The following is a 72,089-nucleotide window of genomic DNA, read 5'->3' as shown; positions in this document are numbered from 1 at the left end:
AATGAATAAAGGCGAATGAAGTAAAAAGATAAATTTCAGATACATTTTAATAGTATAAAAATATTGTTCTCTAGCAAAAATCCATAGAAAAGCTTTTAAGTTATACTTTTAGGAAAAGAACAGATGTGAGCATGTCTTGGGAAGTTTGACCAGATTCTAAAAACACAAGAACAAAATCTAAAAGAGTGGTAGTGAGACTGGAAGAGGAGAAAAGCTTAAAGGAAATCATTGAAAAGGAACAATGAAGAAATTCAAATTTATTATTGTAAAGGAGGAAAAAAATCATGGCATGAAGGCTAAATCTTGTTTTCAGCTACAGCTACTGAAGGATTAGAATATGACTAAAAATTTAAGCAGTCATAAAGAAAAATTAAACTAACTGGGAGATAAGAAAGACTTTGTTAGTGCAGTATCTTTGGGGAAAGGAGGACACCTAACAAACCCTTTGCCCCTGAGGACTACTCTTCATTTTTCCTTGAAGAGCTCTAGGTGAGCCAAGGGTTGGAAGAGGCAGGCTAGTATTGAAACATCGTTGTGGTGTATCGGAGACTTGCTGTTTTGTTGTTATTTTGATTTGTTTACTGACCTGGAACTCACTATGTGACTCAGGATGACCTTGAACTCATGGACATCCTCCTACTTCAACCTCCTCCAAGCATGTTATATGCTACTTTAAAGAAGCTCTAGGTTTAACAATACATGCTATCCCAAAGATACATAAGCTGTTGTTCTTAGGCATACTGGTTAAACAAGGCACAGAGAAATGTGTGATAAAAATGTCATTTCATTTATAAAACTCCTCTTATGGCATCTGTGTGCACAGAGGCACCAAGAAAAACAAATGTAGGAGCTCCACAAGGACAAAATATACCTGGGCACAGGGTCTTTTCTGAGACTGACATTCAACCAAGGACCATGTATGGATATAACCTAGAACCTCCGCTCGGATGTGGCCTGTGGTAGCTCAGTAACCAATTGGTTTCCCAAAGTAAGGGGAATAGGGACTATTTCTAACAGGAACTCAATGACTGGCTCTTTGACCTCCCCACCTCCCAAGGGAGGAGTGGTCCTGTTAGGCCACAGAGGAGGGCTTTGCAGCCAGTCCTGAAGACACCTGATAAAACAGGATCAGATGAATGGGGAGGAGGTCCCCCCCTATTGGTGGACTTGGAGGGGGGCACAGTGAAGATGAGGGAGGGAGGGAAGGAGGGAGGGACTGGGAGGGAATGAGGTAGCAGGACATGGCTGGGATACAAAGTTAATAAAATGTAACTGATAAGAAAAAAATAAAATAAAAATTTAACTGTCAAAAAAAATGTGCCTTCTGAGTAAAACTTCATCTGAGAAGTGTCTCATGAAGCCATCCCATTAGTAAATTTCTTTTTTCAGTAACTATTTTTATGAAACTTTAGTTTTTTTGTTTTTTTTTTTTCCAATGCAGTTTATTCAGGAACATTGAACAATCCTCGGACCCCGGGGAAAGCCAGCCCACAGTTTAAATAGCCTCTGGGTAGCCAACCCAGGCGTGCCACGGAGGCAATGCAGATAGGTCCACATACATGGAAGCAAGCCAGATCCTCGGCCTTAGCCAAATGTGGAGTTGTTCGTGACAGAGAGCACTCACCATCGGGAAGGTGGAAGGCGGAAACCAGCTCCATCTTTAAGGCATAGCATTCCGCAGCTCTCTACAGTTCCCCCTTTTTGTTTTAGACGCATCAGGCAAGAGTAGAGGTCTGATCTCTGATATTAGAAATAAATTGGGACTTTGTACAGATGTTCATTTAGGTGTCATCCACCCAAAGAGCATCAGACCGTCCGATACCTTTTTCTCAGAGGCGGGACCTGGGGCATCAACCCGCATGCAATCAGACATGCTCTTCTCTGGGTCCAAAGCGGCTGACCCTGAGTGCAGTGCTTAGCCTCGCATCCTGAGCGTATCATTTTAGCTTTTTATGGTATCCAACCATGCTTGGGGAGAATGTCCTGCTTCAATGGCTGTAAAGGCCTGAATGATCATGGCTGCATCACACTGTTGTGAGACTCTAATCTTGCATATATACCACAGGCAAACCAAGGAGACCAACACCAGAAGGCCTGCTAACACTCCCATGCCCGCCCATTCCTTCAGATGATTCATGGCTGCAGCAATCCATGTTGATAATCCTGTGGCTAGTCCTGCGTCCACTCCGGTAGAATTTACTGTGACAATGGCCACTCTCAGCTGCTCCATCGTAGTATCGAATTCTCCAGTCCAATTACCTAAACTATAGCTCGACAATTGTTTAGACAGATTTGCAGCACAGGAAAAATTCTCATGTTGTATGCTAGTGACACAAAGTCCAGCATACTTTCATTGACAGCCAGGTTGAGCGATTTGCCATAGGGTATCAATTTGCTCCTGCAAGAGGTCAATCCTCTGATTGAACACCATCAAGCTTCCTTTTAGTTGAGCATTAATTCCTCAACAGACTACAAGAGATGGAAGAAAGAAATTTTAGTTTTTTGAACACACAAAATTTACAACATAAACAGCATTTATATTTCAAGTTCTATTTACAAAACTGTGTGCCATTTTAGAGGACTACTGCTGAGGTCGTGATTGAAAAGCTCTGTCAGAATTCCAAAAAAACTCATGGCATCAGGTTTCTACAAACCCACTGATAAAGATGTAATGGGGGAGCGGTGTTGGCTTATGTCCGGGCTTGCTTACCTGTACATAAACATGAGGGTGATTCTCTAGTCTGCCAATAATTGTCTGCTGGTCGAGTCTGACTGGAATCTATAATAAGTTTTAATAAGCCTTGTTTTCTTCAAGTCATTTTCTGATATTTTCTTTATTATCTGGGCAACATATCCACCAGCCTAATGAAACCACACTGAACAGAGCAAAGAAGAAATGTTTCCTTGGAAGGAATTAAAAGTGTAAGCACATTTACAAATAGAACAAATGAAATAAGAAAGACGAAAAAATAGAAATGTTTAATGGAATGATACTGCAAGAAAGGAATAATTGACATCAACCTTTAAATGCAGTCCAGTGCTAAGAGTAGGAACAGTATAACAATTTCTTTGTTTTCTTTGACAGGAGAAGGAAAAATAGTTAATGGAGATATGTGATTTGGATAGTCTCTACAGTACATTTGTTGTGTCATTGATACACATACTGGATGAAAATCTTTTTACCCTCAGAAAGAGGACATAGATTTAGATAAGGAGAGAGAACAAAAGAAGGAGGAAGAGGAGGAGGGAGAGAGGGGGAACAGAAGAGGGAGGAGGAGAGGAAGAGGGAAGGAAAGGAAGAGGAAGAGAGAGATCAAGAACTGAAATGCCTTGAGATTATGACGCAACACTGGGTCAGAAGATTCAAAGTCAAGTGAAAGTGGAAGAGCACTAGTGGAATTAGCACAGTCTGATAACTTTCTTTGTCAGTGTGAATGGACTGCAAGCAATGGTTGTGGGGGGATGAGAACTATTGAGAATTGAGGTTTGTTAGAACACAGAGGTCAAAAATCAGATGAAGGAGAGACTTGTGGTCATTATCGAGAAGATACTTAAATTAGTATCTTCTTTTAGTAAGGCTTTCATGATCTAAGTTAACAGCAAAGCTGTTAGAGAAAGGTCGATGAGTCAGAAGTGTAAGGTTGGTGCAAGGGACAGGGCCTCTCAAAGTTCAAGATAGTTGCTAATGATGGCATAAGGAAGGTGGAGAGTACAATGGTCTGTTAGAAGGGAAATTTTCAAAGTTCAAAATCAATAATATTGATTTAGTGGTCCATAGTGAGCAAAAGACTAAGCTCTTATTGATCCAGAGTGGCTGAGAAATGAGATAGGTGATTAAGTAAAAATGCAGTCTCAGAATTGACGTTACACACACATACTGTATATATAATTAAGTACATGCTATTTTGCCATATGAACTGTTTTTGTTTCTGCCATAGGAATATCTAAGCCATGGGGTATCTCTTATGTTGTTTTAATATTAATTTAAGTAAGTGAATATAGTTACCTGTAATCTACACTTGATTCTGTGTCTAGTGATGCTCACACCATCTTTCTACTTTATTGATTTACCTGTATATGCTTACATTTTAGTGCTTGTACAATTTTTCCAAGCAAGAATTCATAGTCACTAATATATACATTTTCTGCTGACATAGCATCATCTTTTCTCCAACAGGTGTGGTAGACCTTGCCAGAGTGGAAACACAGGGAGTTATGTGTAGTACTTCTGTAATCGCTCAGCTGCATAGTCCATATAAATAAAGGCAAAGCCAAATGTTTACCAGTTAAGTGTGCTGCAATTCCAGTGAGTAGAAGGGCCTGAGATGATCACACTAGCTGAAAGGAAAATGGTAGACAGTAGGGTAAAAAATGGAAATAATAGATCCTCTGATTGTTATACTAAACTTATGAAAAATCAGCAAAATGCAGAACGCAGGACCTATTTTTTCCTTCCAGCTATATGCCATTTTATATGAAATTTCAGATACTGTTTTCCTGCAAGTTGCCATGTTTTATAAGAAAATAATGCATATGTTCAAGCTTCATGATAGAAGGGCACTCTTCTTGATTATTCAGAAGTGCCTTTTTTTTATTTTTCTGAAATTTTTATGTTAATTACAGATTATTCACTTTGTATCCAAGCTGTAGCCCCCTCTCTCCTCCCCTCCCATTTCCACCCTCCCTCCCTCATCTCCTCCTATGTCCCTCTCCAAGTGCACAGATGGGGGGGTCCTCCTCCCCTTCCATCAGACCCTAACTTATTTGGTCTCATCAGAACTGGCTGCATTGTCCTCCTCTGTGGCCTGGCAAGGCTGCTCCCCCATCCAGAGGAGGCAGTCAAAGAGCTAGCTACTAGGTTCATGTCAGAGACAGTCCCTGCTCCTATTACTATGGAACCCACTTGGACACTGAACTGCCATGGGCTACATCTTTGCAGGGGTTCTAAGTTATATTCATGAATGGTCCTTGGTTGGAATATCAGTCTCAGAAAAGACCCCTGTGCTCAGATATTTTGGTTTTGCTGCTCTTCTTGTGGAGCTCCTATTCTCTCTAGGTCTTCCTATCTCCCCCTTCTTTCCTAAATTCCCTATACTCTGCCCAAAGTTTGTTTATGAGTCTCATTATCTGCCTTTATACAGTGCTGGGTAGAGTCTTTCAGAGGCCCTCTTTGGTAGGCTCCTGTCCTGTTTCCTGTTTTCTCCTTCTTCAAATGTAAACCTGTACAACCACTTTGGAATTTGGAATTTGGAATCAATTTGGCTCTTTCTCAGACAATTAGGAATAGTACTTCCTCAAGATCTAGCTATACCACTCCTACGCATATATCCAAAAGATGCTCAAGTACACAACAAGGATATTTGTTCAACCATGTTCATAGCAGCTTTATTTGTAATAGCCAGAACCTAGAAACAACCCAGATGTCAACTGAGGAATGGATACAGAAGTAGTGGTACTTTTACACAATGGTGGGATCTAGAAAAGATCATCCTGAAGTGAGGTATTCCAGAAACAGAAAGACACACATGGTATATATACTAACTTATAAGTGGATACTAGACATATAATATAGGATAAACCTACAAAAATCTGAACACCTAAAGAAGGTGAGCTCGAAGGATGACCCTGGGTAAGACGACCAATCCTCATTCAGAAAGACAAACAAAACAGAAGGGCCTTCTTGATAACCAAAATCAAAGATAATGCTTCTAGCAAGAGAGATTAAAGACAGTTTATTTTAAACTGTGCTAATCAATATACCCTATGTAGTTCATTTTGACATTTACCATCAGCTGCTTTTTGTTTAAGCAAATGATTCATGATAGAAAAGAAAAGAAATGAAATCAAGTATTCATTCTCTGTTACTACAGTGAATGAGGTATTCATGTGCCAAAAGATACAATGCCTTCTGCTAGATCACAATGCAGGTGCATTACTACCTACAGCCTGAGATTAAAGTATTGTGTTAGTATCAGTGAGGTCCAGTTTTAGTGTATTCATTGGTTAGAGAACAGCATGGTATTATAAGGAAATTAGCCCAAATTATGACAGGATTATCCATCTTCAGAGCAGCATTCCATGCATGCCTGTTGGGGATATTCTGTCATCTTTAATATATGTCCTACAAGATTTCTCCTGACATTACCAAGTCTAACTTATGCAATAGAAATAGAAACCTTGGGCACACATTATTACAGAAACAAAGAAACAATCTTGGAATAGCAAAAACTGTATTCAGTAGTGTCTTGACAACTTGATATTAGTCCCTGGCTACAATTATTTGCAAAGAAGCCTGTGAAATATAGTCTTTTTTGGAATATCCACAAATAAACCACTGGCAGGGACTGTAAGACATTTGGCATGTCTACTATTCTTCTTAATTGGGCTTGTGTTAATTTTAGGAGTAACACACATACCTGCAAATGGTGGAAACAAGAAAAGCTCATCCTGAGTGAGGTATCTCAGAAGCAGAAAGACACAAATGGTATATACTCACTCATAAGTGGATATTGGACTTATTAAATAGGGAAAACATACTAAAATCTGTACACCTAAAGAAGCTAAGCAAACAGGAGAACCCTGTGTAAGATGACCAATCCCCACTCAGAAAGGCAAACCGTATGGAAATCAGAAGAGGGATAAAACATGGAGCAGGACAGGATCCTACCACAGAGGGACTCTGAAAGACTACTCATCAGGGTATTAATGCAGACATTGAGATTCATAGCCAATTTTTGGGCAGAGTAAAGGGAATTCTGTGAAAGAAGGGGGAGATGAGAGACCTGGAGGGGACAGGAGCTCCACAAGGAGAGCAACAGAACCAAAATATCTGGGCCTAGGGGGTCTTTTCAGCGAATGATACTCCAACCAACTGCCATGCATGGAGATAACCTAGAGCCCCTGCAAAGATGTAGCCCATGGCAGCTCAGTGTCCAAGTAGGTTTCCTAATAAGGGGAACAAGGGCCATTTATAGAAGTCAATGACACACTCTAATAAATATATCTGAACACATAACCCTAAGCATAATTGACATACCAAAGCTTGGGTTTTATTTATCATTTATTTGTTTGTTCGTTTATTGGTACAGTTGTACATGTAGCCCAAATAAACCTTGAACTTGAGTTTTTCCTCTTTCAGCCCAAGTGATTGAATTACTTATATACATCACTATGCCTGGTTTCGTTTTTGAGATATTTCATGCTCCCCAAAGGCTAGTAGTGCATTGATAACCAACCTCTGGTGTTGCTTAAAGGTGATGTCATTCTTTGGAGTTGAGATATGATGAAAAGGATGTAGGTCATTGGTTATGGACCCCTTGATTATTGCATTTCTTCTGCTGTCCCTATGTTCCCAAAATAATGATTTGTGAGACTTAATTTATTTTACAAATACATAAGCCATATAGCTAGTCTATTCTCTTACTAGCTCATAACTTAAAACAACCCATTATACTAGTCTACACTCTGCTGCATGGCTGGTTACTTGTACTCAGACACCATGGGTCTGTCCTCTTCACTTCTTGCAGAACATCTCTCCCACCTGACTCTAATCCCAGAATCCTTTCTGCCTGCAGGATGTCACACCTCCTACTTCCTGCCTCAGCTATAGCCCATTAGCTTTCTATTAATAGGTGATGCTTCCATATAGACACAACAGATTCCTTCTACATTTGAGAACAGAACTATGATGGAAACGGAGATCTTTTAACACTTCCTCTGTTTAAAATATATATTTTATCCAAGCAACTATTCTCTAACTGCTATCAAAAAGAATATACTCTTGGTGACTTTCTGTTTTAAATTTTGTTGTGTTTCATTATTATATGTATATGTTATATTTTATAAAAATGTAAGTGATATAAATACTCAGATTCATTCAGAATGAGAATTATAACGTTTCTCTTGGTTCAGGGCCCATGGCACAAAGGAGACAAACACTTGGATATAGTGACAGTGACTTTAACACATTGTTTACAATTAACCTACAAATCTGTACCAGAGTAAACATGATTTATTGTATTCTCATAAAACCTAGCTGGGACAGAATTATTGAAGAGAATCATATGTTATAGTCTTATGACATCGCTAAGGTATGAATAACTACAAAGCATTTTCTGTGCTTTTCTTCTACATTAAACAACCTTCTTAATAAATCACAATAAACCTTATTAAACGTATGCACAGCTGGAGAATTGTTGTGAGACATTATTCCTGGAGAGATGTGGACAAATGTTTACTTACCACATAAAGAGAACCACAAAAATTCAAAATAAGGATACCATCAAAATTCAAGGTGGTGAAACAGAGAGTTCTATTGGAGGTTACATAAAGGCACCAGGATGACTTAAAGAATGCTGCATTACCAAAAGCCCACTACAGAATGGCTAATTGCTCATTAAAAGCCAAATGCTACAGCTGAGTCAGGCAGATTGAAAAGTCAGAAAATGTCTCTTCTTGGCCAATCAGTTGGTCTGAGTTTCTTACAAGCACTTTGACTAGTCATTGACTCTTTCAGGCTAGGCTGAAATGAAAATGTCTCTCAGGAGTCTTTAATTTTTATATAGGATTAAAGAGGCTGATGGCTAGTACATCTGCTCACTTTCAGGGACTTCCTGGACCATTTGAATTGTGTATTTACTCTTTGAGTTTTTATGTTTCCCTCTAGAATATGCTGAAGTTTTCAATGCATTTTTACACAATAGAAAGTTTCCCTTAGCTTTAGTACTATCTTGAGCCTTGAGGAGCTTTCTTATAGACAAAATGGGCATTCTTCAATCAGAAAGTATCTTTCATGTATCAGAAATTTTATTTTCAAATGTGTATTGAGAAGCAACTATTTGAGATGTTATTTGACATTCACTGAAAATATGACATTAGCACTAGTTGTTTTAACTTGGGAGCATCCAGATGTGGTGGAGAAGAAAGGATCATCTTCCATTTCTGTGATACTCTTATAACTATGCAACACAAAACATATAAATAAGAAATGGAGGTAGGAATGATGTCAAGGTTCAACAGAAAAGAAATCTGAAGACATTGTAGGAATTCTGAAGAGAAAAGGACATTTAAAAAACATTGGGTCTATCAGTAAGAATTCATTTTTGCTGTGGAGATCATGTTAATGACTAGAAAGGTATATGGAAAGAAAATGACCAATGTAAAACAACACCAACAACAAATTATATTATATACCACGGACTTGGTGAGAAAATGAATATACTTTTGTGACATTTCATTCTGTATCAATAGACTCTGAAGAGATACACAGATACATATAATATCTGAATGTGTCTGTGAAGAAGTTTCCTGAGTACCAAAACATTTGAGATTAGTAAATAACATCTCCTCACTAATATGGGTAGTCATCACCAATGGTTGGGGCTCAGGAGTGAAAATATATGTACCTTCTTCTCTGGAGCTGGGATATCAATTTCCTCCTGTCTTTGTCCTGGGTCCTGGTGTTCCAGGTCAAGGGTCACACTAGCTTCTGCTGTTTCCCAGCCCCAACCTAGCTTCTGACTCGTCCTAGTAGTTCTACCATTAGCTTTCCTGTTTTTCAAGTCAATGAATTTAGACTGATTTACACCATATATTTCCTTAGGTCTCTAACATCCAGATAGCAGATGATATAAGTACTTGGTCCACTTCCATAATGACGTGCCCATTTATCAAAATTTAATATACACACCTGTGTGCTGTTTTATCCCTGAGGAAAATTTTGGTTAGTCCATTTGCTGGTTGCCATAAAGTTAGATAGAATGAGGTAATGAGAAAGTATAACTTCTTCAGTAGAATAGCACAAAGTTTTAAGTTGCAGTGATGCTTGATGGGCAGTTCATCTGCAAGCAGAGGGTAGCATAGCAGTATCAACATTGCATAAAGATTATCGTGGTAGAAGGCTAGATCAGAAGAGAAACTGATAGGCATAGCCAGGGTAGTGATAGAGCTGGTGAAGGACTCCAATCATAAGGCTATCATAGTCAATATTTAATTCTTGGTAGTAAGTTGAGAACAGGGTAAATCTGAGACACGTTTGGAAGAAATGAAAGACTAAACATGGTGACAGACTTCTCATGAATTTCAAAATAGTGTCAAGGATTACTTTTCTCTTTGTACTCATTATACTTTCATCCCATTGTATTCTATTAATTCTTTATGACCTGCCATTTAAGTAACAAGTGAGCATAATTTAAAACCGTAAGAGAAAATGTGACTATCTTTCCGAAAAGTACAATAAAATGAAATCTGTTCAAACTACACTTGGCACAGCAAGGGCTCAGTCATGTTCATGAAGAAATGAAAATTTAAATCAACAATGTAAATTCTACTTTTAGAAATTGGTTTTCAGATCTTGAGCTGTATATATAAAAATGAGATCTCAGAAACAAAATTATGAAGATTATAAGTTTTATGTAGATAAATTCCACTGGACACTGTTTCAGAATTTTAAGAAAAGAAACTGGTGCAAGTTATCCTCAAAGTGATGTATTGAAATACAAATAGAAAGTTACCATCTAATTTTTGTAGTAGAGAAGAAAATTCATGGGATTGATGTACTGGAATTTATTCCAGAAAAGCCAGAAAGGGAAACTTGTACTGTTTGGTAACAAGATATAGAAACAACAATTTATCTTTGCCAAGCTTTGTATATAATATTAGTTGTTTTAATACAAACACAGGCAAGATTAAAATACTTTTGGGTCATTACAACTCTAGATGAAGAGAAATGAATTAGTAATGCATGGATTGGTGAGGTAACTAAGTCAGTGAAGCTTTTTGTACCTGAGTTTCATCCCCATAGAACATGTAAAGAAGAAAAGGAAAGAGATAGACAGAGAATATCATTGTAGATCCATCAGGCATCTCAAGCTTTGCCTACCTAATGAATCTCAGGCTAGTGAAGAAGAAAGGTACATAGTATCTCCTGAGGAAGGAACTCTAGGTCATCCTTTGGACTTCACATTCATGGGTATAAGTGTGTAACTCCCACATAACACACACATACATATATGATCAGAATATTTTTAACTCCTTAAGGAAGGCTTTTTACAATATGGTTTCTAATAACATGGGGAACGAGTTCATAAAGTTTAAATGCAACATTTGTGTTCATTCATAACAACCTGTAGCTCAGTAATAGCTGATAGTTTTCAGTTTATAAAGGCATTTTCAGACAATTATTTTCCTGGTTATTATGGGTTTTTTTTGTCAAATACATAAACTGTATTTATTTGGCAAAAGCCAGTAAGCAGCATTTCTTCATAGTTCTACCTTAGTTCCTGAATGTAGGTGTCTGCCATGAAATCCCTGTAAGCGATAGGCTTTAAACTATAAGGTAAATTATACCTTTACCTCTCTAAATTTCTTTTGATTATAGTGTTTCTTCCAGCACCCCTTTCCCCCATTCCAATACAAGACTAAAGCAGTTATAGGAAGCACCAGTGAAGTAGAAGTTTCTGGAGTCAGTTTGGTCATGTGATGGTTTGCTGCAAGCTGGGCACATGATGGGCTCTCTCATTAAAGGGGTGTGACTTCGGCCAGCTGATAACATCCATTGGTAGACTTTGAGGAGAGGACATACATAGAGGTACATGCAGAGTGAGACATCACTTTATGCATTGACATACTTGACTTCGCAGAGAGAAACGTTCCAGAGAGCTTCTCCAGGCAATCCATCAGAGTCTTGTGGCTTTCGCAGGACTTTGTGTTGCTGCTTGGTGTTGGTCTTTGGACTGGACTGCTGGTAGCCTGACTACTGAGCCTGGTAATCTCTTAAAGACCCATGGGCCTTAATCAGGAGGAAGTAGATAAAAGAGGTCTACCGCCCTGTTCACTACTGATCTCCTCATTAAGGTTGTGGAAGAGCTGGGAAGGAGACAAAGGTGCTGAAGAACCCTAAATAAAGTAGGTTTGGTGAAAAATCTAAGCCTTTACACCAGAGTGCAAACTAATAAATCAGACAAAATTTACTAATTTGGCATATTAAAATATTTCTCTCTTACCCATAAATATTTCCCCGCCACCTCCTCAAAAACAAACTTAAAAAAAAAAAACTTGGAATAGTTTGAAACACACAACATTGCTGGTAGATAAATTCCTGGTAAGCTAGATTAATTGGGAGATTTTAATTCTGATGTTTACATGAACTGTGAAATGAAACACATTTTCTTCATTTGTGCACTCATTCTTCATTTACAGGTTCAGTTGAGCACCATCTTGGTGAGTTTCCAAATATTTGTGGATGAATTAACTTCTACCAAAACTCCCAGAGATTATTTACTAAATGTAATATGGTTTCATTTTCTTCCAGTAGTAATACAGTGTCTATATTTGTGTTTGTTTGTATACGTGTGTGTGGGCATGTGTTTAGAGGCCAGAAGCCAACATCACATCTATTCCTCAAATGCGCTCCATCTAATTTTTTGAGAACAGGTCTTACTGAATCTGATAATAACCAGTTTGGTTGTTGCTGTCTGCCCAGCAAGCCTCAGAGAGCCTCCAATCTCCGCCCTACCAAGCACTGGATTAAAGGAGCATCAAATTGTGTCTGGCTTTTTACGTGAGTGCCAAGCATCTGATCTCAAGTTCTCATGATTCATGGCAAACAGTTTACCAATTGAGCCATATCTCTACCTGTAATGAACATAGAAAAAAAAATGCCTTTTTGACATGTAAACATATCGCCCCATGCACACACAAGGCTGCACCTAATAACCAGAACCCATTGATGTCATTTAGCCAAGATAATGAGACACAGGACTAGAACTCCATGATGGCCACTTGACAGTATGTAAGCAGAGGCCAAGAGCAATGCACTGCTTTGCACATCTTTTGGAGTATTACAGACTTTGACGAGATGCCACCCTGACCTTCCCTGCAAGTAGTGAGTCTCCACCCTGGGATCCTGACCCTAGAACTGGAGGCTACCATGAGACACTGAACAAAGCTTTCAGCTAAGATTTGCCATGCATGGCGGCAGCTTTGGGATGACAGGCTTAGAGCTATAGTTAGGAACTTAGAACACGAAACTCATGTGAAGACCCTCAGCATAATGAAATATCAACTCTGTTATACCAATTACATATTCTTGTTCAGAACACTAGCATTCCTAACTCATTTTAGATGATTTTCAAAACCATTCTACTATGGCCTGGTCTTCATTGGTAAGTATAAAGATTTGTCTTTGAGTATTTATTGCATATGTACATTTAACTTTGAATGCTCCTTGTTCCTTCAATATGGGAGAGATACAGAAAATTAAAACTTCTTGTATCTTTGCCAGTACTAGGAATAACATGAAGTGAAATTAGTAAACTGTTACTAATAAAACTCTTTAAATTCTCAAGCCTCCCTAGGGTTAGTGTGATAACACCCGTTTTTCAAAAATGCCCAAGCTACAAGAGATTAAGCAACTTGACACAGAGTTCAAAATAGGAATTGAAAGTCATTCAATACATTTTTAAGTGTTGTGGGTCAATTTTGTGGCTTCAAAAACCACTATTGTATTATTTTTGTGCAAAACTCATATTCGATTACTTTAAATGCCTCTTGTTTTTAAGTTTAAATGTTAGTTTGTAAATCTTAATGTATTTTCATAAATGAAGAATTGTTGCTTTGAGAAAGGGTCTTGCTCCATAATTATCCTGAAACACACAGAAATCCCCCACATTCACCATTCAGGGACTGGGCTTACAAGTATGAGCAGCAATTCCAGGCACTAAATGTTAAAATTACTTTGGACAAACAATTTTTTACAATTTAATTGAATTCTAGCTTAATTAATCCCAAGTTTAAACCTATAAAAATATTCTAAAATCCAAAATTGATCCATATTACCATTAAATTTACTAAATGGGAAATCTAGGAATCTGTTATATGTCAGCTTAACAAAATTTCCAAGATGAGCAACTTTAAAAAGAAAAAAGAATATTTTGACTCATGGTCTCAGAGATTTTAGCCTATTACTGGCTGTTCCTGCTGCCTTCATTTCTGAGGCAAGACAGAACACCGTGATGGGAGCCTACAGCATCGATTGCTGTTTACCTCAACACAGTCAGGCAGCAAAAAGACAGAGAAAAGTGACTATAGAGTACCACAGTCCCTTCTAAACCACAACCCCCCTGACATTATTTTCTCCCACTTGGCCTGTCTTTTAAAAATGTCATCATTTTCAGGGCATCGTAGGCTGGTGACTCAGATTTTAGCACACAGAATTTTAGGAGGCCTTTCCAAACTACGGAATCAGGTGTACAATGAAAGCACTTCATATGGAGCAATATAAAGAAATAAATTTTTAAAATTGATAGACATGTCATCTAATTAATGGTTTTTTTTGTCATTTAATTCCACAAATTTGTGACACCATGGACTGAAAATAAACTGATGCGTGTTTTGTGCCATTTTGAGTTGAATGTTCAAGTTTTTATTTCTACTTTGCAGTTACATCTTTAAAGAAAAGATGCAACCCAGTAGTTGCACTTTCTAGTCATCACTGACATAACCACCCCATTTTAAGATACTTTAAATGGTGCTTGGATGTTGTGCCTTTATCAGAAATGAAAAGCTAGTATCAGAACCACCGCTTAATATTTTTCAGGCTCTGCTTTTCTTTGGCTTGTAATTTAGGCACTGAAATGTTATCTTGGCTATGTATGAGTGCATCACATGTAAAGAGAAAACTGAACAATTGTCTGCTAAACAATAGACTTGCAAAAACAGCAGAAATAAACACAGAGATTATTATAGTAAAATTTCCCTAAATTCATTCTTGTAGGATCAGTTTAAAAATGCTCCTGGAGCTTCTATAATAACTCATTCAGGTGCCTACATTATATTTCTGTTTCATAAAGTTTGAATTTGAACTCTAAATCTCTTGCTAAAGATTATGTTAAAGAGATGATTTATTTATATTTAAAAGAGTTTCCTTATCTCTGGGTCTCCACCTTATTAAAACAATAAAGTTAGACATAAATCTGCTGATGGCAGATAATATTTCACATTCCCATATGTGACAGTATGACGCATAAACTTAGATACACACATGCAGATTAACCCGATTTCTTTTCTTTATTTTCAATTAATTGATAAGAGAATTATCTTCTAAAGACACAACTAGCTGGCCATTTTCATGACATTTCTTAATGATATTTCACATATTTTTAAACAAAATATATTACGATCATCTCCACAGTCATTTTCTTTAATCTTTGCTGAAATTTACTATATATTACAAATTCCCAGAAAATAAATCACCTAATCAAGGGAGCAAGATTACTATGTGTCTTCATTGGAACTTAAACACAAATTTTCTAACTGAAGCCATGTGACAAAAGCAACTCCTCTGGTGAGGTAACAATTATATGTAACTTTACCACAGATTTTTTTTTTCAAGGAGAAACTTTTAAGCTTTTGGAGGAATAAGGGATTCCAGTTTAATAACCTTCAAAACATGTCACTGCTCCTGTAAAATACGTCTGCAATTGTCAGGTGCCTGTTGGTTAATTTCCCTTTTTGGATAGGCTTGATCCCATTTTCATTGCTTCCTGCTGACAAAAACCTGTTCATGTCAAATCATATTCATATATTACAGTGTGTTCCAGGTTTTTTTTAATAAATCACCTGTGTTTTTAATGATACCAGTGCCCGTGATAGAACAGTTGCCTGCAAAATAGGAAATTAATTTAAGAACCATACAAGAGAACTGTGTATATAATTGGAGAGTGGAACAGCAGAGTAGGTTTTCTGCAAAAAGATCTATGCATCACTCTACTGAAGCCAGTGCTGCGGGAAGATCAGTGTCAAACAGCAAGAGAAGGATGCAATATTCCCTCTGCAGAATGATTTTGTCTCTCCATATGCATTTTTCTTCGTAAACGTGACAGTTATTGAAGGAGTGTATTCAACCTGAACTGTTTGGTCCTGACTGACAACAATATTCCCGAGTAAGAACTCTGTTTAGGAAGCTGTGGAAACACTGCTCTGCAAGGCCACAGACATAGTTTTCAACTCAGAAAACATTTACATTGTGGCTGGCACTCAATGGTCTGTGAGAACTGTTTTATAGATACAATCATTTTTTTTTCTAATTAACTCACAAACACCTACCTGAAGGTAGCTGCTAAAAACACTTGCATGTCCCAAACTCTTCACATCTCAGTGAATTGCTATATAGTTAGAATGGCCATTCTGAAGCTGTGGAGCTTTTTTTGGTTTTACACGTTCATGAATAATGACATTTTTGTTCATTTATCTATAACAAAAAAGAAAGAAATAACAGATGAAAACTAGAAAAAAGTTTGTTTATATCTTTTATTATTTGAGTCCTTTTGCATACATTCTGTCCTTCCTCATGTGAACTTTTTAACTAATAATTAATTAATTGTTAATTTATTAAAATATGAGTTTGGGAGACAGAATCAACTAAATAACCCAGAAGGTCCTTGAACTTGAATCAGTTGTCTTACTTTATCCTCCCAAGTGTTAGAATTATAGGTGAGTGAAACGACGTTTTTCATAGTATTTTTAATTGAATAAATTATATTTTTATAGATTTATTGAATATGATAAGATACATACAATGTGGAATGCTTCAATAAAAGTAAATAACATACCCATCAACTTACTTATGTATCATTTTTATGGCAAGGCCTTTGAAACTTGGTCTTAGTTATCTCAAAAACATGTTTTAATTGACTATAAAACTCTGATGGAGCATTAGGCCTGGAGAAAGAACTGGAGATATCATTCAAAGAGAAATTTAACTTGACACTAGCTTACCATTCCTAACTTGAAGGCTGAAAATAATTTGTGGAATACAAATACGTCTAGAAAAAAAGGAATAAAGAGAAGAAGGGGCAAACAAAAGAGGTGGGGGAAAGGAAGGGAGAAAGGACAATGGAAAGAAAAAGAGCAATATAAGAAATGAAGGAAAGGGCAGAAAGAAGAAAGAGATGCACAAAGGCAGGGCTTAGTAGAAAAGGTGTGTTATATTAGCTCTGCAGTTTTTAACCTATGGATCACGACCCCTACGCAAGGGTCACCTAAGAAAGCATAGATATTTACATCACAATTCATAACAGTAACAATTACATAAATGAAAATAATTTATGGTTGGGGAGTCCCTACAACATGAGGAACTGTATTGAAGAGCCACAGCATTAGGAAGGTTAAGAAACACTATTCTAGATGAATTTATGCTCTGAACTTCAGACTTACGGAGAGCAGAGTATGCAGCAAATTGAGTGTCATTTTAAAGTTATAGTATAATTCAGATTGTTTCCATAAATGTTGCTTTTTTTCTTTTCCTGTCTGAACACATTTGTATAATAAAAAAGAGGAACATTCAACTTTTACAAAATGTGAGGAATATTTATAAAAATTTTGAGTGTGAGGTAAACCAAGAACAGAAATTCCAAGGTGAAAACTTTTCTTATAGTTCAACTGGGCTTAGCCTTTCTTTTCCTCTCCTCCTGTCTCCACTCTTTTTATTAGTGATGTGATATGATACACATAAACATCTATTCGGATTCAATATCTTGGTCTTGATAAGACTATAATTCAAATTGTGTAAACTCTCAAATATTTTCTGATTTTTGCTGGCACTGGATAGATTTTTAAGATGATATATGTTGTAATACTGACATGATTCTCAATGAAAAAAAAAAAAAACAATAAATAGCCAAACTAGGAGACCTTAGAATGACATCTCTGTAAAATAAAATCCAAGATACCCATCTCATTATATAGATAAAAATATACTTAGTTTGTCTACGAGGCAAAGGTTGGGGCTTTTTCATTCAACTACATTGCCTCTGAATAACAAAGCATAGTACAATTGGTGCAATAACATTGAAACCAACTTTATAATGAGTTTGCCTCCTGGGATAATTTAGTTTCACTGAGGAAAATATACATATTTTCTCTACATAATGCAATTTCTGTACATAATAGGAAAATGTTATAATGATTTATTCTGCTCAGTAGACTCAAAATGCAGCTAAATATATTATAGTGCATAATTACAGACATAGCTTTCAGGCTTTGCATGAAAAATATAGATTAATAAGATTTTAACACACATATATTATAGTTTAAAAGTCAACATCCTGGTTCATAATATTTACTCTATATTACTTATAAGCAAATAACAAAGAAAAATTTCCCAGGAAAAAGAAACCTGTAAAATGTTCTCCCAATTTTGAAAATTCTTTAAGTGACTTTTATGAGACAGCCATCTTTCTCTAAGTCTATAATATCTATGAAGTCTATGTATTTTTCTGATTCTGTCAGAAATTAATATAGAGAGTAAGTGTACATACTAGTACCATGTATGTACTGGGTCTTAGACAAACATTCTGTAGTATTAATAATAACTTGATTATCAATTTTAGTTATTATAATTTATTTCTATTATTTCTTAGCTTACAAAGTATTGGATTTTATCGGGAAAGTTTTTCAAACAATTTTAGTTTTGTTGGTTCTCTCTTTCCTCTCTTTTTCATGAGGCCCTTTATGCCCATAGACCACCTAGTATACATTTAAGACTTTTTTGTCACATTTTGTGGCTACATGATGGTTGCTCCATCGATTTTCTCATAGAAATGCTAAGTGTATTATGCTCTAGACTAGATAAAGAATCAGGTATTTTTTAAATGTTTTTTTATTTTTAAATAATTTTATACATTCACTTGTATCCCAGCTGTAGCCCACTCCCTCTTTCCCTCCCAATCCTACCCGCCCTCCCTCATCTTCTCCCTGCCCCCTTCCGAGTTCACTGAGAGGGGTTGTCCTCCTCTCCTTCTATCTGGCCCTAGCATATCAGGTATCTTCAGGATGGTCACAATGTCCTTATCTGTGGCCTAGAAAGGCTGCTCCTCCCTCAGGGGGGAGGGAAAGCTCATGGGTTCATGTCACAAACAATTCCTGTCCCTGTTATCAGGGAACCCAGTTGGATACTGAACTACCATGGGCTACGTCGAGCAGGGGTTGTAGGTTATATCCGTGCATGGTCCTTGGTTGGATAAACAGTCTCATAGAAGACCCCTGTACTCAAATATATTTGGACCTTGTGGAGCTCTCTGTCCTCTCTAGGATATACTAATTCTTCCTTCCTTCATATGATTCCCTACAATATGCCGAAGGCTTGGTTATGGGTCTCAGCATCTGCTTTGATACTCTGCTAGGTAGAGTCTTTCAGGTGCCTTCTGTGGTAGGCTACTGTCCTCTTTCTTGTTTTCTCCTATTTACAATGTCCATCCCCTTTGTCTTTCTAGATGAGGATTGATCATCTTACCACTGGACCTCTCTCTTGTTTATCTTTTTAGGTGTACATATTTTAGTATGGTTATCCTATCTTATAGGTCTATATAAGTGAGTATATACCATGTGTGACTTTCTGCTTTTGGGATACCTCACTCAGGATGATTTTTTTTTCTAGATCCCAACCATTTGTCTGCAAAATTCATGATTTCCTTGTTTTTAATTGCTGAGTAGTATTCCATTTTGTAAAAGTACCACAATTTCTGTATCCATTCTTCCGTTGATGGACATCTGGGTTGTTTCCAGGTTCTGGTTATTACGAATAAGGCTGCTACAAACATGGTTGAGCAAATGTCCTAGTTGTGTACTTGAACTTCTTTTGGATATATGCCTAGGAGTGGTATAGCTGGATCTTGAGGAGTCACTATTCCTAATTGTCTGAGAAAGTGCCAGATTGATTTCCAAAGTGGTTGTATAAGTTTACATTCCCACCAGCAGTGGAGGAGGGTTCCCCTTTCTCCACAGCCTCTCCAGCATGTGTTATCTCTTGAGTTTTTGTTCTTAGCCATTCTGATGGGTGTAAGGTGAAATCTCAGGGTCGTTTTGTACAGGGTTATAAATGTGGATGTAGTTTCATTTTTCTGCATGTAGACATCCAATTGGACCAGCACAATTTGTTGAAGATGCTGTCTTTTTTCCATTGAATGCTTTTGGTTTGGTTTCTCAAAAATCAAGTATTTATAGGTGTGTCTGTTTATTTCTGGGTCTTCTATTCGGTTCCATCAATCCACCTTTCTGTTTCTATGCCAGTACCAAGCATTTTTAATACTATTGCTCTGTAGTACAACTTGAGATCAGGGATGGAGATACCTCCAGAGGATCTGTTGTTGTAGAGGATTGTTATGGAAATTCTGAGTTTTTTGTTTCTCCATATGAAGTTGAGAATTTTTCTTTCAAGGTCTGTATTGGTATTGTCTTGGCATTTTGATGGGAATTGCATTGAATCTGTAGATTGATTTTGGCAGAACGGCCATTTTCACTATGTTAATCCTACCAATCCATGATCACCGGAGATCTTTCCATCTTTTGATGTCTTCTTCGATTTCTTTCTTCAGAGACTTAAAGTTTTTTTTCAAACAGGTCTTTCACGTGCTTGGTTATAGTCACCCCAAGGTACTTTATGTTATTAGTGGCTATTGTGAAGGGTGTTGCTTCTCTGATTTCTTTCTCGCCCCTTTTGTCTTGGGTATACATGATGGCTTCTGATTTTTTTTTTTAGTTAATTTTGTATCCTGCAAATTTGCTGAAGGTGTTTATCAGCTGAAGGAGTTCTCTGGTTGAGTTTTTGGGGTCACTCAGGTATATTATCATATCATCTGTGAAGAGTGAAACTTTGACTTCTTCCTTTCTGATTTGTATTCCATTGATCTACCTTACTTGTCTTATTGCTCCAGATAGGACTTCAGTACTATGTTGAAGAGATATGGAGACAATGGACAGCCTAGCCTTGTCCCTGATTTCAGTGGGATTGATTTAAGTTTCTCTGCATTGAGTTTGATGTTGGCTATAGGCTTCCTGTATATTGCCTTTGCTATGTTTAGGTATGTTCCTTGTATCCCTGATCTCTCCAAGACTTTAAACATGAATGGGTGTTGGATTTTGTCAAATGCATTTTCGGGATCTAGGGAGATGACCATGTGGATTTTCTCCTTCAGGTTGCTTATATGGTGGATTACATTGATGGATTTTCATATATTGAACCACCCTTGCATGCCTGGGATGAAGTCTACTTGGTCATGGTGGATGATATCTTTTATGTGTTCTTGGATTTGGTTTGCAAGGATTTTATTGAGTTTCTTTGCATCAATGTTCATAAGAGAGATAGGTCTGAAATTCTCTTTTTTTGTTGGATCTTTGTGTGGTTTGGGTATTAAGGTGACTTTGGCTTCATAGAATGAGTTTGGTAATGTTTCTTCTGTTTCCATTTTGTGGAATAATTTGGAGAGAATTGGACTTAGCACTTCTTTGAAGATCTAGTAGAATTGTGCACTGAAACCATCTGGCTGTAGGCTGTTTTTGGAAGGGAGGCTGTTGATGGCTGCTTCAATTTCCTTGAGGTATATAGGGCTGTTCAATCTTTCTACCTGGTCTTGACTTAATTTTGGTAGACAGAATCTATCAAGAAAATTGTCCATTTCTTTTAGATTTTCAAACTTTGTGGCATATAGGCTTTTGTAGTACAACCTAATGGTTGTTTGGATTTCCTCTGTGTCTGTTGTTATGTCCCCCTTTTCGTCTCTGATTTTGCTGATTTGAACAGTTTCTCTCTGCCTTTTAGTTAGTTTGGCTAAGGGTTTGTCTATCTTGTTAATTTTCTCAAAGAACCAGCTCTTGGTTTCATTGATTCTTTGAATAGTTTTATTTGTTTCTAATTGGTTGACTTCAGCCCTGAGTTTGATTATTTCCAGCCGTCTGCTCCTCTTGGGTGTTTCTGCTTCTTTTTTATCTAGGGCTTTCAGTTGTGCCATTAAGTTGTTTGTATGAGATGTTACAAATTTCTTCTTAAAGGCACTTAATGCTATGAGTTTTCCTCTAAGTACTGCTTTCATTGTGTCCCATAAATTTGGATATGTTGTACCTTCATTTTCATTGAATTCTAGGAAATATTTAATTTCTTTATTTCATCCTTAACCCAGCTGTCATTGAGAAGTAAGTTGTTAAATTTCCATGTGCATGTAGGCTTTTTGTTATTTCCATTGTTGTTGAGGTGCAGCCTTAGTCCATGGTGGTCAGATAGTATACAAGGGATTATTTCAATTTTCTTGTATCCGTTGAGGCTTGCTTTGTGACCAACTATATGGTCTATTTTGGAGAAGGTTCCATGAGGTGCTGAAAAGAAGGTATACTCTTTTGAGTTTCGGTGAAAAGTCCTGTAGATTTATATTAGGTCCATTTGAATTAGGATGTTTGTAAGTGCTTTATTTCCTTGTTTGGCTTCTGTCTAGATGATCTGTCCCTTGGTGATAGTGGGGTGTTGAAGTCTCCCACTGTTAAGGTGTTTGGGTCAATGTGTTATGACTGTAGGTGCTCTTGTATTTGGGGCATAGATGTTCAGAATTGTGATGTCTTCTTGGTGGATTTTTCCTTTGATGAGAATGTAGTGCCCCTCTATGTCTTTTTTGATTAGTTTTTGTTGAAAGTCTATTTTATTAGAGATTAGGATAGCTACTCCTACTTGATTTTTGGGTCCATTTGCTTGAAAAACTGTTTTCCAGCCTTTTACTCTGAGGTAGTGTTTATCTTTGTTGCATAGGTGTGTTTCTTGGATGCAGCAGAATGTTGGATCCTGTTTCTGCACCCATTCTGTTAGTCTGTGTCTTTTTATTGGAGAGTTGAGTCCATTGATGTTGATAGATAATAATGACCATTGAATGTTATTTCCTATTATTGTTGAGTTGGTGGTGTTACTATGAATCATTGCTTCTTTTCTTTTGATTTTTGTTGGGAAATTATCTATAACCTATGTTTTCTTGGGTATAGTTGTTTTCATTGGATTGGAATTTTCCTTCTGGTATTTTCTGTAGGGCTGGTTTGCTGTTCAAATATTGCTTAAATTTAGTTTTGTCATGGAATATTTTGTTTTCTCCATCTCTGTTGATTGATGGGTATAGTATAGTATAGTTGCTGGGTATAGTAGTCAAGGTTGGCATCTGTGGTCCCTTAGAGCCTGCATGATATCTCCCCAGGCCTTTCTGGCTTTCATAGCTTCTGATGAGGAGTCCGGTGTGATTCTGATAGGTCTACCTTTGCATGTTACTTGGCCTTTTTCCCTTGATGCTTTTAATATCTTTTCTTTGTTCTGTAGATTAAGTGTTTTGACTATGATGTGGCATGAGGAGTTTCTTTTCTGGTATAGTCTATTTGGTGTTCTGTAGGCCTCTTGTATGTTTGTGGACATCTCTTTCTTTAGGTTGGGAAAATTTTCTTCTATGATTTTCTTGAAAATATTTTATGGATCTTGGAGCCTGAATCCTCTTCTTCGTCAATTCGTATTATTCTTAGATTTTGCCTTTTTCATGGCGTCCTTGATTTCTTGGATGTTTTGTGTTTGGGATTTTTCCAATTTTACTTTTTCTTTGAGAGAAGTATCAATTTCTGCGAGTATATCTTCAGCACCCGAAGATATACTCTTCCATCTCTTGTATTCTATTAGTGATGCTTACCTTTGTGGTTCCTTCTTTTTTCCCTAAGTTCTCCAGTTCCAAGGCTTTCTCAGTTTGTGTTTTCCTTATTGATTCTAATTCTGTTTTCACGCCTTGCAACATTTCCTTCATCTGTTTGAATGTGGATTCCTATGTCGCCAAGATGGTCTCTATTTTTTTTGTTTGTTTCCTCTCTTAATGCCACTACTTCTGCCTCCATTTGTTTGGCTATATTTGCCTGTGTTTCTAAAAGAGCTTTGTTCATTTCATTTTTCTTTGTTTCCATTTGGGAGGCCATATCTTTGAAAGATTTATTTGTTTCCTCTTTAATTGTTTGAATCTGTATGGCTATTTCTCTGAGAGATTTGTTGGTTTCCTCTTTATGTACCTCAAATAATTGTATAATCATAGGTTTAAAATCTTTTTCGTGTGTTTCTAATGAGTTGGAATATCCATTAATTTTTGGGTTGCCAGTGAAGCCATGATATCTTGATTTATGTTGGTTGTGGTCCTGTATTCTGCAGATCAGACTGGTCTTTCTCTGGTGTCTGGAGAATTCTTCATGAAAATTGGAGAGGTCCAGTGGTTTCAGTGTGTGTGTTGGTGATTCAGCTATCCCTGTAGGAGGAAAGTTTGCAGGCCAAGAAGGGCAAATGCAGGGTAGAATGTGATTGAGCATGTGTTTGTAGGTGTGTCCTAAGGGACAGGGTGTTGGAGAATGAGGAGGCCTTCAGTATGTGAGAGGGGTGCCCTGCAGGCACTGAAGTTGTTGCAGGCGCTTAAGGGATCGCAAGCGCTGTTGAAGATTGTGGGCGTGTATTGATTTTGCAGGTCTGCATGTCTTTGGGGCTACTCAGCTGGTTTTCTGTCACTAAGGAGTTGGATGGCCCATACAATCACTGGCTGGGCAGCCCTGTGTAGTCAGTACTGCCACTTGCAGACTTGAGATCTGGGAAAGATTGTACTGAGGATCTGAGTCTCTGTGGCTGGCACTCTTTGGGCATGCACTCCGGGTGGGGTGGAGTTTCTGGTGGTGGGTGCACTCCGGTGGGACCGGGTGGTGGTAGTGGGGGACACTCCGGGGTTCTGGAGCTCGGTGAGAGGGCCCTAGGTAGGGTCCGGGGTTTGGGCTCCTTGGACGTGTGTCTGAGGGGTGTTGTTCAGCAGGCAGTTACAGCTGTCAGCTGCACTAAGGGCTCTGGAGCACTGTCTCTGCTGTCTTAGTCCCCAGGCTGTGAGCTTTGTGCTCAGCTACCTGATGCTGTGTTCAGGCTTCCCTGCAGGGAGGCCTGGAAAAGGGAATCACCCTACTTGATTCCCAGAGAAGTCCATGCCTGATCTAAATCTACAAGCACTCCACTCTTCTGTGGTGTCCCCTCTCCTTTAGAAAGTCCATAATTCCAAATTCTAGTTTCGATTGTCTCTTCACTCACCATTTTCGGAGATTCATGTCCTCTGCCTCTCCAAAATGGTGCGCTCTGTTTGCTGCCATCTTGGAAGCGAGTCAGGTATTTTGGATCATTTTCCTTTTCTACTTTTTTTTTGGGGGGGGTTCACATTTAATCTTTTGTACTCCTCCTTTTGCCCCTCTCAGAGTCTTTGCTTTCTCTCTCATGGTATCCTATAGAGTTCCACAGTCTTACCCACTCTCGTAACTCCTAACCTACATACATACAAAAGCTAAGAAAAGCTAAGGTCTGAATATGAAAGAAAGTATGTTGCATTTCTCTTTCTCAGATGAGATCCCCTCGAGTAACATAATACTACCCAGTTCTACTTATTTTCCTGAAAAACCCATAATTTTTCCTACAACTGAGTAAAATATGACTGTGTAGGTCTGCCACAAGTTCATTAACTATTCTTCTGCAGAGAAACATCTAGGGTGGTTCTATGTCTTTGTTATCATGGTGGATATCACAACAATAAGCATCCGTGTGCATGACACAGCACTCTTTGGGTGTATGTTCAGGAGTGGTAAAGCAAGATCGTATACTGCAGGACAGGGCCTCACTTCCCTTGCCTGGTGGTGAACATCTCCAACATGAGCATTCAGTTTCATGTCCTTGCTTGTACTTACCAGGGCAGGACAGAGTTGCTAAGGAATTCTGATAATGATCTGAGCCTTGGCCATATTTTTTAATTAAATTTTTATTTTTATATTAATGACAGGTTATTCAATTTGTATCTCAGCAGTAGCCCCCTCCCTCATCCCTCCCAATCCCACCTTCCCTCCCTCATCTCCTCCTATACCCCTCTCCAAGTCCACTGATAGAGGAGGTCCTTCTGCAGTTCATATGACCCTAACTTATCAGGTTTCATCAGAACTGGCTATATTGTCTTCCTCTGTGGCCTGGCAAGGCTGCTCTACCATCAGGGAGAGTCAGTCAAAGAACTAGCCACTGAATTTATGTTAGAGACATTCCCTGTTCCCCTTACTAGGGTACCCACTTGGATACTGAGCTGACATGGGCTACATCTGAGCAGGGATTCTCGGTTATATCCATGAATGGTCCTTGGTTGGAGTATCAGTCTCAGAAAAGACCCTTGTGCCCAGAATTTTTGGTTCAGTTGCTCTCCTTGTGGAGTTCCTGTCCTCTCTAGGTCTTGCTATCTCATCCTTCTATCATAAGATTCCCTGCACTCTCCCCAAAGTTTGTTTATCAGTCTCAGTATCTGCTTTGATACACTGCTAAGTAGAGTCTTTCAAAGGCCTTCTGTGGTAGGCTCCTGTCCTGTTTCCTGTTTTCTCCTTCTTCCAATGTCCATCCAGTTTGCCTTTCTGAGTGAATCCTACCCAGGTTCACATTGATATACTGAAAATTTTAAAAAGTTATGGGAAAATGCCAAAACAATCTATTTCATGGTTTTTGCATTCATCTACTGAAAAAAAATATTGATCAACCACTTAAGGCCTGGTAGACTGTAAGCTGTTAGGGAAGAAAATGAATGGTTATGACATGGTTATTGTAATAGTTCCTATCATATCCTATAAAAAGATGTAAATACTAATATGGTATTTCCATGTCTAAATTTTTATAGAAACATCAAGACTGATTTCCAAAGTACCTGCCTTAGTTATACCCCACCAACAGAACAACTTTTACCCAGTATCCATGTCAGAATTCATTCTCATTACTTTTCCTCAAGATAGCCATTCTGGTGGGATCTTACTTTTAAACTGAATTTCTCTGACAGATAAGGATATTGGCCACCTTTTAAAAGTCTTCAGTTGAGTAATATTCCAAAGCGTAGATGTACCACAATTTCTGCATCCATTCTTCAGTTGAGGGGCATCTGGGCTGTTTCCAGCTTCTGGCTATTACGAATAAACCTCTACAAACATAGTTGAGCAAATGTCCTTTTTGTGTACTTGAGCCTCCTATGCCTAGGAGTGGTATGGCTGGATCTTAAGGAAGCGCTATTCCTAGTTGTCTGAGAAAGCACCTGATTGATTTCCAGAGTGGTTGTACAAGTTTACATTCCCACCAGAAGTGGAGGAGGGTTCCCTTTTCTCCACAGCCTCTCCAGCATGTGTTGTCACTTGAGTTTTTCATCTTGGTCATTCTGATGGCTATAAGGTGTTAAAAAATAAGAAAATCATGAAATCTGCAAATAAATGGTGGGACCTGGAAAGGATCATCCTGAGTGAGCTGTCCTAGAAGCAGAAAGACACACATGGTATATACTCACTCATATAGACATATAATATAAGATAAACCTACTAAAATCTCTACATCTAAAGAAACTAATCAAGAGAGAGGACCCTTACTATAGGGTCAGAAACTTCTATTCAGTCTTCTTGGGAAGTAAAGGTACCAATGGTCTTCCCAAATTCTAGAAGCTGTGTGCTACAATCCTGACTTATCAAGCAAAATGTAATCAAAAGCACTAAAATGGCACGAATATTTTGTTTTGTATTTGAGTCCTGCTCCACGCAAAGAAATTCATGCTTGGTACTCTAAACCTATTCAAAAGCACATATCTGGGAGGTCCTGGGTCCTAGATAGGTACCTACTCCTACTATTGATGATTTCATAATTGTTCACATTGCCAATCTGACTCATAAGTATTTATGTTTATATCCATAGATTGGTACTGACATCAAGCATGCAGAAAAGCTTCTTTTTGCAATGGTTAATGCTAAGTTTTATAAGTGACTGTTTGTGCTCATCCACATATAGAGCCTCTATACCAACCTCTTACCACTAAGGCTCAAAAAAAATTCATTAAAGGTGGGCTGGAAAAAGGTAAGAGCTAGAGGATATTAAGGAAGTGATGAAAGGCTGTCTTTTGGTTATGACATGGCTGTTGTGCATACTAACCCCTAGCATCTATGATTGCCTGCATAAGATCTATATAAGATCAAGCCAGTCAAAATGTCAGAATGAAGAGATGAAGGGCCATGCTATCCCACTTCTAGTCAAGGCTCTATTGGCAGTTGATGACTCCTAAAAGAGAGCCACTTTTTGGAGGAGGCTGTGGCTGTTGCTGGGTTATTTATGCCTCAACTGATGGTCCTACTTTCACAGATATGTTAGTAGAATTAATTAAATTTACTAAGTTCTTAAAATTTAAAAACAGGAATTGAAATTGGATTATAGTCATGTTAGGGGTCACAAAGGGAACTGAAGAGAAATATGGAGGGGTAGACATGATCAAAATACATTATATACATACATGAAAAGTTCAAAGAATGAATGCAAATGCTATTTTGAAAAATTATTTTGTTTTTCACTTTACATTCTGATTATAGCCATCCCTCCTCCCCTCCCTGTTCCACCTTCTCTCCTTCCCTCTTTCCCATCACCTCTTCCTCAGAAAAGGGGAGTTCCCTTTCCCATTCACCCCAGCTCATGAAGTTGCATCAGGATTGTACATGTGTTTTTCCCCTGTGGCCTGGAAAGCCAGTTTCAGCAGGGGGAAGTGATAAAAAGCTGGCAAGTGAGTTTGTGTCTGATGCAGTCCTCACTTTCCTTACTAGAGGACTCACATGAGGCCTAAGCTGCCCTTCTACTACATCTTTTAGGCCCAGTTGATTTCATGGTCATTGGTTGATGCTTCAGTCTCAGCAAGTCCCTCTGGGTCCTGGTTAGTTGACTCTGTTGGCTTTCTTGTGGAGCTCCTGTCACCTCCAGATCCTTTTCTCTTTCCTCCCATTTTTTTTTTCACAAGATGCCCTACATATCACACAACATTTGGTTATGAGTCTTGGCTAAAATCAGGTGTAATGCAAGGCTACCCACTCTTTCCATACCTCTTTCAATTTAGTACTTGAAGTTCTCACTAAAGCAATAAGACAAAGGAGATCAAGGGGATACAAGTTGGGAAGGAAGAAGTCAAAGTATCACTATTTGAAGATGATATGGTAGTAAGTGTCAGCAACCCCAAAAATTCCACCAGAGACCTCCAAGAGCTGATAAACAGCTTTAGCAAAGTGTCTGGATACAAGATTAATTAAAACAAAAAACAAAAAACCAGTAACCCTCCTGTACACAAATGACAAATAGACTAAGAAAAAATTAGGAATAATATACCTTTCAAAATAGCTACAAATAATATAAAGTATCTTGGTGTAACTCTAACCATTTATTGTCTCAAGTTATGTCCCCTGCAAAGTTCTACAGCTATGTAGAGAAGTTACAGCTACTAAACATTTTACTGTTACCATTACCGCTGGCCTCATTACAGGAGGTCAGATATTAGAGAGCAACATCAGAGTGGGAAGATTGGTCCCAGCCTCACTTTTATTCTGTCAACAAAAACAGTTTCTGTCCAGGGTATAAGAAATCCCTGCTACAGTCCTACTGTCTCACAGTCTGCAGTTATGTATATTCCCTTTACAAACTTTACTGGATTATCTAGCTTGGACATATTTGTCCAAAGCTGTGACCAGCAAATCTTTCTTCTTCAGAGGCAGGGATAACTCTGTATCTCTGATTTGTTCAGTTCAGACTGTGGGTGGAGTCTTACTGGCTTTCTTTCATTGAATAACCATATAAAACATATAAAGATTATAGTCTCTGATTTATGGTAAAGGAAGCATGAGGGAAAGTATGAAATAAGTGAACTCAGGTTTAGTTGTTTTTGTTACTCCTTGTTTCAAATCCACTTTTGTGTCTATACTACCATTTTAGAACTTTGTTATACCATTTCCAATTTCTATTTGCATAGGTAACTTTATAGTGTTACAAGCTAATTTAGATACTCTTCATCTAAGTGAGAAGTTAACATGTTAATGTGAATTAGTTAAAGTTATATACTACATACAGAATACAGATACAGCAAGTTAAAATGTTAAGTATGAGTATGTGATACTCCAACCAAGGACAATGTATGTAGAGGAACTAAAACCTCGGCTCAGATGTAGCCCATAAACTCAGTCTCCAAATGCGGTCTCTAGGAAGGGGAGCAGGGGCTTTCTCTGGCATGAACTCAGTGACAGGCTGTCTGATCATTTCATCCTGGGCAGGGTGCAACCTTGCCAGTCCACAGAGGAAGGTGATGCAACAAGTCGTGATGAGACCTGATAGGCTAGGGTCAAATAGAAGGGGAGGAGGACTTCTCCTATCAGTGGACTAGGGGAGGGGCCTAGAGGGAGAAAAGAGAGGGAAGGTGGGATTTGAAGGAGATGAGAAGGGAACCACAGCCAGGATACAAATTGAATAAATTGTAACATGAAAATAATATTAATAATAAATGTAACAAGCAAAAAACCCACAGAAATAAAACATGTTTTAGAACCATGGGTATAACATTTTAAATAATTTAAGAACCTTAAATGACTTTCAAAAGTGGAGGAAAACATAGAGTTAGTCAATTGGCATGGAGCTCGTCTCGCCCCTGGGGGCAATGGTCTCCTGAACCTACTCAGACCTCGGACACCACCACTGCTAGTTCTAGAACTGATGCAGGATGTTCCATCGAGAGGTTTAAGGCTTCTCATAATATTACCTATAAGCCCACACCTGTTTGTTTATATCCCCCATTTTTATTCATTATTAGCCAGATAGAGCCACGTAATTGTGGGTAATGATACTTGCTTTTTTGCCCAATGCTGGAATGCTAGTAAATTTAGGTATGCCCTGGTTACTCGCATGCCTCACTGGGTGCCTGTGCCCATTGATGCCCCTCACACTATGACTCTCTTCAGACAGAAAAGGGATCTTGGAATTACAGCCACCATTGTTACTGCCATTTCATTGGCGGCTGTTGGAGCTACCACCGGGGCATTAGCCATGAGTCATACTGGGCAGACTGCTCAGACCCTGAATAATCATTTAGCCAATGTAGCTCATGCCTTAGTTGTACAAAAAGGAATTAATGCTCAACTAAAAGGAAGCTTGATGGTGTTCAATCAGAGGATTGACCTCGTGCAGGAGCAAATTGATACCCTATGGCAAATCGCTCAACTTGGCTGTCAATGAAAATATGCTGGACTTTGAGCCACTAGCATATAACATGAGAATTTTTCCTGTGCTGCAAATCTGTCTAAACAATTGTCGAGCTATAGTTTAGGTAATTGGACTGGAGAATTCGATACTACAATGGAGCAGCTGAGAGTGGCCATTGTCACAGTAAATTCTGCCAGAGTGGACACAGGACTAGCCACAGGATTATCATCATGGATTGCTGCAGCCATGAATCATGTGAAGGAATGGGCGGGCATGGGAGCGTTAGCAGGCCTTCTGGTGTTGGTCTCCTTGGTTTGCCTGTGGTATATATGCAAGATTAGAGTCTCACAACAGTGTAATTCAGCCATGATCATTCAGGCCTTTACAGCCATTGAAGCAGGACAGTCTCCCCAAGCATGGTTGGCTACCATAAAAAGCTAAAATGTTACGCTCAGGATGTGAGGCTAAGCACTGCACTCAGGGTCAGCTGCTTTGGACCCAGAGAAGAGCATGTCTGATTGCATGCGGGTTGAAGCCCCAGGTCCCGCCTCTGAGAAAAAGGTATCGGACGGTCTGATGCTCTTTGGGTGGATAACACCTAAATGAACATCAATACAGAGTCCCAATTTATTTCTAATATCAGAGATCAGACCTCTACTCTTGCCTGATGCGTCTAAAACAAAAAGGGGGAACTGTAGAGAGCTGCGGAATGCTATGCCTTAAAGATGGAGCTGGTTTCCGCCTTCCACCTTCCCGATGGTGAGTGCTCTCTGTCACGAACAATTCCACATTTGGCTAAGGCCGAGAATCTGGCTTGCTTCCATGTATGTGGACCTATCTGCATTGCCCATGTGGCATGCTGGGGTTGGCTACCCAGAGGCTATTTAAGCTGTGGGCTGGCTTTCCCCAGGGTCAGATGATTGTTCAAGGTTCTTGAATAAACTGCATTGAAAAAAAAAAAAAAGAAAATTACCTGCTCTTCTTCAGGAGGGAACATGGAGGTATATTATAGCAAAAGCTTTTCAGATTGAGCTTCAGACACCCTTGCATTTATTCTCTAGCCAAACAATGGATGTACAGGCCTCCTATACTTTACATTAAATGTCTTTGTACTGAAAAAAAATTCTATAAATGTATAATATAAAAATGTTAAGAATTCCAAGGTAAAATAGTAGCTGATGTTTTAAAGCATTTACTGAAAATTCATGTATAGTCAATGAGAAGCAGTTAAATTTCATATATACATAAATATGCACACACATATGTATGTGTTTCCTTTTGTTTTAATTTATTTATAAACTTTAAGGTATTATCACCTATGTTTACAGATGAGAAAAGTTAGGCAAACATAGATTGAACATTGAGGCCAAGAGTATATCAAAAGCAATCGTTCCAGAACCTGTATCATTAGAGCTCACCCTTTTGGAGATGTAACTCTTCATTTATCACTAGATTCTTGGGGGCAATTGTTTTATACAAAGGAATAAATAGTCTTCAAAACACAACATGTCGGCAAGCCTTAATATTAAAATAAATTCAAAGGTCATATTCAAATTTGTTTGATTAAATAATCTTAATTATTGATATACTAACTGACTGACTTATTCAAATCCAAAACCAATAAGATTAATGGTATCTTAAAATCATGTTAATGGTAATTAAGCAACTAGTAAAAATGTAATCACTTATATTATTCACTCTGCAAACATTAGAGGATGGCAGAGGGATATAAGATATAAATTGCTCTCTGAGAAAAATCAAATGACATTTTTTTCCTGTAAAGAGAAAGTACATATTGGTTAGTATCTACCTGTGAAAAGAAACTTCCCTTGCAAATAACTTCTTCAAATACTTTCAATAAACTATTCAATAACAGGTAGAAGAGGAATTAGATTTTTAGATGTGAACACGTTAAAGCTAGCATATTGGTCAGTGGATATTCCCAATTTTTTATCATTTGTTGATGCTCTTGAGTGAAATACATTATATATGTGAAATATATTGCAATATGATTGTGTATTATGATACCTTGCTGACACGACATTTTATGTAATGTTAATACATTGCTTTTGATGTTCCACAGAGACATGTCATATCAATGTCTATAGAATCTTCCAGTTTTTAGGGAAACATGAAGGAGCAGAAGAAAGATGAGCATTATGGTCCATACTTATAATGCCAGTACGAGAGAGGTTAAAGAAGGGAGACTATGAAATGGAGACCAACCTGTTGTCAACAACAACAACAACAACAACACATAAAATAATTCTTTAAGAAAGAGAAAGAAAAGGGAAAAAATAAATGGAAAACCTTCAAAACAAGACTAAAAGCCTAATTTGTTCCTTGATTTTTATGACAATTAATTAATACAGAACAAATATAATTAGTTAAGATAGTAACAGAAACTCAAAGTTGTTAAGGAGGTAGAAAAAGTAAAAAGAAATAAAGCCAGCCACATTGTGTGACCAGGGAAATGAATCTCATCATCATTTTCTGTTCATTAATTTTTCTTCTTGTTAAGATATGTTGATTTACTTTATTTTACTGTGAACCTTCTGGTGAAATTTTTGAATCTAGAATCTTCTTTTATGGTCCATTACCTTTTATATACATAGGGACATTCAAGCCTGGTTAGCAGGGGCATGACTGTTCTTTTACTATCCTTAAGTTATGTTTGTTCAAAAATGCCAGAAATATGAATACTAAGAGTCTGAAGATGAGAAGGAAGAGTCCATTAGCATATGGGACATAAAAGGATTTCCTGAAAATGTTTACTCTCAGTACAAATTATAGATACGAACTGTAATTTTTTTATTTTTATTAAAATTTTTTTATTATATTCACTATATCCAAGCTGAACATAGGCTGTCTCTAACATGAACTCAGTGGCTGAACTGATGAGACCTGATAGGCTAGGGTCAGATGGAAGGGGAGAGGACCTCCCTAACAGTGGACTGGGGGAGGGGCTTGGTGGGAGAAGAGGATTGGGAGGGGACTAGGAATTGTAATATTTTTCAAAAGGAGAATAAACAGACCTTTCAAAGAAGAGAAAGTAGGACTATTAAAGTAGGAGTATAGGACCTGGAACATGCAATGTGTTTGGGAGAATGATGAGGGCCCTTGCTAAATTGTGAAATCAAGCAAGTGCCCTACATAGGGCATATTTATGTGTATTTATAAAGACATGTAGTGTATTGTGATTCATCCAAGTGAATTTTTAAATATATTTTTAATTTTATTTTATTTATTTAAATTATATAAATTAATTTATTTTATTTAAATTTATTTAATTACAGTTTATTCACTTTGTATCCCAGCTGTAGCCCCTCTCTCATTTCCTCCCAATCCCACTCTCCTTCCCTCATCTCCTCCCATGCCTCTCTCCAAGTCCATGGATAGGGGAGGTCCTCCTTCCCTTCTCTCTGACCCAAGCCTATCAGGTCTCATCAGAACTGGCTGCAATGTCATCCTCTGTGGCCTGGCAAGGCTGCTCCCCACTCAGGGGGAGGTGATTAAAGTTCAGGCCACTGAGTTATGTCAAAGACAGTCCCTGTTCCCCTTACTAGGGAAGCCACTTGGATAATTTGCAGCATCACACACACACACACACACACACACACACACACACTGGAGAATTTTTTGATAAGTAAAATAAACCAGACACATCAATACAAAAACTATGTATCCATGCTCATTTGTGAAAACTGGTAAGAAAGTTTTGTAGAATAGTCAATACCACCTAGAAAGAGCAAGGATGAACAAAAAACCAAACCAAACCAAACAAAAATAGTGTGGAGGAGTTACTCTCAGTTCTTCTTTGGCAAAAAAGAGAAACTATAGATGTGAGAAAATCTCTTTTTCAAAACAACTGGAAAATATGAAATTATGGACTCATAAAATTAATATTAGAATAAACAAAAAATTCTTATCCTAAGCTGATTGTCACACAATGAATGCATGCATGGAATTAGCATAATAAACCCCTTAGAGATATATAAATATTTTAAAACTTCTCAAGGTCTGTGTTTCAAATAGGAAAAATGCTGAACAACAGACCTACCTTTTATAAGAATTGCTCACCACCATGAAAAGTTGAACATAAGAGCCATGAAGATTACACACTTTGCCACATTAGGTAGAGAAGTAATTTAATCAGCTTACACATGTTCTTTCTTGTCAGCAGTATCTCATTTCAGATGGCTCACTTCCAGTTGGACAGTAGCCACTGTACTTATTTCAGAAACAAGACACATGTAATATTTTACATGTATCTGTCATTTGGTGAATTTAATAACTCATGCTGTCAAAACCTTATGTAGTAGAATGTCAGAGCAACCACCAGAGTGGGGTGGAAAGTTGGGAAAAAGAGAACCAAATGTGTTCAAAATGCTTGTTGATTTTGATAAAACATTCATGAAAACACTCATGTTCCCTACAAATCACAAATCTAAATTGGACCTTACGTGTATAATCTACCTAATACTAAAGACAATAAGGCTTTGCGTGTAATATTCTAGAACACTGCTACATCATCTCAGAGGCCCAGTCATTTTAGATACATCCATTAACTGAATATGAATTTTCTGAAAATTAAATCATGCATTGAATAATGAAAAATAGGAATCATACTCACCTCGCACATTTTTATGAATACAAAGAATCTTGTGGCTTACTGAATATCACAGAGAAACCACCAAGTCTACACTATTCTAGTCGAAGGTGGAGTAGGTGAGGGACTTCATTTTGGACACATCAGGATAATCATTAATACACTCATTTAACTCTTGAGAAGTTCTACACTGACTGTGATATTTAGAGAAATTGTCCCTCCTGTGTATTATGCATATTATGTCCTCACTGTTAGTTATTCTCCAAATCCACTCATAGAAACATGATACTTTACTATTTTGATTCTCCATCATTAATCATGATTAATTAAGATTCTTACCTTTGTTGATTGTTTATCTTATGCCTCAATTTCATCCATTTTATGCCTTTGCAATCATATATTTGATTATGATTTCTGCTCATCATGGGCTTCCAAATGGACATTTTACCAGAACACTCCATAGATGTTTTATTAGTTTATTTTCTATTGCTGTGATAAAATACCATGGCCAAAGCAACTTGCAGAAAAAAAAGAAGGTTTTATTTTTGGGCTGATGGTTCCAGGGGGATCAGAGTCTATAACTATCATGATGAGGAAGCATGGAAGCAGGCAGATTAAGCAGATGAGCTTAGAGTTCATATCTGAAACCTTAAAAAGGAGGCAGAGAGCATGAGCTCAAAATGACCTGTGTATTAAAATGTCAAAGTCTACCCACCCCTAATAACATACTTTTCTAACTGCTGCTAGTTAGCGATCAAATATTCAAATGCCCAAGATTATGTTGTGCCTGGGGAGAGAAGAGCATATCATTCAAACCACCACAGCTACCTCAGAGCCAACATATCAAATACAGTTCAGGCTCACTTCCTTGAGCATACCCTTCCTCCAACATTCAATTTTTCCATTAGGTAAGTCACAGTTTACCTGATCACCCACTGAAGAAAAAAATAGTTAACATTGGCTCTTCTTTGTATATAAATCCCCACATATGTGTGCCAGGGTGCAAATTTGTACTCACATGTTTACTCGTATTCCTATAAATTTTAGTGCATGTGAAGACCAGAGGTCAATTTTTGGGACCATTACTTCTACAGGAGCTTCCTGACTAGTTCGAGACTGAGAAGGTACAGCTAGATATTAGGGAGCCAAAGGGATCTACCTATATCTTCCTCCCTAAAACCACTGAGCAGGAGAAATCTCATTCCAATTACCAGGAGCCTCACCTCATGGAATCTTCAACAAATTCTCTCTCAGTTATGATGATAATGAAGAGGTGGCCTTTCCTCATATAGCTGGAGTCATATAAGAATTTCCACTGGTAAATAAAATTATCCAACTGACTAAAAGTTGATATAAAGCCACAGTCATAAGCCAAAGGAAATGTTTACTAGACAAAAGAGTGGATATGTGAGAAAAGAACACAAAACTATTTTTATCATGACTCTCCATGATGTCTACCTGCCCCAAACCATGTTATTCGAAAATGGATGATTTGTAAAACATTACCAACCTCATTCCAGGAGGTCACGGTCACCTTGATACCTAAACTGCACAAAGACCCAAGGAAGAAAGAAAACTTCAGACCTTACAAACATTGATGTAAACGTACTCAATAAAATACTCTCACACCAAATAAAAGAACACATTAAACATATCATCCTATATTATGTGGATAATATCCACTTCTGAGTGAGTATATACCATGTGTGTCTTTATGCTTCTGGGTTACCTTACTCAATATGATCTTTTCCAGTTTCTATCATTTGCTCTCAAATTTCATGATTTCCTTGTTTTTAATAGCTGAGTAGTATTCCGTTGCATAAATGTACCACAATTTCTGTATCCATTCCTCCATTGAGGGACATCTAGTTTGTTTCCAGTTTCTAGCTATTAAGAATAAGGCTGCTACAAACATGGTTGATCACATGCTCTTCTTCTATACTTGAGCATATTTTGGAAATATGCCCAGGAGTGGTATAACTGGATCTTGAGGTAGAACTATTCCTAATTTTCTGAAAAAGCACCGGATTGATTTCTAAAGTGGTTGTACAAGTGTACACTCTCACCAGAAATGGAGGAGGGTTCCCCTTTCTCCACAGCCTCTCCAGCATGTTGTCACCTGAGATTTTGATCTTGGCCATTCTGATGGGTGTAAGGTGAAATCTCATGGTCGTTTTGATTTGCATTTCCATCATTACTAAGGATATTGGACATTTCTTTAAGTGTTTCTCTGCCATTTGATTTTCCTCTGTAGAGAATTCTCTGTTTATCTCTGTGCCCCATTTTTAATTGGATTATTTGTTTTATTGGTGTTTAATTTCTTCAGTTCTTTATATATTCTGGACTTTAGCAACCTGCCAGACAGGGGTTTGGTGAAAGTCCTTTCCCAGTCTGTAGGCTGTCATTTTGTCCTGATGACAGTGTCCTTTGCTTTACAGAAGCTGTTTAGTCTCATGAGGTTACATCTATTAATTGTTGATCTTAGAGCCTGCCTGTGCTGTTGGTTTTCTGTTCAGGAAGTTGTCTCCTGTGAAAATAGGGTCAAGGCTCTTCCTCAATTTTCTTCTAGAAAATTTAGTGTGTCTTGTTTTATGTTGAGGTCTTCGATACACTTAGACTTTAGTTTTGTGCAGGGTGATGATTATATAAAATTTACCATCATAAAGAAGCTAAACAACAATGAAGACACTAGGGAAGATGCTCAATCCTCATTCAGAAGGACAAATAGGATAGCCATCAAAAGCAGGAGAAACAGGAAACAGGACAGAAGACTACAACAGTCTCTGAAAGACTTTATTGATTGAGATATCAAAGCAGAGGCTGAGACTCATAGCCTAACTTTGGGCACAGAGTATAGGGAATCTTATAAAATAAGGGTGAAATAGAAAGACCTGGATGACACAGGAGCTCTAAAAGGAAACCAACAGAGCCACAAAAACTGAGGCCTAGCGGCCCTGAAGAAAATTATACCCCAATCAAGGACCATGCATAGACAGAACCTAAAACCCTGGCTCAGATGTAGCCCATAGATTCGGTCTCCATATGAGCCCCCTAGTAAGGGGAACAGGGACTTTCTCTGGCATGAACTCAGTGGCAGGCTCTCTGATTACCTCTCCTTGTGGGGTGCAGCCTTGTCTAATTTAATTTATGAAAAACTGTCTATTTTTTCTTTCTAACATGTTTCTTACATTTCTATGAACTTTTAGTTCACTTTAACCAATCTTATTTGTTAATGGGTGAAATAATTTAATCAAGATCTATATTTAGGACATCTTTATTATTGTAATATGTTTGAAAAATACACCTTTAGTATAATATCGCATATATGTCTGCAATATATTGTAACTTCTGGTGTCTAAACAACAATGCTTACATTGCATTTGATAGTGGGTTTTAAAATTGGATTCACTTTTTGTCTTACTATGTGGAATTTGGACCCCACCTTGTTCTTAATCTTGTTGTCTTAGCATAAATCAAGCCCAAGAAACTGACCAGACATTAAGGACACTTATATTAAGTAAATGTAAAGTAAGTTCATGATAAGCTATACCGAAATCAGACTTTCATCCACAAGTATTTTGGCTAAAGGGATTTAAATAATGCTTCCCTTCTTACTCTTGATTTATGTGTTTGTGTGTGTAGTCAAAGGTTCTTTTCTTCTACAATAAAGAACTCATGTTGTTGCTGCTCAGCAATTTATTTTATTTTATTTTATTTTATTTTATTTTATTTTATTTTATTTTATTTTATTTTACTGGCTCTTTGACCATGAAGGTTCTAAAATGTTTCCTTGACTTATTCAAGTATTTATTTATTATTTATTTTTTAAATTGTTTTATACATAGAAACAATATAATAAAATCAATTCTGAAATTCCCAGAGAATGTATTCTGTGACTCAAGTGTTTTGTCCCTGACCAAAGTTTTCTTTAGAGATTAAACATAAAAGTCATTAAGTTTTCCAGAATTACCTGTCATTTGAAAACAAACCTTTGGTTATATTTACAGAGGTAAATGTGTCTGTGTGGGGAAAACAAACATACAAATATAAAATTTGGGACACAATAGTAAGACTATATTAAAATATTAATATTCTATATTAAGTCACCAACCAGGAACCAACATGGACCTAAAGAACATAGCATAGTAGAAGATTTCAGAAGGACTGATCCTTCCCATCAATCTAAGTGTAAGATGCCTATGATGGAGTGAGGGCCATATGTCCATTAGCTCACAAGTTTACTGAGAACCATGTCCAGTATCCACACCAGAAACAGGTTAAGGTAACTATTACTTCTTAGTTATGGCTTTCTGGACCCTATCATTCCTTTATATTCAAATTTATATACTGTCAGTGGATTCTGTTTTATTTCTTGTCTCATTCATAACAAATGAGCTTATAAGCAGAGTCAACTAAAACTGCAATACAAATGCCTTGAGCCAAAGTTTTCACAGCTACCTTCACTTTTATCATTTGGCCAAAAGTAAAAATTACTGTATTTGTGACCAGCATCAAAATTAGATTTAAAAAAGAAAAGGAAACCAAGGTATCTACCCAAATTGATTTTCCTGTGATTCTTTTATTTAAATTATACATTTGTTTTTTAGCACATTAACTGTATGCCTCGCTGCAGATTATGTTTAAAGATCTGCAGTGTATTACAAAGGTAAGAGAGTGACTGATAGTGAAGTAATTGATTAAATTGTGTCTGGTCCTCACGGGCAAAGTGCTCTATTATGTAGACATAGAACAAGTTAAGGTTCCCAAATGGAAGAATCTATGCAAATGGAAGAATCTCTGCAAGTAAGCCATACACTAACCACAAAATACATTTTAGCAGAATTCTGACCCCTTTCAGTATTTTATTCTCTCCATGGTTTAAGAAACAGAACAGCCTCTTTGGTTTGATATGGAGTAACATTTTTATATGATTCTCTTCCAGTCTTCTGTCATAAAACGTTCATATTAACCTAGGTGTCTGTGAGACTATCTTCCCGGGAATGTCCTTTAGAATTTTTACCTTTTAAATTTTAATTAATTAATTAATTACACTTTATTTGCTTTGTATCCTGGATATAGCCCCATCCCTCTCTTCCTCCCAGTCACATCCATTCTCCCTCTTCTCCCCCTATGCTCTTTTCCTAGTTCCCTGATAGGCGAGGACCTCCTCCCTTTTATCTGACCTAGCCTATTAGGTATAATCTAGGCTGAATGTATCCTCTTCCACTGTGTCCTGGCAAGGCTGCAGGGGAAGGGGATCAAAGAACCATCCACTGAGTTCATGCTGGGGACAGCTTCTGAAACCCTTAATAGGAAACTGACTTGAAATCTGAGCCTCCAATGCTATTCCCCTGAGCATGAGGGTCCTTACTTGGAGTTATCAGTCTATTTAGGACCCCGGGCCCAGGTTTTTTGGCTGTGGTGTACTCCTTATAGAGTTCCTGTTCCTCCAGGTTTTTATATCTTCCTCTTCTTCCATAAGGTTTCCTGCACTCTGCCCAAAGTTTGATTGGGATTCTCAGCATCTCCTTCAATACCCTGATAGTTAGAGTCTTTCAGAGGTCCCTGTGAAGGGCTCCTGTTCTGCTCCTTTTCTTCTCCTACTTCTGATGTCTATCCTGTTTGCCCTTTTGAGTAAGATTTTCAGCCTCTTCCGAGGGGTTAGTCTTATTGATTAGCTTCTTTAGAACTATAGATTTTAGTATTTTTATCCTATATTATATGGCTAATATCCACATATAAGTGAGTATATACCATGTGTGTCTTCCTATGTCTGGGTTACCTCACTCAAAATGATCTTTTCTAGTCCCCACCATTTGCCTGCAAATTTCATGATTTCCTTTTTTTAATTGCTGAATAGTGTTCCATTGTGTAAATGTACCACAATTTCTGTATCCATTCCTCAGTTGAGGGACATCTATGCTGTTTCCAGCTATTACAAATAAAGCTGATATGAACAGTTGAGCAAATGTCCTTACTGAATGGTGAGACATCCTTTGGGTATATGCCCAGAAGTGGTATAGCAAGATCTTGAGGTAGCACTATTTCAAGTTTTCTAAGAAAGCACCAGATTGATTTCCAATGTGGTTATACCAGGTTATATTCCCTTCAGCAATGGAGGAGGGTTCCCCTTTCTCCACAACCTCTCCAGCACGTATAATCCCTTCAGTTTTTTATCTTAGCCATTCGATGAGTGTAAGGTGAAATCTCAGTGTCGATTTGATTTGCATTTCCCTGATGACTAAGGACCTTGAGCATTTCTTTAAGTGTGTTTCTCTGCCATTCTATATTCCTCTACAGGGAATTCTCTGTTTGGCTCTGTTCCCCATATTTTAAATGGATTACTTGTTTTGTTATTTTTGTTGTTTTTTTGTGTTTAACTTTTGAGTTCTTTATATATTCTGGATATTAGCTCTCTGTCAGATATAGGGTTGGTGAAGATCCTTTCCCAGTCTGTAGGCTGTTGTTTTGTTTTGATGACAGTGTCCTTTGTTTTACAGAAGCTTTTCAGTTTCATGAGGTCCCATTTATTGATTGTTGCTCTTAGAGCCTGTGCTGTGGGTGTTCTGTTCAGGAAGTTGTCTCCTGTGCCAATGAGTTCAAGGCTCTTCCCCAATTTTTCTTCTAACCAATTTAGTGTGTCTGGTTTTATGTTGAGGTCTTTGATCCATTTGGACTTTAGTTTTGTGCAGGGTGATAAATATGGGTCTATTTGCATTTTTCTACATTGAGACATCTAGTTAGACCAGCACCACTTGATGTAGATGCTGTCTTTTTTCCATTGTATGGTTTTGGCTTCTTTGTCAAAAATCAAGTTTCCTTAGGTGTGTGGGTTTATTTCTGGGTCTTCTATTTGATTCCACTGATCCACCAGTCTTTTTTTTAAGTCATTATCATGTAGTTTTTATTAGTATTTCTCTATAGTACAGCTTGAGATCTGGGATGGAGATATCTCTAAAAGATCTTTTATTGTACAGGATTGTTTTAACTATTCTGCATTTTTTGTTTTTCCATATGAAATTGAGAATTGTTCTTTTTTAATTTTTTATTATTTAATTATTTTTATTTTTATTAATTACAGTTTATTACTTTGTATCCCTCCTGTACCTCACTCCTTCCTTCCCAATCCCATCCTACCTCTTCTCCACCTGTGTCCCTCTCCCAGTCCACTGATAAGGGAGGTTTTTCTCCCCTTCCCTCTGACCCTAGTCTATCAGATCTCATTAGGAGTGGCTGCATTGTCCTCTCCTGTGGCATGGTAAGGCTGTTCCTTCCTCAATGGGAGGTGATCAAAGAGCAGTCCAATCCATTCCTGTCAGAGACAGTCCCTGTCCCCATTACTATGGAACCAACTTGGATACTGAACTGCCATAGCCTACCTCTGTGCAGGGGTTCCAGGGCATTTCCATGAGTGGTCCTTGGCTGGAGTATCAGTTTCAGAAAAGGCCCCTGTGCCTGGTAAGTCTGCTCTCCCCTGAGAGGGAGGTGATTAAAGAGCCAGCCACTGAGTTCATCTCAAAGACAGTCCTTGTTCCCATTACTAGGGAACCCACTTGGATACTGAGATGCCATAGTTTACATCTGTTCAGAGGTTCTAGGTTGTCTCCATGTATGGTCCTTGGTTGGAGTATCAGTCTCAGAGAAGACCTCTGGGCCTATATTTCTGGGTTCTCTTGCTCTCCTTGTGGAGCTCCTGTCCCATCCAGGTCTTTCTATCTAGCCCTTCTTTCCTAAGATTCCCTGCACTCTGCCCAAAGTTTGGCTATGAGCCCCAGCATTTGTTTTGATTCCATCCTGAGTAGAGTCTTTCAATGGCCCTCTATGGTAGGCCCCTGTCCTGTTTCCTGCTTTCTCCCTCTTTATCTGCTCTTGATTTAACTTTGCTAAGTGAAATCTATATAGAAAATCATCCATTTCATTTAGATTTTCCAGTTTTGTGTAACACAGGCTTTTGAAGTAAGACCTAATAATTGTCTAGATTTCCTCGTTGTTGCTGCAGGGTCTTGTTGAACTCCTGAATCTGGGAGACAGCTCTGGGCGGTGGGGCCTGCGTTGTCCCCTCCTGTCTGGGAAACACTGATTTAGGTGTTTTGTTGGTGAGATGTTAATTTACTCACAGTAACTGCCATCTCTGGTCACAGGTCACTCAGATACAGTGCACTCTAGCTGCCACCATCTTTAATACTTAGCATCTTGAGTGTACCCCAAAGCCCATGTACAAATGGCTTGATTCCTAGTCTGTGGTCCTCTTGGATGTTGCGGAAACAATAGCTAGAGTTTCACGAAATAAATTTTTGTCACTGGGTATGCCTTTCAAGGGATGTCATGACCCCAAACCCTAAATCCACTCTACTGTTTTCTGGCCACCATCGGTGAATACCTCCCCACATGCTGCTACCATGACTGTGATGCACAGTCAAACCCCAAAGGCACCAAGTAATCTTGGGCTGAAATTTTTGATACCATAAGCCTAATCAAACATCTTTCCTTTTAAGTTGCTTATCTCAGGCAGCCTATCACCCCACAGAGTGCTGACTAACACACATTGTTCTTTTGTGAGATGAATTTGAGGATTTTCTTCTAATACCCACTTTTGCCCAGAAGACTTATGAATTGGCACTCTACACTAGACAAAACAGAGATAGCTACAAAACAAAAAAGACAAAAAAATTTGAACTGTTACAGTATTGTATTCACACCTCAAAGTTAATTTTCTACTCTTGAAGTCAGACAAATTAATCTTACATCTGATTTTACAAGATATATAATGAATAATAAATTACAGGTGCTTCTATATATCAACTACCAAGCAGGCACACACAGAGTACTTTCAATTTTCTGAAAATTAATAATTTTTTTATCTTTTTTCTGTTTTTCATTAACTTCATAAGAGAAGAAATCTCATGTTACAAAAAAAGACACCATGAAACATTTTCAAGTTTATTGATTTCTAAATAAAGAAGTAAAACATATTATTACATTTTCTCATTTTCAAGCTAAGAAAGGTTATGCATGTTTATATCCTGTTTGTCATCAAGGAAACCAGTAATGAGAACTCTAAACCCAACCAAAGTCCCCAGGCAACAAAGAAGAGGGCTATGTGTTGAGTAAAAGAGAAATACCTAAAACAGAAGCAAGCACTTTAATCATTTTCTAGCAGTCTAGGCAGAAATCCTAAGAGTAATTTTTATTGTTTCAATTTCTGAACTCATAAACATTCTACCTCCCCCAAAAGCTTTGCAAAATTCAAAGAGAAAGCACAAAAAAACTAAATAAAAAATCCAAAATAGAAACAAACACTTCAAAATTAACACCAAACAGCTAAATGTATATAAATAAACAAACACTGTTAATCATCTTCTCAAGTTTAATGAGTTATTTTCTTCCCTTTGATTGTTTTTTCAAGATGCTCACAGTTCCCATTGCAGATAACATCTGCTTTTGATCATGCTTTGTGATGCTTAATATTATAATGAGTTGTTGATTGTGTGGAGAGTGCCTACAAGGACCTACCTGGTTGCTCTCTTATAGGTGAAAATGGTGCTTTGAGTATTGATGATGTCTTGACCAGTTGGAATAATTGTCTGTAATCTCAAACTGAATAGAGGCAAATTTTTTCTAAATTCAGTTCTTTAACGATGTGTTTCAACTTAATAACTTACACCCTGAAAAAGGGGAAAAATACATGAGCAAGTCAGAGGTACAATTCACTTCAAGCTCCTGTATCTTTCTATTTGTTACTCTGAACAAGTTTCTAGCTTGCTGTTGGCAATAACATTTTGGAAGGAAATGATTTTAGCATGAATATTTGCCAACAACTTTTCCTGTTAAAATATAAGATAAGCTCTTCAAATAATAGATCAAACTTCTAGTACCCACATATGTAAACAAAAAGTACCTTTGAATATAATTGTTCATGAATTTTTTTCCATATTCTCCTTGCAGTCCATAATTGCATATAGTCCTGTAATTAACAGCTTTGTTAATGATTACTTGAGTTAGATCTCTTAGTCAGCAACCTTTATTGAGCAGCATTAGGTCATGCAACCTGAAGAAGTGTGAAGATTATTAAAATTTACTTAAGATAGATCTTCTGGAGGCATCTCCATCCCTGATCTTAAGCTGTACTATAGAGCAACAGAAATAAAAACTTCATGGTACTGGCATAGAGACAGAATGGTGGATCAATGGAACCAAACAGAAGACCCAGAAATAAACCCACACACTTATGGACACTTGATCTTTGACAAAGATGCCAAAACCATACAATGGAAAAAAGATAGCATCTTCAACAAATGGTGCTGGTCTAACTGGATATCTACATGTAGAAAAATGCAAATAGATCCACACTTATCACCCTACACAAAACTAAAGTCCAAGTGGATCAAAGACCTCAACATAAAAGCAGACACATTAAATCGGTTAGAAGAAAAAGTGGGGAAGACCCTAGAACTCATTGGTACAGGAGAAAACTTTCTGAAGAGAACACCAATAGAACAGGCTCTAAGAGCAACAATCAATAAATGGGACCTCATGAAACTGAAAAGCTTCTGTAAAGCAAAGGACACTGTCATCAAAACAAAACGACCGCCTACAGATTGTGAAAGAATCTTCACCAACCCTTTATCTGACAGAGGACTCATATCCAGTATATATAAAGAACTAAAGAAGCTGAAAAACAGCAAACCAAGTAATCCATTATGGCCTTTTTAGATAACTTCCGAAGGCAGCCTTCTTTATATCATCTAACCTCAAAAATGAGTCCCTACTTATTTGAGTATCATGGAAGGCAGTGCTTCAAGTGGTTGCTGCCACTCTTCACCTAATGAATGCTCTCAGTGAATGACATGTGAATTAGCTTGTTAGCTAAAGAGAGGATTCCATTGCTGTAAGTTTGTTGAGAAGACTGTTTACTGTAACATCCTCACTTCATTTGATCAGTGTGCAGTATCTTACGAAACAGATTTGCTAATGAAATATAGGAATGAGAAATGGTCAGTCACCTGTCTGAATTTTAGAGAAATCTGATGGGTATGCTAGCTTCTCCTTAGAAAGTTTGAGATAAAAATTAATTAAGCATAATAGGTTAGTTCATACAGAGGCCACACCATCCTCACATTTAACAGTATATTTTAAGTAGAATAAATTAATATATAAGAAAACATGTAAAATACTGTAAAAGAGTATAAAAATTTAAAAAGTTGTGTAATCAGGAGAAATAATTTAGGAATATGCTCTTTGGTGTCTGTCTGCTGTAAATTTGTGCCTAAATTCTCCTAAAGAGAATGTTAGGTTCACAAATTCACATGATACATTTTCAAAGCATGGAGGCTTCTGGCAGAGTTAAATTATACTGCTTCCATGGCCTGCTACTCTTTTTTTTTTTTTACATTGTGAAAACTCATATATTCTAGTTATCATTGATAATTTTTTTATGAATGTCTTTTTTTTTCTTTTTAGTTACATTTTGTTAACTCTGTGTCCCAGCTGTATCCCGCTCCCTCATTCCCTCCCCAACCCCACACTCCCTCCCCGGTCTCCTCCCTGCCCCTTTCCAAGTCCACTGATAGGGAAGGACCTCCTCCCCTTCCATTTGACCCTGTTTTATCAGGTATCTTCAGGGCTGGCTGTAGAGTCCTCCTCTGTGGCCTAACAGGACTGCTCCTCCCCTGGGAGGGGGTAGTCAAGGAGCCTGACCTTGAGATCCTGTTAGAAATAGTCCTTGTTCCTCTTACTTTGGAAAACTACTTGGTTACTGAGCTGCCACGGGCCACATCCAAGCAGAAGTTCTAGGTTATATCCATAGATGGTCCTTGGTTGAGTGTCAGTCTCAGAAAAGACCCTGTGCCCAGATATATTTGGTCCTTGTAGAGCTCCTATCCTTTCCATATCATAATAACTCCCCTTTTTTCATATGATTCCCTGCACTCTGCCGAGGGTTTGGTTATGAGTCTTAGTGTCTGCTTTGAAACACTGCTAGGTGGAGTCTTTCAGATGCCTTTTGTGGTAGATTCCCGTCATACCTTCAATGCACGTCCCATTTGTCTTTCTAAATGAGGATTGATCATCTTCGCCTGTGTCCACTTTCTTTATTATCTTCTTTAGGTGTGTAGATTTCATTACTCTTTACACAAAAGCTGGCTAATTTTCTGTTTTTCAGTCTTGTATGTTTATGAGACATTTTAACTTGAAGAATGTTAGATCTTATCTGTGAAGCATGCTATAACCTTGACAGACATAAAAATCGTTGACATAAAATTCAGTGCTGCAGATTTTTGAAGAAACAATGTTGGTGGTAATTTTACACAGCATGGGGATTAGAATCAGGCCAATCCAAATTGGGTACTTGAACTCTGGCTTAATAGCTGAAATATTTGATGCCCAGAATGTTAGCTCCCTGATTCTTATAAAAGGACCCTGTCTTACAGGTTGATTGTAAAAGTTAAGCAAGATTTTATATATAACATGCAGGAAACGGGATCTGACACAATGTAAGCATTTGATGAATAATCTTCCTTATTATTATTTCCAATAGCAATAAGAAAGTCACAGTTTTCCTAAGAAACTGGAAGGCCCACATTTACATTGCACAGAGTTTAATATCGGTTTCATTCCCACAGCGGGAGAAGACATACAGAAACTCAATTCTCATCTTTGGTATCCTATTTATTTTCAGTATTCAACAGAGGAAAGGAGTAAATGAAATGAGAAGTCTTTTGCCAAGGGAGCTAGCCTTCTTCAGAGTCTGTCCTTTCTGTAAAATGAGAAAGCAGCCACTTTTCAGAGCTACTACAAACAATTAAATAGCCATCCATTGTGGGCCTCCAGGCATTTTCAACTCTCCTCTGCTGTTTCCACAGTCCACCCACCCTTGGGAAATCCAAAGCCATAACAAATGTGTCTTGTATACCTGAGAGGCCACAGGGGTATTTGCATTTTATAAGGAGTAATATTTTCTTTTTCTGGTTCTCTCCAAGGTGCTTTATATCCTGGTCCATTGCACAAAGAGTTCAGTTCCCAAACTCTGCGAGTGAAAATAAACAAATAAATAACTATTTTAAAAGGTCTGTGACTCAATAGATAGGACTGTAAATAAATATGCATTACTTCAGCAATTTAAACAGTTTTGCAGCATTTAATGCTACCATAATACACCTGTACCACACAGATTCAATTATACCATGAAAAAGGTACATGTATAAAAATGGGCTGTATAGCAAATATGCTATTTATCTTTATGAAAACAAATTTGTCTGATGATTTTCTTTCCTAGAAAACAAATCAAAAAGCATTTCAAAATTCAATTTATAAATGACAAATCATTTTCACATAAATGTTGCCTAACAATTTCACAAATTGTATCCTTAATGAAAAACTTGAATTGTGGTAAACAATATGGTAAGAAAGTAATTTAACTCAAATCAATTTTTTTTTTTTTTTTGTCTAAACATTGAGCCTGTCAGGGAGAAGCAAAGCCCTCCTTTCCTCACCCTTTACATGACTGACATTCCTATTACAAAATATAGATCACCAAGTAGGCAGTGTGCTACTTCAATATAAGTTTTAAATGACATAGGAACTTCCAGAATTAAAGATTGGAAGTCCCAGCAAAACTATAGGCTTTTATGTCAGACATAGAGAAGTATAATTGGAGGATAAAGGATGTGATTTAATGGTAATAAACTGAGATGACATGAGTAGGTTCTTCTTGGTGTCCTGTGACATTTCTGTCCTTAGTGTAGACAGGACAGCTATCATGTGAAGGTCATGGTAGAGCAGATAGTTGTGGCCTTTACTTTTCTGCTGAGTTCTCAAATGCCACGTTACTATAGTTTGAGATACTATGTCTGAACTGTGACAAGACTCTGCTGATATAATCTGTTTATACTTTTTAAAGCTTTGACATTCTATATATCATAGGGTATCTTGTCACATATCTTAAAAATGTGAAAAATCTGCTGAAACATTGTGAAAAGTAATCATATTAAAATTTTAATAAAATTATTTTTAAAAAGTCCCGTTTGGGTAAAGCATATCTTGACCTGGAACCTGGAGTCAAGGTGAAAAGGCCCATATCCTGGGATCCTCACCACTTCTATGGTAGTGAAGGTTGTCAGTGTCACGTTGTGGATCCACAACACCCAGCTGAAAAGGGCTACAAAGGACAACAATGGATGGGGTCATCACCAGGTCCTATGACAAGCTAAAGATAAGACTGACATAGTTCGTATGACTAGCATTGTCCTACTTTGTCATTTCCTCATACAAAAATCCCATCATATCCATACTATGTTGTTATTGGAATTAATCAAATAATAAGCTCTACTTACAATTCTGACTGAAAATGGGACCAACCCAACCACACCCTGGGGGAACTCCAAAAGGGGATGCTTGCCTAACTACACTGATACCTCCTCTGTCGGGATAGACTGTGTGAAGTTATGCCGTTCTCTTTTCTCACCTCCCGAAGGAAGGTATTCCCTGAATGGCTTTAATAAGAATCTGCCAGCCAATGCCTGGGAAAGAAGTGGAATGCAGGAAATCCTGGTAGAGAGAAAGGGATGATGGGAAAGATAAGAGAAGAAAGGGTTCAGCTAGCAGTCAGGGCATGTAAAGTTGGGTGGACCTGAGCACAGACAGTGAGGTAGATTGGATCATGGTAAGACTACATTAGATTAGCCAGGTTAGATGATGTAGTCCAAGTTAAAGGCCTAAGCTTTTAATATTTATAAGAGCCTTTATATAGCTGGTGGGTCCATAGAAATCCAGCTACACTTATCAATAGTTCCCCTATGCAGATTTCTGTAACCATACACAACAGGTTAGCTCTAGGAATGGTGGTCCGGTGTATTTTCAGGCCTCAGAGACTGACCACTTTGTCTGTACTAACAATTTAACCAAGTGTACATATTTTGAATTGCTTGTGCTGGAGGAGACCCCACTCCTTTGCATACTCGTGTATGTCATAAGACAGGTGTTCATCCATAATGGAAGATAAGGCCACCTAACTCTAGATTCTGGGCTTCCCTGTGTATGGAGAACCATTCCCATTCTGATATCTCCTTTGGTGGGGCCAACTATTGTGGGCTCCACTGCAGTTGAAACTTCAGTCCTAATTGCGGGGGTAAAAACTTTAAGGAACTTGGTGCTCAAGGAGACATAGACCTGGGCTATCTGGAAATTTCTTTTTCTTTCTGGAAGCTCAGGTAGACTCCTTAGCAGAGATTCCTCAGAATTGCAGAGGGCTAGACCTCCTCATGAAACTAGAAGGTCTCTGTGTTGCACTGGGAAAACGTGTTGCTTATAGGCCAGCCACGGTAAATTAGAGAAAGTTTAGCTTCATTGAGAATTAACCTTAAGCAGAGAGAAAAGAGACACCAGGAATCTGACAACTGGTACTAAACCTTGTTCCCCTGATCACCCTGGATAATTCCTCTACTTATGACCATTGTTGGGCTATTAATGTTCACCTAGCTCTCATTCTAGGAGCCTGTTTGTTCAACTGCCTACTTAAGTGTGTAAAACAGAGAGTAAATTCTATTAAATTGTTAGTGCTAAGAGGATGATATAACCCCCCAGCCCAAGATTCACAGTTTGACTCATGCCCATAGAACCAGTGGAGAATGTAACAAGCCTTCAAACATTAGCACAACTGACACCATGTTACAGACACCATTCTGCCATTAAAACCCAGCATGTAGACCACAATACCTGCCAAAATAAGGCAAAAACCTAATCCGTCAAAGACCTAGTCCATAGTTCTAGTAATGTCCTTACATGTATTAACCTTGCCATTTGGCTTCTGTGTTTCTCCTTCTGAAGTGTCACAACTTGGTTGTTTGTTTTGTGTATAAAAGACAAATTGGCTGTAAGGGTTGGGCTGCATGATTTGGGCACGTTCTTGAGTAGCTGCTGACTGATAATATAGACTTTATTTTCAGCTTCAAGAGTGTCTGGGTCGTAGCATCTGTTGGGCTTGCCTCACAGCAATAGGACTAGTTGTGGCAACAAAACACCGTATTTTTTTTTTCCTAGAGTGAAAAGCAAGTAAAACAAGAATTTGCTATTGATTTGGAACAGGTGTATTTACAAAGATTGTTGAAGACAATCATGTCAGTAGCTAGAACAGGCATTGATTGTCACTGCCCATGTTTAAGATCTTTATTCTCTTCATGAGTATATTGATGAATATGTTAAGGTTGTTTTTTCGTCAACTTCCTTATTTGTAAAATGGGGCTACTAATAAAATCTACTTCATATGATGTGGTAAATAGGAAACCAAAAATTTCATAATATTAGCTAGTATATCACAACTACATTAGATCATAGAGTAATCACGCAGTTAATGAATTTTCATCCACATGTTGATTGAAGAGGAAAATAAAGAATGGCAGAAAGACTTACTTGTGAGTCTCATTGCAGCAAATACATGTGGGAACTAAGTTTCAATCAATTCTCATGTGCTTTCTGCTAGATCCCTGTGCCTTATGTGAGATGAATGTGCCCCTGGCCTCTCCTGTCTTATTTTAAATTCTTGATTTATGTCTCTATGCTTTATTGTGAGTTATATGTTTACAGAGAGTCAGAAAATTATAGCATTGAAGAAAAGACCGGAAGTGAGGTGGTTAGGTATATAAAGCAAAATGTTTATGACAATTTAGCCCAACACTATATCATCAAGCCACAGAAAAACAACTCTCAGCAAACAGCTGAAATACAAAGGGCTTCCAATTTATTTCAGTTCTCAAATACGGAATTTTTATTGACCTCATGTAAACACAGACAATATCGTTACATAAACAAATAGGCAGAACAGATCTAAAAGAAAACAACCACGCTTCTTGGAAGCATGGAAATAAAATTAAATAAATTCTTCTTTAAAATTCTTGTGCACTTTGAAATTCAAATTTCACAGTGAGCTTTATTTGCTAGTATTCTTCATGCTGTTGCTCTCCAGAGTGATAGCTTGTTGTATTCATTATAGATGGAGAGCAGCTACAAAGCTTTAGAAAGTTAAATGCAGGTGCAAAGCTGTTGATCCCTGCCTGGAAGATGTACTTTACACTTCCATGAAGATTGTCCCCCAAATCCCAACTTTGACACCACACTGCTAGAACAGCTTAAAAAGATTAAGCCAAAGCAAAGAACTTGCAAACTTTTGTTCTGCCTATATTTATAGTATTTTAAGTAAACACATCCAAGAGAAGCAACTTCAAAGTAATTAATAAAATAAATGTACCCAGTTTTGTTCAGTTCATTGCTAGAAATAGTATTTCATCAATTTTATGTTTACATTCACTTAACTTATCAAATTCTAAGAGCTTGGGTAGCCTAATATCCTTATTTTTAATTAAATTTTTATTTTTATATTAATTAGTTTATTCACTTTGTATCCCAGCTCTAGCCCCCCTCTCAGCCCCTCCCAATCCCACTCTCCCTCCCTCATCTCCTCTCATGCCCCTCCCAAAGTCCACTGATGGGGGAGGTCCTCCTCCCCTTCAGTCTGACCGTAGCCTATCAGGTCTCATCAGAACTGGCTGCTTTGCCCTTCTCTGTGGCCTGGCAAAGCTGCTCCCCCATCAGGTGGAGGTGGTCAAGAGCTAGCCACTGAGTTAACGTCCTTATTAACCAGAAAAAAAATTAGAGAACCTAAAAACACTTTAACTCTGATATATTTCCCTGACTATGAAAAAAATATTTAAATGCACATAGGAAATATTTTGTTTGTTTTTGAATAAAGAATCATTTCCATAAATAACCAATTCCTTTATTAAGCAAAATTTGCCAAGTTACTATTATGACACCTCAGGCAAATTTCTCAGAGGAATAAGTTGTAATTATTTATTTATTTATTTAGTTAGTTAGTTAGTTCAAGAATCTAGTTTTATTATTTTTTTCCTGAGTGTGGTATCCCATATGCAGAAAGACACACATGGTATATACTCACTTATAAGCAGATATTAGAGATATAATACAGGATAAACATACTAAAATCTGTACTGCTAAAGATGCTAGACAAGAAGGAGGACCCTAGGGGAAAGGCTGGGCTTTTAGAACACTCTACTGATCAGGGTATCGAAGTAGACGCTGAGACTCATAGCCAAACTTTAGTCAGAGTGCAGGGAATCTATGGAAGACGGGGGAAATAGAACTAGAGGGGACAAGAGCTCCACAAGGAGACAAAAGAGCAAAAAAATCTGGGTCCAGGGGGTCCTGCAGAGACCAATGTTCCAACCAAGAACCATGCATGGAGAGGACCTTATATCCCTGCTCAGATATAACCCATAGGCATCTCAGTCCCCAAGTGTGTTCCCTAGTAAAAGGAATAGGTATTGTCTTTGACATGAACTCAGTGGCAGGCTCTTTGATCACCTTCCCCTGGTGGGTGCAGCCTTGCCAGGCCACAGAGGAAGAAAATGCAGCCAGCCTGACAGGTGGGTCAGATAGAAGGGGAGGAGGACTTCCCCTATCAGTGGATGTATCAGGGAAGGGTCATAGGTAAAGAAGAGGGAAGGAAGGGGGAACTGGTAGGAGACAAAGGAGGGGGCTAGAGCAGGGATACGAAGTGACTAAATTGCAATGAATTATAAATAAAATTTAAAAATATAAAAAATAATAATGATAAAAGAAAAAGTTAATTCACATGCAAAAAAAAAATGTGATTATTTTTAAGGCTATTTCAACTCATTTTGTTGTATTTTAGCACTTCAGCTGTGGAAGTAGGTAGGGCTAACTGTAGATCTTCACCTCTGTCCTTAGCTCCAAAAATGTACAAACCCAAGTTTTATGCCAACTCTGTAGCACGCCACCTCCTGTACGCCCCTCTTCCCCTCTGCTCCCATCTCTAGTCCATCACACAGATCTTTCTATCCAACTTAGCTCCTCTAACTCCTTACTTTATCCTAGCCCACATCCCAACAGGCATTCCCTGGGAATCCATAAGCTACTCAGGCCAGGAAAGCAGATAGGCTAACTGTAGATCTTTAATTCTCACTATTATCCAGGAAATTCTGACAGTTTTGTTGCTCTGTGCCAGGAGGACAAAGGCTAGATATGTTTTTCATTATGCCCCAGATGCTTATTTTGTGTAGAAACAATGCCCTAATTGATATGAAAAATTTATATTATTTTATCAATTATATTTAACTATCTTCTTTTTTAGTTGATACTTGTGTGGTGATTTTTTTTCCAAGGTAATAAATTACTCATAAAACGATTCATGGAAGGGGGAAGGGCAGAGAGGAGGGAGGGAGGGTGGGATTGGGAGGGAATGAGGGAGCGGGATACAGCTGGGATACAGAGTTAATAAAATGTAACTAATAAGAAAAAAATAAAAATTTAAAAAAAGAAAATATACAATGATACAGACAGCACTCTTAGATTTAGGAAAAAATTCTTTTTGACAACTAAAATTTCATTTTAAAAATATGTGAATATATTTATTATTACATTTTATGAAAATAAAATTTTAAAAAAAGGTTCATGAGTGCTTAAGGCACACAGAGTCTTCCTGTTGAGAAACTTAAAATTGTTGCATGGCTATCCTCTGAGAGGCTTGGCCCAGCAACTGATCAAAACAGAGACTAAGACTTACAGTTAAACATTGGCCAGAACACAGAGAGCATTGTAGAAGAGTTGGGGAAAGGGAGAATAGAAAGACCTGGAGGGGACAGGAGCTCCACAAGAAGACCAACAGGCCCAACTAACCTGGGCTCAGAGGCGCTTGTGGAGACTGAGGCACCAACTAAGGACCAGGCATGGACTAGATCTAGACCCTCTACACATATATACCCAATTGGCAGTTAGCCTCCATGCGGGACCTCAGAAAGGGGATGGGGCTGTCTCTAATATGGTGTCTGTTGCATGCTTTTGATAAATTCAACCTAGTGTGATTGCTTTGCCAGAACATTGTGAAAGAGGAAGTACACAATCCTGATGAGATATGCTGAGGGTCAGGGGAGGGGCAATGGGGGGATGAGGGAGAGATAGAGAAGAGAGGCCTGGAGGAGAGGAGAGAGGACTACAATTGATATGTAAAGTGAATAACTACATGAAAAAAAGTAAAAGAAAGTGGCATTAAAAATGACAAAAAAAAAATTGTTGTCTTATACTAAAGGTGGCTTGGAGATAAAGAAAATGCAGGCCAAAATAGCTCAGTGAGACAAAGCAGCTGAAGGTGAGCCTGTTAGGATGCTGAGGCCATGGCCATGGACATATCGAAGTTTAGAGTTAATCTCCCCTTGACCTGAAAAGAGCCAACCTTTGCACCACGATCAGATGCTAAGCAATCTTGGATTGATGGGTCCATCAGAGCCTTCCTCATAGACAATTGTTTTCTTCTCTGGTCTTGTCTGAAATCCTGTTTCAACTTTTATTTCCCTTTATATTTGCAGCCTATTCTCAACTACCTCTTATCAGATTTAATTTGGCCAATGTAAGATCGTAAATTTACCCATGTCTTATAACTTGGTCCACGGTCTTAGTTAGAATCAGTACGTGAGGCTTTCAATATGCCAGTGAGAGAATCCACCTACCCTTTAGTAAAATCCTATGCCCAAAAATCAGTGTGCAGTATTTGTATGTGTATATTTTAAGAAGATCTTGAGCATGTTAATCTATGCCATTGTACTGAACTGACAATTTTAAGTGACAAACTTCACTTACACTAGTGAAGAAAACACTTATATAGAACTTTGACGCTAACTTGCTTTTTGTTGCAAGACACTAGACGAACTGTAACCCAGCTGCTCAGTCTAGCATTGGAGAGCAAGTGACTAAAAACTGTAGTAGGGGCTCTTTTGGAACTTTCCCTGGTCCTGCTTCCCTTCTTTTTTGCCTATAGCACTTCTTTAATAATTCTCACAGTGGAGAAGTTCTTCCTCATATTCTAGTTAATCAAGTTCACAGGACAAAGTCCACTGTGAGGTTCCCGCCAGAGAACAGCAAAGTAGACTCATTTGTATGTGACAAAGACTCAGTTTGGTATGTGGATATCTGCTCATCTCCTCTTTTATGTCTTTTCATCCCCATCTCACCAGGCCTCTTCTAGCCTCCCCAGCCTTGACTGCTCCTGCCCTTTGGCTTCACAAACTTGCAGTCGCTTAGCCTGAAGCAACATCGGCTTCAATTATTTTAGAATCAAATGTTCAAATGTACCAATTTACAGATCCTGAACGTTTCACAGTTAGTGTAAAATAAAGCCAAATGATGCTCATTTGAATTTTATATCTTAGTAAAGAGGTTTTTTGTTTGTTTGTTTGTTTGTTTTCCCCCTGAAGGCTGCAGTTTTCAATGCTTCGGGTATATGTTTTGAGTCCTAGTTATGTATCGGCTACAGAGGTAGACTTTGTATATTTAACCCCTTGGCTTTTTCCCCTCCTGGAACCTTGGTTTATTCCATATATTTATGTAACAAATATGAGAGAGCTCCAACAACAAAGCATTTGATCTTTTGGTTTAGTCCTCTCAGAAGAGCCAATATGGATTCTCTTGATCTAGAAATGAAATATGTTTCTTAGGAGGCCATTTCACACTCTGGGAAGTTTCTCCAACGCCTCCATCATTTTGGCTTAGAAAAGAAAGCGTCTCTTCTTGTTGGCATCTGCATGCTTAGGCGCTTATAGACATTCTGCATAAAATGGGCCCAAACTGCAATAATAAGGATACCAACACAAATAAATGATATAAGAGCTGGAAATATTAAAAGAAATGCTTGATAAATAAGATCAAATGGTAATAAACTATGCTAACATGTTCCTTGCAACAATAATTAAATCCACGAAACTTGGTGAGGTCCTGGTTCCCACTAGGAATATATATAAATAATAAATAATTTTGTTTCTTCTCCTACCCCAAGTTTTACTATCTGAAGTAGGGAAAACTTTCTTTACTTTCTATCATTAATACAGTTCCCTTCTGTTATATTGGTTATTAAAGGCATGAAAACCTGTTTATAATGTATTTTACCCTGTATGTATTTTTTGACAAACTGATCCCAATTTTAAGGCTCTTTAAATAGCCATCTTGCATCAAAAACTTAACATGGATATGAAAGATAAAGTCACAAAATTTATTTTATTTTTTCATATAAAAATAAATATACTAAAATTTATATACCCAAAGAAACTAATCAAGAAGGAAGACTCTGGCAAATATGCTCAATCCTCATTCAGAAAGCTAAAGAGGACAGACATAGGAAGAGGGAGAAAAGAGGGAACAGGACAGGATCCTACCACAGAGGGCCTCTGAAAGACTCTACCCTGCAGGGCATCAAAGCAGATGCTTAGACTTACAGTCAAACTTTGGGCAGAGTGCGGGGAATCTTATGAAAGAAGGGGGAGAGAGTGGGACCTGGAGAGGACAGGAGCTCCACAAGGAGAGCAACAGATTAAAAAAATCTGGGCATAGGGGACTTTTTTGAGAATGATGCTCCAACCAAGGACCATTCTAGAACCCCTGCATAGATGTACACAGGGCAGTTCAGTGTTCAAGTGGGTTCCATAGTAAAGGGAACAGGGACTGTCTCTGACATGAACTGATTGGCCTGCTCTTTAATCACCTCCCAATTACAGGGATGCTGCCTTACCAGGCCACAGAGGAGGACAATGCAGCCACTCTTGATGAGACCCGATAGACTAGGATCAGAAGGAAGGGGAGAGGAAGATCACCCCTATCAGTGCACTGGGGGAGGGACATGGGTGGAGAACAGGGAGGGTGGTTGGGGTTGTGAGGGGGGGGAGGGAGCTAGCTACAGGTGGGATACAAAGTAAATAAACTGTAATTAATAAAAATTAAAAGAGCAAAGAGCCTGTCTATTCCTCCATTTACCTATGCAAAAAAAAAAAAAAAAAAGCAAAGAAAAAAACTGTTGTAAGCCAAGTTGTAGGTAAAGGCCATTTACTCAGGTCTCTTTTAAAAATTTTATTTACTTTTTTATTATTAGTTACATTTTATTAACTCTGTATCCCAGCTGTATCCCTCCCAAATCCTCCCTCCTTCCCTCATCTCCTCCCTGCCCCTTTCCAAGTCCACTGATTGGGGAAGACCTCCTCCCCTTTCATCTGACCCTGTTTTATCAGATATCTTCAGGACTGCCTGAAAAGTCTTCCTCTGTGGCCTAGCAAGACTGTTCCTCCCTTGGCGGGGGTGGGGGGGTGGTGGAGAGGTCAAAGAGCCTGCCTTTGAGTTCCTGTCAGAAATAGTTCCTCTTTGCCTTACTATGGGAAACCAACTGGTAACTGAACAACCAAGGGCTTCATCCGATCAGAGGTTCTACATTATATCCATACATGGTCCTTGGTGGAGTGTCAGTCTCAGAAAAAGACCCCTGTGCCCAGATATATTTGGACCTTTTGGAGCTCCTATCCTTTATATGTTATACTAACTCCCCCTTCTTTCATATGATTCCCTGCACTCTGCTGAAGGTTTGGTTATGAGTCTTAATTATCGGCTTTGATACACTGCTAGATAGAGTCTTTCAGGGGCCCTCTGTGGTAGGCTCCTGTCCTGTTACTTATTTTCTCCTATGTCCAATGCACATCCTATTTGTCTTTCTAAGTGAGGATTGATCATCTTACCCAGGGTCTTCTTTCTTATTTATCTTCTTTAGTTGTATAGATTTCATTATGTTTATCATATCTTATAGGTCTATATGAGTGAGTATATGCCATGTGTGTCTTTCTCCTTCTGGGATTCACACAGAATGAGCTTTTCTAGATCCTGCCATTTGCCTGCAAATTTCATGATTCCCTCATTTTTGATTGCTGAGTAGTATCAAATGTGTAAAAAATACCACAATTTCTGTATCCATTCCTCCGTTGAGGGATATCTGGGTTGTTTCTAGGTTCTGACTATTACAAAGAAAGCTGCTACAAACATGGTTGAACAAATGTTCTTGTTGTAGACTTGAGAAAATTTTGGTTATTTGCCTAGGAGTGGTATCGCTATATCTTGAGGAAGCACTATTCCTAATTGTCTGAGAAAGCGCCAGATTGACTTCCAAAGTGGTTGTACCAGTTTACATTACCACTAGCAATGGAGGAGGGTTCCCCTTTCTCCACAACCTTTCCAGCATGTGTTGTCACTTGAGTTTTTGATTTTAGCCATTTCGATGGGTGTAAAGTGAAATCTCAGGGTCGTTTTGATTTGCATCTCCCTGATGGCTAAGGATATTGAGCATCTCTTTAAGTGTTTCTCTGCTATTCTATATTCTTTTCCAGAGAATTCTCTGTTTAGTTCCATACCCCATTTTTTAATTGGATTACTTGATTTATTGCTTTTTAACTTCTTTTGTTCTTTAAATCTGCTGGATATTAGCCCTCTGTCAGAAATAGGGTTGGTGAAGATCCTTTCCCAATCTGTAGACTATCGTTTTGTTCTGACAACAGTGTCTTTTGCTTTACAGAAGCTGAATTTTCAGTTTCATGAGATCCCATTTATTGATTGTTGCTCTTAGAGTCTGTGCTGTTGGTGTTCTCTTCAGGAAGATGTCTCCTGTACCAATGATTTCTAGGCTGTTCCCCACTTTTTCTTCTAAGCAATTTAGTGTATCTGGTTTTATGTTAAGGTCTTTGATTCACTTGGACTTTAGTTTTGTGCAGGGTGATAAATATGGATCTATTTTCATTTTTCTGCATGTAGACACCCAGTTAGACCAGGATCATTTGTTGAAGATGCTGTCTTTTTTTCCATTGTATGGTTTTGGCTTCTTTGTCAAAAATCGAGTATTCATAGGTGTGTGGGTTTATTTCTGGGTCTTTTATTCGGTTCCATTTATCCTCCTTTCTGTTTCTACACCAATACCATGCAGTTTTTATTATTATTTCTCTGTAGTACAGCTTGAGATTGGGGATGGAGATACCTCCAGATGATCTGTTATACGAGATCATTTTGGATATTCTGGATTTTTGTTTCTCCATATGAAGATGAGAATCTTTCTTTCAAGGTCTGTAAAGAACTGAGTTGGTATTTTGATGAGAATTCTTTTGGCAGGATGACCATTTTCACAATGTTGATCCTACCAATCCATGAGCACAGGACATCTTTCCATCTTCTGATATCTTCTTCAATTTCTTTCTTTGGAGACTTAAACTTTTTTTTCAAACAGGTCTTTCACTTCCTTGGTTAGAGTTACCTTAAGGTACTTTATGTTAATAGTGGCTATTGTGAAGGGTGTTGTTTCCCTGATTTCTTTTTCGGCCCATTTGTCTTTGGTATACAGGAGGGCTTCTGATTATTTTTTTAGTTGATTTTGTATTGTGCCACTTTGCTGAAGGTGTTTATCAGCTGAAGGAGTTCTCTGGTTGAATTTTTGGGGTCACTCATGTATACTATCATAAAATCTGTGAATAGTGACACTTTGACCTCTTCCTTTCCAATTTGTATCCCTTGATCTCCTTTAGTTGTCTTATTACTTTAGCTAGGATTTCAAGTACTATGTTGAAGAGAAATTGAGAGACTGGGCAGCCTTGTCTTGTCCCTGATTTCAGTGGGATTGATTTAAGTTTCTCTGCATTGAGTTTGATGTTGGCTATATTACTGCTTTATATTGCCTTTACTATGTTTAGGTATGTGCCTTGTATCCCTGATCTTTCCAAGACTTTAAACATGAATGGTTGTTGGACTTTGTCAAATGCTTTTTTGGCATCTAAGGAGATGATTATGTGGTTTTTCTCCTTCAGTTTGTTTATGTAGTGGATTACATTGATGGATTTCCATATGTTGAACCACCCCTGCATGCCTTGGATGAAGCCTACTTGGTCATGGTGGATGATATCTTTCACCTGTTCTGGGATTCGCTTTGCAAGGATTTTATTGAGTATTTTTGCATCAATGTTCATAAGAGAGATAGGTCTAAAGTTCTCTTTTTTGTTGGGTCTTTGTGTGGTTTAGGTATCAATGTGGCTGTGCCTTCATAGAATGAGTTTGGTAATGTTCCCTCTGTTTCTATTTTGTGGAATAGTTTGGAGAGAATTGGAGTTAGCACTTCTTTGAAGGTCTGGTAGAATTCTGCACTGAATCCATGTGGCCCTGGGCTTTTTTTTGGAAGGGAGGCTGTTGATGACTGCTTCTATTTCCTTGGGGGATATAGGACTATTCAATCTTTCTACCTGATCTTTACTTAATTTTGGTAGTTGGACTTTATCTAGAAAATTGTCCATTTCTTTTAGATTTTCGAATTTTGTGCCATATAGGCTTTTGTAGTATGACCTAATGATTGTTTGGATTTCCTCACTGTCTGTAGTTATGTTCCCCTTTTAATTTCTGATTTTGCTGATTTGGATTGTTTCTCTATGCCTTTTAGTTAGTTTGGCTAAAGGTTTGTCTATCTCGTTGATATCCTCAAAGAACCAGCTCTTGGTTTCATTGATTCTTTGAATAGTTTTATTTGTTTCTAATTGATTGATTTCAGCCCTGAGTTTGATTATTTCCAGCAGTCTGCTCCTTTGGGTGTATTTGCTTCTTTTTTATCTAGAGCTTTCATTTGGGACATTAAGTTGTTTGTATGAGATGTCACATACCTTCTTGAAGACACTTAGTTCTAGGAGTTTTCCTCTGAGCACTGCTTTCATTGTGTCCCATAAATTTGGGTATGTTGTACCTTCATTTTCATTGAATTCTAGGAAGTCTTTAATTTCTTTCTTTATTTCTTCCTTAACACAGCTGTCATTGAGCAGCAAGTTGTTCAGTTTCCATGTGCTTGTAGGCTTTTTTCTAATTCCATTGTTGTTGAGGTGCAGCTTTAGTCCATGCTGGTCAGAGAGAACACAGGGGATTATTTCAATCCTCTAGTATCTGTTGAGGCTTGCTTTGTGACCAACTATATGGTCTATTTTGGAGAAGGTTCCATGAGGTGCTGAAAAGAAGGTATACTCTTTTGAGTTTGGGTAGAAAGTTTTGTAGACATCTATTAGGTCCTTGATTTAGAACCTCTGTAAGTGCCTTAATTTCTTTATTAGGCTTCTGGTTAGATGATCTGTCCCTTGGTGAAAGTGGGGTGTTGAAGTCTCCCACTAATAAGGTGTTGGGATCGATGTGTGATTTGAGTTTTAATAATGTTTCCTTTATGAATGCTCTTGTATTTGGGGCATAGATGTTCATAATTGTGATGTCCTCTTGTTGGATTTTTCCTTTGATGAGAATATAGTGCCCCTCCACATCTTTTGGATTAATTTTGGTTGAAAGTCTATGTTATTAGATATTAGGATAGCTACCCCAGCTTGTTTTCTGGGTCCATTTTCTTAAAAGACATTTTTCCAGCCCTTTACTCTGAGGTAGTGTTTATCTTTGTTGCAGAGGTGCATTTCTCCGATACAGCAGAATGTTGGATCCTGTTTCCACACCCAGTCTGTTAGTCTGTGTCTTTTTATTGGAGAGTTGAGTCCATTGATGTTGATAGATAATAGTGACCAATGAACGTTATTTCCTTTTATATTAGAGTCGGTGGTCTTACTATGTTCCATTGCTTGTTTTCTTTTAATTTCTGTTGAGATATTATCTGTATACTATGTTTTCTCGGGTGAAGTTGTTTTCATTGTATTGGAGTTTTCCTTCTAGTATCTTCTGTAGGGCTGTTTTGCTGTGTAGATATCGCATAAATTTAGTTTTGTTATGGAATGTTTTGTTTTCTCCATCTATGTTGATTGAAATCTTTGCAGGGTATAGTAGTCTGGGTTGGCATCTGTGGTCTCTTAGAGTCTGCCTTACACCTGCCCAGGTCCTTTTGGCTTTCATATTTCTGATGAGAAGTCCGGTGTGATTCTGATAGGTCTACCTTCATATGTTACTTGGCCTTTTTCCCTTGCTACTTTTAATATCTTTTCTTTGTTCTGTAGATTTAGTGTTTTGACTATGATGTGACATGATGTGTTTCTTTTCTGTCCTAGTCTATTTGGTGTTCTGTAGGCCTCTTCTATATTTATGGACATCTCTTTCTTTAAGTTGGGAAACATTTCTTCTGTGATTTTCTTAAAAATATTTTCTGCACCTTGAAGCTTTAAATCTTCTTTTTCTTCTATTCCTATTATTTTTAGATTTCATCTTTTCATGTCGTCCTTGATTTCTTGGATATTTTGCTTTGGACTTTCCTGATCTTACTTTCTCTTTGAGAGAATTATCAATTTTTCCATGTGTATCTTCAGCTTCAGAGATTCTTTCTTCCATCTCTTGTATTCTGTTGGTGATGCTTACCTTTGTGGTTCCTGAGTTTTTTTCCAAGTTCTCCAGCTCCAGGGTTTTCTCAGTTTGTGTTTTCTTTTTTGATTCTAAGTCTGTTTTCATGCCTTGCACCATTTCCTTCATCTGTTTGAATGTGGATTCCTGTCTCTGTACGATGGTATCCATTTTTTTTGTTATTGCTCATTTCCTCTCTATATGCCAATAATTGTATCTTTACTTGTGCCTCTATTTGTTTAGCCATATTTGCCTGTGTTTCTTTAAGAATTTTGCCCATTTCCTCTTTCTTTGTCTCCAATCTACTGGCCAAATCTTTGATAGATTTGTTCATTTCATCTTTAACTGTCTGAATATGCATGGCTATTGCTCTGAGAGAATTGTTTGTTTCCTCTTTATGAGCCTCAAATAATTGGGTAAGCATAGCTTTAAAGCCATTTTCCTGTGCTTCTCATGAATTGGAGTATCCGTCAATTTGGGGGGTTGCTGGTGAAGTCATGATGTCCTGATTTATGTTGGATGTGTTCTTTTGCCTACCGCTGGCCCTTGGCTTATCTGAAACCTTCCCTGTTTGTTTCTGGATTCTGCAGTTCAGAATCCAGAAACAAACTGTCTCTCTCTGGCATGTGGAGAGTTCTTCAGTAAGCTGAGAGAGGAAGCTGAGCGCTTCAGAAAGCTTCAGAAGCTGCGGCCTCAGTGTGTATGCTGGTGCTCTATCTGTACCTGTAGGAGGAAAGTATGTGGGTGCAGAAGGGCAAATGCAGGCTAGTGTGCATGTGTGTGTGCGTGTGTGTGTAAATGTGCATGGAAGTGTGTCTCGAGGGACAGAGTGATAGAAAATGTTGAACCCTTAGACTTCTAGGTGGTTATTTGTGCATGCACTTTATATTTAGCAGGGGCTGGTGATGGTCACTGAGCAATTTCCAGCATTAACTGCTTTAACTCCTCAGTTGGACCCGCAGAGCAGGGGCTTCAATGTCCCAAGTAACCCTCTGTTTCTCACAGTGGGTATGTGGGTGAGAGGGATCCTATGCCTAGATTCTATTTTATGAAGGACCCTGGATCTGTAGACACTCAAGGGTGCACTCACTCTCAAGCAGGTCACATCGGCATGGATCAGGGTATCCGGGCTCTTTGCTCTCTGGTTTGGCCCTGCTTGGTCTGCAGGAGGACTGACATGCTTTGCCAGCTCAGTGCTGCTGCAGCTGCCAGGTTAGGAAGTCCAGCTACAGCTGAAGACTGGGATGCTGGTCCAGATGCCTTCTGGGAAATCCTGGGGGATCCCCACTGTGCTCTCCAAGCCTGAGAGTCCCAGCGCCTCATATGCCTTTGTATGTAGTTTGCTGGGCTTTGGTGGGTATACAGCATATTATCTGTCACTGAGTGTTTGGGTGGGCCATTCAGTCAGTGGCTGAGAGACCCTGTGGGGCCAGTATGGTGGCTAGCAGACCTGGGACCATGGGAGGATGGTGCCATGTGGGTCTGGGACTCTGAGACTGGTACAGCTGTCAGTTACCACTAAGGGGCTAGGAGCTCTGCCTCAGCTGTTGCTGACCCCAGGCAGTTAGGTCTGTGCTGAGAATCTGGGTGAGCTGGCTGTGCCAAAGAGGAGGGAGGTCCAAGAAAGGGGAGTGCCCGGAGATCACTCTCCTTCCCCAAACAATTCCACGGGTGACCCGAGACCAAAGTTCTCACCACATGCTATGTTCCTTGTTGTTTAGAAAGCCTCTCTGTTGTTTCCCTGGGTTCAAAAGTCCTTCCATTCACCCACTCAGGCATTCAGTTCTTCCACAGCTCAGAGAGACTGTGCGTGCTAGTCGCCATCTTGGCTCTGCCCCCCACTCAGGTCTTTTGGAACAGTAGCAAGTGCTCTTTACCACTGAGCCACCCCTCTACAGCCCCAAGATTTAAACCTTTTAAAATTATTTGATAGCAAGAAAAACTACCATGTAAATCAAATGGAAAACAGATTATAAATTGTTTCTAGACTATGGTAACTATGAAAAACTCAAAGTATATGAATTAAAGCTGGCATAGAACCCCCCTCCCAAAAAAACCAAAAACCAAAAGCCAAACCAAACCAAAACAAAACAAAACACACAGTTGAAAGTCATCTCTTAGCCAGGGTGTGATTAAGATAATTTAATGATATTGAAACTTAGTTGCCTATTCCATAAACAAAAATTCAAAAAGAGAGAAAGCTGAAGCAAATAAGTACTTTCAAATAAGTATGTTTCCTCAGAATTCCAGCACTCTCATGTTATTTCACAGTGGCCAGTTACCCTAAATGACTGAAATTTCACATTGCTGTTCGAAACCCCAAGCAAAAATGATAGTTGATCTCACACTAACTGCCAGCATAAAACTATTCAAGAGACATCAAAATAATAGAGATTGAAGGTCCTTGGTTGTTCCTGGTGTGATACAACCAATCTGGATTCCATAAGGCAGTGTCCAAACAAAAGGAAGCATAAAACAAAACAAAAAACAAGCAAAAATAGGCAAATGAGCACCTCTAAAACAATAAGCCAAACAATTATTTATTCTAATCTGGAACCCAGCCTAGTACCTGGATCTTTAACAACCAAAATCCTTTTGCTGTCAATGAAAAAAAAAAAAAAAAAAAAACACTTACAAGTAGTCAATGAGACATGAGGGGGCATTCCCAGTACTATAAATTGTCTCCAACAAGCTGCTTGGATGTCCCCAGAGTCCGACCAATCATCTGGACAGCCACAGCAGTGAAACTCACTTTTGCCAGAGTGATCACAGGTATCCCCTGAACAAGAAGCCAATGGAGTCTTGCTCCCTGAACATTGTTACTGGAATATGAAGTCTATACTACTTAATCATTGTTCTTCCAAGTACTGAAATACAGAAAAGGAAAACAAAACAAACAAACAAACAAACAAACAAAAGCAGATTTTAAGTTGGTCCTTAAGATGATAAGCGCGGGGGGGGGGGGGGAGGAGCAAGCTAGATGGCTCCATGAGGAAAAGTGCTTGCCCTGAGTTTGACCACTTGACTTTGATGTCTGGACTCTACACTGCATAAGGACAGAAGGAGTTCTTGAAAGTTGTCTTCTGATATCCACATGCATGATTTGGCACATGGAGACACAGACACACACTCACACACACATAGATACATTTAGAGAGAGAGAGAGAGAGAAAGACAGAGAGAGAAAGAAAATAGACAACAAATAAATACATAGAACAAAACATTTACAAAGAAATTAAGTAAACTTAGATTTGTGAAATTCAACAAATATTAGACCTATTCTTACTGCCCTTTTTATCAATTAAGACAAAGATAAATATTTTTCAATATAAAGTTTAATCAGTCTGATATGGCAGAGCTCTGACAGGACAGTGAAGGATGGAGAAAGGTAGAATTTAGAACTCAAAACAGATGATTCCAGCTAGTTCACTAATCTTTAATTTTTTTCAAACATGCTAACAAATTGTTTATCTTTTAAGAATAATACCACAGGAGGGGCAAGATGGTGGCTCCGGGAGGACTCTCATTCTGAGCAGCAGAAGCAGGATCAGCACAGTGACCAGTGATCAGAACTCACGGCCATAAAACACAGTTATTGTGTTTCCCAGGTGAGAGGATACCCCACGATGGGGGATTCAATCAGCTTTTAACTCACCCGGCTAAACCGCAGAAGAGATCCCGGTGCCGCCAGACACTTGGCTGCTGGCCGCCAGCCCCAGCCCCAGCCCAGAGCCACAAGCCAGTGTCTCTGGTCACGGTCCCAGACTGAACCGTGCTTACCACACTATCAGAGACTGGAATTTTCAGTCGAGAGATAACCCCAGGGTACAGGAAATGATTGGGACCAGCCTTAGGTCACCCAGACATCCCCTGGAAAAGACTCGGGTTCCACGGGCACCCCAGGACCCAGCCCGGAGCCAGAGCCCGAAACCCAAGTTCCGGCACAGAACCCTGCCTGCCTGCATGTCTGATTCGCCACCTGAGATAGAACTGTGGGCACCAGGGCACCAGCGAATGAGTTTCACTGTCTGGTGCAAACACACAGGGAGGGAAACGGCTGGTCTGATCTCAGAGCACACACCCTACACCCCCAGCCTGAAAACGTCCCCAGAAAATTACCCAGCTTAGGGAGACACCCAGGCTCCCAAAGGCCACAAAGGCAGACCCAGACAGTTTCTGCGCACCAGACAGCTGGCTGAGACTGAGCTGCCATCACTCAACTGTGCTCCAGGCACAGGCAGTTTCTGCGGCCAGCCAGCTGGCGGACACTGAGCAGTGTGCACCAGGGCAAAAAAGACACTGGGAGTCCGTGTCTCCAGAGAATCCACAGAGAAGGAAGGAGACTGTACTAACTTAAATCACCCAATCCTTCCCTAGAAAAAGTCTAGCAGTCTAGCAGACCAGTGGGGCCCTCACTCAGCTGTGCTCCAGACTCAAGCACAAACAGTTGCTGCTCGCCTGATGTCCAACTGGGTCACAGCAGCTGATCATTAAATTTACAACAAGAAACCCAGAAATAGGGCAGCTGCCCTCAGGACATCCCTGGGTGAGAGGAGAGCCCTCTCGACTAACAAAGACCACAGTTACCACTCAGGTCTATATCCCTGAGGTGAGCAACTTCTGAAAAAAACACCAGCCATCCAGGGACTATACCCAAAAACCTGAGAAGACATCCTTCAGGAAGAACCAGCTTTCTGCAAAGGGGACTCTTTCCACCACAGGATCCCCAGGAACCACCAGAAAATGACAACAAACACCTAAGATAGCACAATGGGTAGAGGCCAGTGTAAAAGCTCAAGCAACAAAAGACAGAGCAATATGGCATCTCCAGAACCCAATTACCCAGGGGCAAGTAGCCCTGGACACCCCAGCATAACTGAAATCCAAGAAGATAACCTAACAACTATGCTCATGAAGATGATAACAGAGGAAACAAATAAGATACGTAAAGACATAGAGGAAGATTAACTCAAACAGAATATTGCCATCTGTAAAGAAATAGAGGAAGCTGCAGCCAAACAGTTTATGGCCTTTAGAAAGGAAATGCTTAAAGCACTGAATGAAATAAAAGAAACAGAGTTGAAGGAACTAAAAGAAAAACAGGAAAGTACAATCAGACAGGTGAAGGAAGTAAACAAAACAACTCAAGACCTGAAGATAGAATTGGAAAAATTAAAGAAAACACAAATGGAAGAAATAATGGAAAGGAAGAATCTAGGGAAGAAAACAGGAACTACAGAGGTAAGCATAACCAACAGACTACAAGAGATGGAAGAAAGAATCTCAGGTGTAGAAGATACAATGGAAGAAATCGATGTATCTGTCAAAGAAAATGTTAAATCTAAAAAATTCCTGACACAGACCATCCAAGAAATCAAAGACAATATGAAAAGACAAAACCTAAGAATAATAGGTATAGAGGAAAAAGAAGACTCCCTTCTCCAAGGCCCAGAAAATATTTTCAACAAAATCATTGAAGAAAATTTCCCCAAGCTAAAGGAGAGGCCAATTAGAATACATGAGGCCTACAGAACACCCAACAAATTTGACCAGAAAAGAAAATCCTCCTGCCACATAATAATCAAAACAGTAAGTATACAGAACAAAGAAAAAATACTAAAAGCTGCAAGGGAAAAAGGCCAAGTAACATATAATGGCAAACCCATTAGAATCACACCTGACTTTTCAACAGAGACTATGAAAGCCAGAAGGGCCTGGACGGATATCATGCAGACCCTAAGAGAACACAGATGTCAGCCAAGGCTACTATACCCCGCAAAACTCTCAGTCCTCATAGATGGAGAAAATAAGATATTCAATGACAAAAACAAATTTCAACAATACTTACAAACAAATCCAGCATTACAGAAGACATTAGAAGGGAAAATACAACCCAGGAAAACTAGCTACATTCAAGAAAACACAGGAAATAAATAACCTCACTTCAGTAAAACAAAAAGCAACCAAGCACACAACCTGATGACCACAGCCAACATCAAAATCAAGGGATCTAGCAGCCACTGGTCATTAATCTCTCTCAACATCAATGGACTCAACTCTCCAATAAAAAGACACAGATTAACAGAATGGATACGTAAACAAAACCCAGCAATTTGTTGCATACAAGAAACACACCTAAGACACAAAGATAGACATTACCTGAGGATAAAGGGTTGGAAGACGACTTTCCGAGCAAACGGACCCAAGAAGCAAGCAGGAGTAGCCATTCTAATATCTGATAAAATAGACTTTCAACCAAAATTAATCAAAAGAGATGGGGAAGGACACTTCATACTCATCAAGGGAAAATTCCACCAGGAAGACATCACAATCCTGAACATCTATGCCCCAAATACAAGAGCACCCACATTTGTTAAAGAAACATTGACAAAATTTAAAGCACATATAGATCCCCATGCATTAATAGTGGGAGACTTCAACACCCCACTCTCAACAAAGGACAGGTCAACAAAACAGAAATTAAACAAAGAAACAATGTCTCTGACAGAGGTCATGAATCAAATGGACCTAACAGACATTTACAGAACTTTACACCCAAACACAAAAGAATTTACCTTCTTCTCAGCATCACATGGAACCTTCTCCAAAATAGACCATATAGTGGGTCACAAAGCAAGCCTCAACAGATACAAGAAGATTGAAATAATTCCTTGTATCTTGTCTGATCACCATGGAATAAAGCTGGACCTCAACAATAACAGAAATTGCAAGAAGCCTACACACACATGGAAACTGAACAACTTGTTACTAAATGACAGCTGGGTCAGGGAAGAAATAAAGAAAGAAATTAAAGTCTTTCTAGAAATCAATGAAAATGAAGACACAACATCCCCAAACTTGTGAGACACAATGAAAGCAGTGCTAAGAGGAAAGTTCATAGCACTAAGTAACTTCAAGAAGAAATTCGAGACAGCTCATTCAAGCACCTTAATGGCTCACTTAAACGCCCTAGAAAAAGAAGAAGCAGACACACCAAGAAGGAGTAGACAGCTAGAAATAATCAAACTCAGGGCTGAAATCAATCAATTGGAAACAAATAAAACAATTTCGAAGAATCAATGAAACCAAGAGTTGGTTCTTTGAGAAAATCAACAAGATCGACAAACCCTTAGCCAACCTAACTAAAAGGCAGAGAGACACCACCCAAATCAACAAAATCAGAAATGAAAAGGGGGATATAACTACAGACACTGAGGAAATCCAAACAATCATTAGGACTTACTTCAAAAGTCTATATGCCACAAAATTTGAAAATCTAAATGAAATGGACAATTTTTTGATAGATTTGACTTACCAAAGCTGAATCAGGACCAGGTAAATCAACTAAATAGTCCTATATCCCCCAAAGAAATAGAAGCAGTCATCAAAAGTCTCCCATCCAAAAAAAAACCCAGGACCAGATGGCTTCAGCACAGAATTCTACCAGACCTTCAAAGAAGAGCTAATACCAATTCTCTTCAAACTATTCCACAAAATAGAAACAGAAGGAACATTACCAAACTCATTCTATGAAGCCACAGTTACCTTGGTACCTAAACCTCACAAAGACTCAACAAAGAAAGAGAATTTCAGGCCAATCTCCGTTATGAACATTGATGCAAAAATACTTAATAAAATACTTGCAAACTGAATCCAAGAACACATTAAAGATATTATCCACTATGACCAAGTAGGCTTCATCCCAGGTATGCAGGGGTGGTTCAATATACGGAAATCCATCAATGTGATCCACCATATTAACAAACTGAAAGAAAAAAACCACATGATAATCTCCCTAGATGCTGAAAAAGCATTTGACAAAATCCAACATCCATTCATGTTTAAAGTATTGGAGAGATCAGGGATACAAGGCACATATCTAAACATAGTAAAGGCGATATACAGCAAGCCTATAGCCAACATCAAACTGAACGGAGAGAAACTTAAAGCAATCCCACTGAAATCAGGGACAAGACAAGGCTGCCCACTCTCTCCATATCTCTTCAACATAGTGCTGGAAGTCCTTGCTAGAGCAATAAGACAGTTGAAGGAGATCAAGGGGATACAAATTGGAAAGGAAGAAGTCAAGTTATCACTATTTGCAGATGATATGATAGTATACGTGAGTGACCCCAAAAACTCTACCAGGGAACTCCTACAGCTGATAAACACCTTCAGCAAAGTGGCCGGATACAAAATTAACTCAAAATAATCAGTAGCCCTCCTGTATACAAAAGACAAAAGGGCTGAGAAAGAAATTAGGGAAACAACACCCTTCACAATAGCCACAAATGACATAAGGTAACTCGGAGTAACCCTAACCAAGGAAGTCAAAGACCTGTGTGAAAAAAATTTCAAATCTCTGAAGAAAGAATTAGAAGAAGATATGAGAAGATGGAAAGATCTCCCATGCTCATGGCTTGGCAGGATTAACATAGTAAAAATGGCCATCTTACCAAA

The sequence above is a fragment of the Meriones unguiculatus genome, chromosome 4 (genome assembly GCF_030254825.1).
Source record: "Meriones unguiculatus strain TT.TT164.6M chromosome 4, Bangor_MerUng_6.1, whole genome shotgun sequence".
NCBI lineage: Eukaryota > Metazoa > Chordata > Mammalia > Rodentia > Muridae > Meriones > Meriones unguiculatus.
The sequence above is the reverse complement of the archived record's forward strand: the minus strand, read 5'-3'. Positions refer to the sequence as shown.